This window comes from Eurosta solidaginis, chromosome 1 (assembly GCF_040869045.1).
Source record: "Eurosta solidaginis isolate ZX-2024a chromosome 1, ASM4086904v1, whole genome shotgun sequence".
In the NCBI taxonomy this organism is placed as follows: Eukaryota; Metazoa; Arthropoda; class Insecta; order Diptera; family Tephritidae; genus Eurosta; species Eurosta solidaginis.
Genome location: NC_090319.1, coordinates 237131139 through 237203227, shown reverse-complemented (window position 1 = coordinate 237203227; position 72089 = coordinate 237131139). Strand labels below are relative to the sequence as shown.

Here is a 72089-nt window from a genome sequence, read left to right as displayed (position 1 = left end):
GAATGGATACACATTATGGGTATCAAATTGAAGCTTTTGATGTATGCTTTAGTGTAGAGTAAGTTTACACCGCTGAGTGATTAGGGTCTCGAGATATAGGCCAAAACATGGACACGGATACCCCTAGAATGTGTGTGTATTATGTATATCAAATGCAAGCTGTTGCTGAGAGCTCTAAAGTTCATTGTGATATTCGATTTAGTCGCATCAAATTGTCAAAACTGATAAATATGCATTCACAGCCGAAATAAAGACAAGAATTAACAAGTAAGGAAGGCTAAGTTCGGGTGTAACCGAACATTACATACTCAGTTGAGAGCTATGGAGACAAAATAAGGAAAATCGCCATGTGGGAAAATGAACCTAGGGTAACCCTGGAATGTGGTTGTATGACATGTGTATCAAATGGAAGGTATTAAAGAGTATTTTAAGAGAGAGTAGGCCATAGTTCTATGGATGGACGCCATTTAGGGATATCGCCATAAAGGTGGACCAGGGCTGACTCTAGAATTTGTTTGTACGATATGGGTATCAAATGAAAGGTGTTACTGAGCATTTTAAGAGGGAGCGGGCCTTAGGTCCATCGGTGGACGCCTTTTCGAGATGTCGCCATTAGGGTGGGCCAGGGGTGACTCTAGAATATGTTTGTACTATATGGGTATCAAATGAAAGGTGTTAATGAGTAGTTTCAAAGGGAGTGATCCTTAGTTCCATAGGTGGACGCCGTTTCAAGATATCGCCATAAAGGTGGACCAGGGGTGACTCTAGAATGTGTTTGTACGATGTGGGTATAGAATGAGAAGTGTTAATGAATATTTTAAGAGGGAGTGGGCATTAGGTCTATAGGTGGACGCCTTTTCGAGATATCGCCATTAGGGTAGGCCACGGGTGACTCTATAATGTGTTTGTACGATATGGGTATCAAACGAAAGGTGTTACTGAGCATTTTAAGAGGGAGTGGGCATTAGGTCTACAGGTGGACGCCTTTTCGAGATATCGCCATTAGGGTGGGCCAGGGTGACTCTAGAATGTGTTTGTACGATATGGGTATCAAATGAAAGGTGGTAATGAGTATTTAAAAAGGGAGTAATCCTTAGTTCTATAGGTGGACGCCTTTTCGAGATATCGCAATAAAGGTGGACCAAGGGTGACTCTAGAATGTTTGTACGATATGGGTATCAAATGAAAGGTGTTACTGAGCATTTTAAGAAGGAGTGGGCATTAGGTCTATAGGTGGACACCTTTTCGAGATATCGCCATTAGGGTGGGCCAGGGGTGACTCTAGAATGTTTGTACGATATGGGTATCAAATGAAAGGTGTTACTGAGCATTTAAGGAGGGAGTGGGCATTAGGTCTATAGGTGGACGCCTTTTTGAGATATCGCCATTAGGGTGGGCCAGGGGTGACTCTAGAATGTTTGTACGATATGGGTATAAAACGAAAGTTGTTACTGAGCATTTTAAGAGGGAGTGGGCATTAGGTCTATAGGTGGACGCCTTTTTGAGATATCGCCATTAGGGCGGGCCAGGGGTGACTCTAGAATGTTTGTACGATATGGGTAAATAACGAAAGGTGTTACTGAGCATTTTAAGAGGGAGTGGGCATTAGGTCTATAAGTGGACGCCTTTTCGAGATACCGCCATTAGGGTGGGCCAGGGGTGACTCTAGAATGTGTTTGTACGATATGGATATCAAATTAAAGGTATTAATAAGGGTTTTAAAAGCGAGTGGCCCTTAGATATATATGTGAAGGCTTTTTCGCGATATCGACCAAAATGTGGACCAGGTGATCCATAAAATCATCTGTCGGGTACTGCTAATTTATTTATATATGCAGTACCACTAACAGTATTCCTGCCAAGATTCCAAACGCTGTTGATTTCGCCTTGCAGAACTTTTTCATTTTCTTCTACTTAATATGGTAGGTGTCACACCCATTTTACAAAGTTTTTTCCAAAGTTATATTTTGCGTCAATAAACCAATCCAATTACCATGTTTCATCCCTTTTTTCGTATTTGGTATAGAATTATGGCATTTTTTTCATTTCATAATTTTCGATATCGATAAAGTGGGCGTGGTTATGGTCGGATTTCGGCCATTTTTTATACCAAGATAAAGTGAGTTCTGATAAGTACGTGAACTAAGTTTAGTAAAGATATATCGATTTTTACTAAAGTTATTGTGTTAACGGCCGAGCGGAAGGCCAGACGGTGGACTGTGTATAAAAACTGGGCGTGGCTTCCACCGATTTCGCCCATTTTCACAGAAAACAGTTACCGTCATAGAATCTATGCCCCTACCAAATTTAAGAAGGATTGGTAAATTTTTGTTCAACTTATGGCATTAAAAGTATTCTAGACAACCTAAATGAAAATGGGCGGAGCCACGCCCATTTTGAAATTTTCTTTTATTTTTATATTTTTTTGCATCATATCATTACTGGAGTTGAATTTTGACTTAATTTACTTATATAAATTATAAGTTTAGTCAACACAATTATTACTTGAATTATAAACTTTATTAAATTAAAGCGTTTTTACAAAAAGCTCTTAAAATATTGTTTCCTTTTTACAACCGGAGTGATCTGCCCATTGGTCTATTTGCAACAACCAGCACTGCTGTTAATTCTAATTGGCAAGAGCTGAACCTCGCTCTCTGTCACATTTCGCTGCCGGCTGCTCTGTTTGCTCTCACAATTATTCAATCAAACTATTATTGGAGTCGTTTGCTGTTAAATGCACTGATCGCTCTCACATTAGTTCGCCCACGCTTGTTTTCGAACTATTGGTTATGTTAAGTCGTATGTAATCACTGTTCTCCAACAATTAGGTTTATGCGAATGATGTCTTTGCTGTTGTTATCCACTGATCGCTGTCACGGCAATTAGTTCGCACTTGCTTTACAACTACTGGGATGTAAAGTAGTATGAGATGATGTCGTTATCGCTGTTAACTACAGTGATCGCTCTCACAGCGTTCGGTGTTCACTTGCCTAACAGGTTTTGGTAATGCTGTATGGTTTTATGCTCGTCATATTCACTAGATGGAGGGCATCAGAGAGCAGAACCTTTTACGTGGATGACCAGCAGTTATTAGTGCTTAACTTCTCCCCTTCTAAATGAGGGACGTCCGCGATCCTCAACAATAATGCCAAAATTAATTTATTTTGTATTTGTGTTGCACATAGAATAGGTTGAGTTATAACTTTGTATGGTTATGGTTGAGTCATCTTTACTTTTGGCATTAGTTCCGCAGACCCATACATAGATTGTAACAGAAGTGAGTTACAAGTTAATGACTGAGATAGCGAGCACGACGATAATGAGTAGTCGAGCATTGAGAAATTTAATAGTAGTTTAGCAGCGGTATGATAAATCCATGAGAGCTCTAATATGCTGGTATTTGTGAGTAAGTTGCAATTACGTGGTTGCCAAGTCGGTTTTTCTTAAAACTACTAACTATCGTTATAACTTAACATAAATTTCCATTTCATTATAGTTAACAAAAATTTCAAAGTACAGAATTTTTACATAGTGCAAATGAATTTTCGTGAAATGCTCAGTTACCTAGTCACCATAAAATTCGATGTAGCAAAATTTTATTTTTTGTAATAAGCCTAGGTTTCTGTTATTGGAGTTTCAAAGAAGAAATGGGGCCAGACTAGTATTTATTTCAAATTGTCTTTATGGACCACCCTCCCTTTAATTAAAACTGTACTCCCTAGGTCTTTTTCAATTGTGTGTTCTCATAAAGTGGTGTTAACTTATTACCTAGTCTAGTATTTCTTTTTACCATAACTTTATCTCCTTCCTTGAAAACACGTTCTGTTCTGTTTTTGTTGTGACTTGTGAGCTCTTTTTGTTGCGAACATCTAATACGTTCAGATATTTCATTATTCGGTTCATAACTGGTGGATCTAAATATGTCTATTGGCCTCATTTTAGTAACAGAATGTATTGTTTTGTTATATTCAATGGTTGATAGCAAGATTAGATCCACCGTGTCATCAATACATCTTTCCAACTTCAGGCATCTAGCAATTTCAATTAAAGTGCTGTGAAACCTCTCTACCTGACCATTGGAGCAGCTATGCAAAGGTGGAGCATTGACGATATTAATACAAAAATTATTGGAAAGAAGTTGTCTGACAGTGTTTGAATTCAACGATTTTTCGTTGTCACAATAAATAGTTTTTGCTTTTGGAAAAATGTTCAAAATTTGTATTAATTGGGGCTTTATGTCCAAAATTGTTCTCGACGCTATGGTCTGAACGATTGCGAATTTTGAGAACTTGTCTACACAAGTTAAGAAATACTTTGAGTCGGTAGCAAAAATGTCAATATGCAGGATCTCTCCTGAGTATAGTGGAGTGGGTGTATCTGCTATTTTATGTTTCCGATGCTGCCTATTGTACTTCGATTTAGAGCAGATCCTACAGTTTACCACAACCTCTTTGGCTTTCTTTTCCATCTTTGGGAAAAAGTAGTCCCTCAATATTTGCTTAACATTTTCCTGTGCTGCACGGTGTGCACGATTATGCTCCGTAGCTACTATTTCCAGCTGATCATTCGGGTCAAAAATGTCCGTTACATATGTTTTAGTATATCTGAATTTTGTACTTGGAAACATTTGCACCAAGTCATGCTGAATGTAGGCTAGTATGGATAAATTACAATGAATTGCGTTAACTACATTGGTATTCACAATGTCCTGAATAGTTCCTAAGAGCGTGCTTCTGTCACAAAACTGTATGCAGTGTCTAGCTTTATTCCAAAAAATAATGAAAGTTCGTTTTGATGGAAACTCACTTTCTTCAATAATTATTTGGTTCCTAAAACAATTAACAGGTTTTTCAACTACCTCTATGGTGTACGTTAACGATCTTTCGCTGTGAATCGTGGCTGAATCTGAGTTCATATTTTCATCCATCATATTGACTTGCTGACGTGAAAGAGCATCGGCAACGTAGTTTTCCTTTCCAGGCTTATAATAAAGCTTCGCATTATGTTCGTCGATAAATGCTTTCCAACGTTTAATTTTTGCATTTGGATTACTGTCAGAAACCGCAAACGTTAGCGGTTGATGATCAGTAAAAATATTCAATTGGCGTACACCATAAAGATAGTTACGAAGGTTCTTTAGTGCCCAGACTATGGCCAAAAGCTCCCTTTCATTAGTAGCAAAGTGAAGTTCATTGTCTTTTAGGGTTCTGGAAACCATAGTTATTGGTCTGCCTTCCTGAGAAAGTACAGCACCCAGGCCATGGTTGAACGCATCTGTAGTTAAATCAAATGGTTTTTTTTAAAATCGGGGTAAGCGAGCATTACGTCTTCCGATACTAAAATGTGTTTAAGTGTCTCAAATGCTTGCAGTTCTTTTGAATTTAAAAATATTTTCACTCTTTTGGATCTGTAAGCGCTGACTCTTCCATTTCCCCCCTTCAAAATATCAGTCAATGGCTTGGCAATACTGGCAAAGTCTTTCACGAAGCATCTATAATAGCTTGCTAATCCTAGAAATGATCTGAGACCGTACAAGGTTTCGGGGGTTGGGAAGTTCAGCATTGTGCTAACTTTATCTGGGCACGTCTTAATGCCACCCCTTGATACAATAAATCCGAGATACTCTGTTTCAGTTTTAAAAAATTTGGATTTGTCGACTGACACCCTCATGTTAGCGTCACATAGACTCTTCAAGACCCAGTCTATGTCTTTAATGTGTTGTTCTTTAGATTCGGAATAAATAATAACGTCATCCACGTAAACAAAGCAGCTTTTTCCTATCTTTTCCCTTAAGATGTCGTCTATAGCTCTTTGAAAACTACTCGGAGCGTTTTTTAATCCGAAAGGTAGCCTACAAAATTCATACTTTCCGTTGCTAACGGAAAAGGCTGTTTTTTCACTGTCTCGCTCAGCGAGCTCGATCTGGTGGAATCCAGACTTCAAATCAAGCGTTGTGAAGTATTGTACAAGTCCCATATTTGATAAAATCGAAATGACATTTGGTATTGGGTATTTTTCGTCAATGGTATTTTCGTTCAGTTTGCGAAAATCTACCACCAAACGCTTTTTTTTATTGCCAAACTCGTCAACGCCCTTCTTGTCCACGACCCAAATGGGGTTATTGTAGGGAGACTTAGATCGTCTTATAATGCCATTTCGTAAAAGCTCTTTTATTTCATTGTTAACAAAGTCAACTACCCCCATTGGATAAGGATACATCTTAGAATAAATCGGTTCTTCATGTTTTGTGCGAATCCTAGCAACTACATTTGTGTTATAGGGCAGAGATTCATTGGGATCGGCGAAAGCCTGTGATCTTGTTTTAATCATATTTGAAAAATCCCCCCTTATTGCAAGAGGTACGCTTTCCTGTTCAACTTTCAAAGCATTCATGTTGTCAATTTTTATAAAAAATAATTTTTCGATTCCAAAATCATGAACTATTTCACCTTTTTGAAGGTCCACGACTGCGTTGACTTGCGTTAGCAGGTCAAGCCCAATTATCGCGTCAAAGTTTATTAAGTTTGATAATATTATAAAATCCGAAGTTATGCCAAACAAGTTAATTTTACATTTTAGCCATACTTTGCTCTCGCCGTGAACTGACTTAACTACGAACGGTCTCGTTAAAGGCACAATGCCTTTTAATTCAGTAAGTGGCTTTATATAGCTTTTTGAAGCTCCTGTGTCCACTAACATTTTTATCTCTTTGCCCTCAGCTCCTATTGTTCGTTTGACCCAAGGGAGCTGGGCACCCTCCCTAAAAAATTTATTTCGTCGATATCTTCGACTTCCCGTTCCACAATACTATCGTACGAAGTTTTTGTTTCTACATCTTCCGATGTATCTGATATGTGGTGGATTCTCTGGACTTTTTGGCCAGTACTTCTATCTGAAACAGGAGGTCGCTTAACTTGTTGACCTTGATTGCCTGTATTAAAAGGGATTTGCCGATTATTAGAGGTTTGTATATTTTGGGACTTATTTTGATTGTGGTGCTCGAACTTTGTTGAGCGGCGGAGACGAGATGTGGATGGATCTATGTCCATTGGTTCAGTGAACTGATCTCTATTATTACTCGAAAGATTTCGCTTTTCTTGTCTGTTTTGGAAGTAGGGGTTTTTATGACCGCTACGTGATTCTATTTGGTTGTTCTTGGTATCATCTATTCTCTTAACTGAAGGGTGACCCCGGTCCTTGTCCTCAAGATGTTTAGAGTAGTTTGATGCAAACATGTATCGTTCATGATTTGCTTCTACCTCCTGGGCAAGTGCCAAAGCAGAAGGCAAATCTGTTGGACGAGTGGAAAATAGTATATCGCAAAGGGGCTTCCTAAGGCCAGAGACAAAAACACGTAATGCATCTAACCTATATTTATCATTTATTGAGTTAGCTATATGACTTTCATATGTCATGATAGTTTTATTGGTAAGCAACGTAAGCTTTCTTTCGACTTCGTCGTAGAAATTCAACACTGTCAGATTTCCTTGCCTCAAGGTACTTAGCTCCTGTTCAATTAAATATATTGGCCGCTTATCAGCGTACGTGAAATCTAATCTTGCCACTATAGCCTTAAAGTTAAGAACAGTGTTGAAAGACGCTAAAACAGCATCTGCAGCGCCTCTAATTTTATTCCTTATAATGGCCACTGCCTGATAATGTTTAGCGCTTCCATCATAAGGTTCATATAATTTATAGGCCGTATGTGCGGCTTGCCTCCATGTGACGTAAGTATCTTGCCTACCATCGAATTCAGGCAAAGATTTAACTAGGTCAAGAGTTTCCTCGCAACGCACGGTACCTGAAATCCTAACCTCTTCGAAACTCTCTACGTTAGCTGTCGACGTACTTGTAAATCTTTTTGAGATTTCGTTCAACTTTTTGTCGAATTCCTCTTTTTGTGAGCTTAAGGCGGCTGATAGCGCAGCTGTTACTATAGCAGTTAACTCCTCAGTATTCATTTTTGGTAAATCTCTATCTTTCAGAACTAAACTATTTAAAAGGCTCGCTAAATCTTCGTCGCACATTAAAGTATTGACCGCGCAAAAACCCGGTATAATAATATACCTCAATTAAAAATCAAGTTAAATTTATAAAAAAGTTTCGAAAATACATTGAATTCCAATGATGATCATAGTATTTAAATATATTTATTAAAAAAAAAGGCACTGAGCAAGTCACTTACGTAATTTACTTTCTCTAAGCACGTGTTTTAGTTTGTTACATTCATAAAGATAATTTTCCAAAGGGCAGCCAAGCCCGTAAGATACCACACAGCAGGTGTTTCAAAAATTGGTAGAACTCAGTAATTTTTTCAGCAATGGTTAGATTTTCATGTTTTCGTCCCCAATCATCCAATTTAAAGCAAAATGAAAAACGTGGTTTAAGCTCTTCTGTGGACGGGTTCCTTTTTGGTCAGCAAACAGCAATATTCACGTGTTAGTTTCAGCTTTTCAGTATTTCGTGAAATCCGAAATTTTAATGCGTTGGGCGCCAATTATAAGTTTAGTCAACACAATTATTACTTGAATTATAAACTTTATTAAATTAAAGCGTTTTTAGAAAAAGCTCTTAAAATATTGTTTCCTTTTTACAACCGGAGTGATCTGCCATTGGTCTATTTGCAACAACCAGCACTGCTGTTAATTCTAATTGGCAAGAGCTGAACCTCGCTCTCTGTCACATTTCGCTACCGGCTGCTCTGTTTGCTCTCACAATTATTCAATCAAACTATTATTGGAGTCGTTTGCTGTTAAATGCACTGATCGCTCTCACAGCGTTCGGTGTTCACTTGCCTAACAGGTTTTGGTAATGCTGTATGGTTGTATGCTCGTCATATTCACTAGATGGAGGGCATCAGAGAGCAGAACTTTTTACGTGGGTGACCAGCAGTTATTAGTGCTTAACTTATACAGTAAAGATATTAAATTTTTTGTTAAATTTGAATTTTGAAAAAATTTTTTTTAAAAAGTGGGCGTGTTCTTCATCCAATTTTGCTAGTTTTTATTTAGCACATATATAGTGGTAGTGGTAACGTTCCTGCCAAATTTCATCATGATATCTTCAACGACTGCTACTACAGCTTGCAAAACTTTTAAATTACCTTCTTGTAAAAGTGGGCGGTGCCACGCCCATTGTCCAAAATCTTACTAATTTTCTATTCTGCGTCATAACGTCAACCCATCTACCAAGTTTCATCGCTTTATCCGCCTTTGGCAATGAATTATCGCATTTTTTCTGTTTTTCGAAATTTTCGATATCGAAAAAATGGGCGTGGTTATAGTCCGATATCGTTCATTTTAAATAGCGATCTGAGACGAGTGCCCGGGAATCTACATACCAAATTTCATCAAGATACCTCAAAATTTACTCAAGTTATCGTGTTAACGGACAGACGGACATGGCTCAATCAAATTTTTTTTCGATACTGATGATTTTGATATATGGAAGACTATATCTATCTCGATTCCTTTATACCTGTACAACCAACCGTTATCCAATCAAAATTAATATACTCTGTGAGCTCTGCTCAATTGAGTATAATAATACCCACAAACCTATTTACATACGTCCTATTCGATTTGCCTGAAATTTCGTATATAAATTTGCCTATATTAGTATTTACGACGATTTTTTCCGGGAAGTATACCAGAGACGGACTGGGACTGGGATTAGGAATAGGACTGGAATTAAAACTGAGACTCGGAGTGGGACTGGGACTGAGACTCGGAATGGGACTGGAATAAAATACATACCACCCTCTGGGACTGGCAATAAGAGATGAAGAAGAAGGAGAAAAACTTGAGAGAAGAGAAAAGAGAGAAGGAGACTGAGAAAGAGAGAGAATGAGATGAAGATGGAGATGAAGCGAAAAAGACGGAGGGAGGAGTTAATTAAAAGATTAGGAAAAAGTGTAGAGGGGGGGGGGGGCAGAGTTAGACAGAAAAAGCTTATTAATTTGTATGCAGATAGGCCAAATTTAGGGCAGAACAACGTCTGCCGGGTCTGCTACTATCTATATATGATTTTGATATATATCTATCTCGATTCCTTTATACCTGTACAACCAACCTTTATCCAATCAAAGTTAATATACTCTGTGTGCAAAGCACGCTGAGTTTAATTAATATATTTCATTCAAACCAAGTATATATGTTTGTATGCCTAACCCCCCTTCAGTGAGAATAGGCAAAGAGGGTGAGGGGTTCAGTAACTTTCTTCCCACCATCTCGCAGTCCAGAAGCATTTAAGCTCATGGTAAACAAGTTCAAAATTAAGAACATTCGTTGACAAAAGTCTGTTAAGTACGTTTTTTCTTAATAACAAAAAATATTATTAAATTACAAAAAGGTTTGAAAAATGCATAATACGCATTTTTTCATAGATTTCTCAATAAGAGAAATCTTTATTATTTGCTGATGCAATCTAAATATATATTTAAAACATTTCATAACAAGTTTGAGAATTAATTGAATGGAACTGAATGAAAAAAAAGAGTTAAAAAAATAGAATATAAAAAAAATGTTTTTGAAAACTTCAGAGTTTGACGGCGATCGAACTCGCGCCACACGAGCGCAATCGCATCAACATAGCCGGTGGGCCACTACAACTGCTTGGTAGTTTGTGCCAATGTTGTATTTAACATTGTAGTGTACACGAATTATATCGTTTCTTTTTTCTTGAACTTATTTTAATAACATTGTTCTTAATTTAAGAACATTCCTTCTCATTAATAGAACATTTGTTCATAATTTAAGACCAGCCGTTCTCTTTTAAAGAAAATGGTGTCAGTTCAATAACAAGGTTGTTGTTTTAAGAACAGTTCGTTCGTTTTTCAAGAACAACAAGTAAGGAAGGTTAAGTTCGGGTGTAACCGAACATTACATACTCAGTTGAGAGCTATGGTGACAACATAAGGGAAAATAACCATGTAGGAAAATGAACCGCGGGAAACCCTGGAATGTTTTTGTATGACATGTATATCAAACGAAAGGCATTAAAGAGTATTTTATGATGGAGTGGGCCATAGTTCTATAGGTGGACGCCAATTAGGAATATAGCCATAAAGGTGGATCAGGGTTGACTCTAGAATGCGTTTGTACGATATAGGTATCAAATTAAAGGTGTTAATGAGTATTTTAAAAGGGAGTAATCCTTAGTTCCATAGGTGGACGCCGTTTCGAGATATCGCCACAAAGGTGGAACAGGGGTGACCCTAGAATTTGTTTGTACAATATGGGCATAAAACGAATGGTGTTAATGAGTATTTTAAAAGGGAGTGGGCCTTAGTTCTATAGGTGGATGCCGTTTCGAAATATCGCCATAAAAGTGGACCAGGGTTGACTCTAGAATGTGTTTGTACGATAGAGGTATGAAATTAAAGGTATTAATGAGGGTTTTAAAAGGGAGTGGTGGTTGTTGTATAGGTGGTCGCCTTTTCGAGATATCGCCATAAAGGTGGACCAGGGGTGACTCTAGAATGCGTTTGTACAATATGGGTATCAAATGAAAGGTGTTAATGAGTATTTTAAAGGGAGTAATCCTTAGTTCCATAGGTGGACGCCGTTTCGAGATATCGCCATAAAAGTGGACCAGGGGTGACCCTAGAATTTGTTTGTTCAATTTGGGTATCAAAAGAAAGGTGTTAATAAGTATTTTAAAAGGGAGTAATCCTTAGTCCCATAGGTGGACGCCGTTTCGAGATATCGCCATAAAGGTGGACCAGGGGTGACCCTAGAATTTGTTTGTACAATATGGGCATCAAACGAAAGGTGGTAATGAGTATTTTAAAAGGGAGTTTGCCTTAGTTCTATAGGTGGACGCCTTTTCGAGGTATCGCATTAAAGGTGGACCAGGGGTGACTCTAGACTTTGTTAGTACGGAGTGGGTATCAAATGAAAGGTGTTAATGAGTATTTTTAAAAGGGAGTGGGCCTTCGTTCTATAGGTGTTCGCCCTTTCGAGATATCGCCATAAAGGTGGACCAGGGGTGAATTTAGAATATGTTTGTACGATATGGGTATCAAATGAAAGGTGTTAATGAGTATTTTAAAAGGGAGTGGGCCTTAGTTCTATAGGTGGACGCCGTTTCGAAATATCGCCATAAAGGTGGACCAGGGGTGACTCTAGAATGTGTTTGTACGATATGGGTATCAAATTAAAGGTATTAATGAGGGTTTTAAAAGGGAGTGGTGGTTGTTGTATAGGTGGTCGCATTTTCGAAATATCGCCATAAAGGTGGACCAGGGGTGACTCTAGAATTTGTTTGTATAATATGGGTATCAAAAGAAAGGTGTTATTGAGTATTTTAAAAGGGAGTAATCCTTAGTTCCATAGGTGGACGCCGTTTCGAGATATCGCCATAAAAGTAGGCCAGGGGTGACTCTAGAATTTCAATTATGCAATATGGGTATCAAACGAAAGGAGTTAATGAGTGTTTTAAAAGGGAGTGGGCCTTAGTTCTATAGGTGGACGTCTTTTCGAGATATTGCCATAAAGGTGGACCAGGGGTGACTCTAGAATGAGTTTGTACGATATGGGTATCAAATTAAAGGTATTTATGAGAGTTTTAAAAGGGAGTGGTGGTAGTTGTATATGTGAAGGCGTTTTCCAGATATCGACAAAATGTGGACCAGGGTGACCCAGAACATCATCTGTTGGATACCGCTAATTTATTTATATGTGTAATATCTGCCAAGATTTTAAGGGTTTTTTATTTCGCCTTGCAGAACTTTTTCATTTTCTTCTACTTAATATGGTAGGTGTCACAACCATTTTATAAAGTTTTTTCTAAAGTTATATTTCGCTTCAATAAAACAATCCAATTACCTTACCATGTTTCATCCCTTTTTTCGTATTTGGTATAGAATTATGGCATTTTTTTCATTTTTCGTAATTTTCGATATCGAAAAAGTGGGCCTCGATTTTTGCTCAAGTTATCGTGTTAACGGCCGAGCGGAAGGACAGACGGACGACTGTGTATAAAAACTGGGCGTGGCATCAACCGATTTCGCCCATTTTCACAGAAAAGAGTTAACGTCATAAAATCGACGCCCCTACCAAATTTCAAAAGGATTGGTTAATTTTTGTTCGACTTATGGCGTTAAAAGTATCCTAGACAAATTAAATGAAAAAGGGCGGAGCCACGCCCTTTTTGAAATTTTCTTTTATTTTTGTATTTTTTTGCACTATATCATTACTGGAGTTAAATGTTGACATAATTTACTTATATACTGTAAAGATATTAAATTTTTTGTTAAAATTTTACTTTAAAAAAAAATTTTTTTAAAAGTGGGCGTGGTCCTTCTCCGATTTTGCTAATTTTTATAAAGCGTACATAACGTAATACGGGTAACGTTCTTGCCCAATTTCATCATGATATCTTCAACGACTGCTAAATTACAGCTTGCAAAATTTTTAAATTACCTTCTTTTAAAAGTGGGCGGTGCCACGCCCATTGTCCAAAATTTTACTAGTTTTCTATTCTGCATCATAAGTTCAACTCATCTACCAAGTTTCGTCGCTTTATCTGTCTTTTGTAATAAATTATCGCAATTTTTCGGTTTTTCGAAATTTTCGATATCGAAAAAGTGGGCGTGGTTATAGTCCGATATCGTTCATTTTAAATAGTGATCTGAGATGAGTGCTGAGGAACCTACATACTAAATTTCATCAAGATAGCTCAAAATTTACTCAAGTTATCGTGTTAACGGGCGGACGGACGGACGGACATGGCTCAATCAAATTTTTTTTCGATCCTGATTATTTTGATATATGGAAGTCTATAACTATCTCGATTCCTTCATATATATGTACAACCAACCGTTATCCAATCAAAATTAATATACTCTGTGAGCTCTGCTCAACTGAGTATAAAAGGCAAGCTTTGCGTAAGTATAAGTACTTACCAAATGTGCTACCCTCTTTCGTTTCGCTGACTCCGAGAGATCATTAAAGCTTTTCCTCGGCCTACCTGGGTATTCTGGAACTGACTGCTCTGGAAGATCCATATCTTCTTCAAGCCATGAATCAAATTTTGCAAGGAAATTCTGTTTGGTGTAATTCACTTGAATCCATCTCATACGAAGCTTTGATAAAAAATTCTAACTTTACTGCCGCATTCATCACACAAACCCTAGTCTCTAGTTACTCCCTTTCTGAAACCTAAAACAGTACACATGTGGTCTAAAACGGCTTTTTTGTTTTGGGCCACGTTCTGCAACCCACACCTTATACAACTCCCTCTTTGTTATCGTCATTATATCAAAACGGGGACCTACGGGGTGGATAATCATTTGATTTATATGTAATAATATTGAACTATTGTAGAAATTCAAAAATTATTGTGGTTCATCGTGTGCAAAACATTTAGCAGGCGTTTCTTTTCGCGGTTTTATATATTTTCAGCACAAAAATAACACACATTAAAAAGCTCATAATTTAGTGTAAAATACTCAACCAAAAAACTTTTAAACTCTTCCAAATTAATATACTTACGTGTAGATTTTAAATATCTAAAAAATAGTTTAGCTTTTGTTTCACCACAAAGTTTTATTTAATTTAAAACCACGCCTTATCTCACTTCTGTAAATTGCATTACTTTACGCGTCGTCAACAACTCACAGTTTGACAGCTAATTATGCAATGAATAATGATAATTACCGTTATATACTGTGGACATTTTAAAAACAAACTGCATTCAAATTTACAAAAAACTGACTTGAAAATTTGAATTTTTTCGCGTCTAAACCAAGCAAAAATGCCACTTAGCGTCGTAAGCCAGGGAAGAGGAAATCGCTATCAGCGATGATTCTGACGCGGATAGCGATGATAGTGAGTAGTCAATGTGCGCGTTAACAAAAACGTACGTTAGAATGTGAACAACGATTTAGGGATCTTAAGAGAACCCTCTCATTAAAAATTATGCGACGCATGAGTCCAGTGGTTGACACAACGAGCGACGAGAACGATCGCTTGGCAAGGAGACAAGAGAAGTTGGAAGAATGTCGAAGACAGTTCACTGACAAAGACTTTGCTATTAGCACTCCTCAGATTTGTCACCGCATCGAAGAGAAAGAAGCCCCAAGAGGCAAGAGGCAGCGAAAGGCTTAACTTGACAAAACTTCTTTTAAGAGGCAGAAGGGAGATGGCAAACGCCCCAGGAACAAAACCAGGAGACGAACTAGTCGGAATGACAGGAACCAGACCTCAAAATCTTGCAAAGCGAAGAGAAGAGGAAAGTATAAGTACTGGAAAGCCATGAACCTCAAAAGCAGGGCCGTACCGAGACTGGTGCAAGCGGTTCGGTGCACCAGGGCCCCCGCACCGAGGGGCCCCTAAACCCCCAAGTCGCAAAAGTTTCACCGAAAAATGTATACACTAAATTATGGGAAATTTTTTATTTTTTATTTATTTTATTCAAATTCTAATCCAAAAGCAGATATCGGGATGGGCGTCTAGGATAGAAATTGAGTAAAATATCGTATTCTGCACATACTAAACGTCGATTTAGACCATCCGCTAAAAATTATGTGCTTCGCCTTGGAATTTGAACTGTGGATGAGCGAAAATCGACGTTTCGAAGTCCAAATGAGCTACTATTAGTGTCTGAAAATTATCTAATTATTGAAAGATTTTAAGCCCTTTAATATATAGTCGTGTAAATGGACACAATGAAATTCCATTTATATACGAACGACTCGAGACTCGAGAACCGTACGCGCAGATTTTATTAAAAGAGCTCGGAAAATCAATTTTTCAAAAACAATCGATGATTTTGCGAGTATGAGAAGTAGAAAAAACTTTTCTAGAATGAGAGACACAAGAAACTCACAATACGTGCAAGAAAATTTGAAGTTATAATGTTTCTGAGATTTTACATTGACAAATATAAAAATATCCTACAAGCAAGACATTTTGTTTCATATAACCCTTTTTTTAGAAAAAGAACCTCCTGTTAATTTTGCACAAGGGCCCCCACGACCTCCGGTACGGCCCAACTGAGAAGCTCTAATACAGAAAGAAGAAGGCAGTAGTGGCTTAAGAAATAAAGACGTAAATGTTTATAAGCTAAAGGGGGTAACGATCAGACACCAGCTAAGTCGGTGAAACTAAAGATAGCTAACGCTGAGACTCCAGTTTCTCCGAGAAAAAGATGAACGAAGTTGCGAAGCAGTCCCTGACTGTGGCACTACTACATTGCAGCAACCCCAATGGGCAGATGTCAAGCAAAAGTTTGAGATCCGTAGAAGGATGCTGATTAGAATCATGACCAAAATGATGCACGATGAACCAACTTCACCGCTACCAGCCTTCGAAACAGCCGGATGTCACAATGGATTTAAACTGATACCCTGCACAAATAACGCGACTTTAGAATGGTTGCAGAGAGTTGCTCCAGACATTCAAAAACAACAAGGCGCAATGTTCAAGGTTGTAGGTAGAGTACTGATCCTCACGATACCAAAGGCCAAGATTTTGATACCCCGAGTGGTGAAGGTGGAGGACATGCTTAACGTGCTACAGCGTCAAAACCCGAATATACCAACATGGGAGGAAAGGCAGAGGTGTTGGAAGTGGAAACACAGCTCAACGATGCTGCGAGTCTAACAAGGACGCTTCGAGCAGGGTTGGGAGAAACGTACCTCCAGACCCCGAAAACAGCGGAAAAAATCCATTGCCTGAGCGCTGTGGCGGAGGATTCCGAGAGGGACAAACAGCTCAATTGCGCGGCGAGTCTTACAAATAAATCTCCATCCCTTGTGCCTTGAGGAGGGTTTGTTTAATATGGCGCTGATAAAGGAGTCATTGCTCACATCTAGAGGAAAGGTTTCTGGACTCAGAGCTCGCGGATGCCGCATTTATTATGCAAAGACGGAAAGCAGGGTTAGGGCTGCAGTCATGGAAAGGAAACACATATACTCGTCTATGCTATCCAACTTATGTACTGTGAAGACCCCAAACTACAGGCTTTTGGGCCCTCCACAAATTTTGATTTTTCATTGTAGATAATACTATTTCATATTAAAATTATAAACTGAATTATAATAATTTATATATATATGGCATGAAATGAATTTACTTATACATATATGTACATACATTTTGAATTTAAATATCCTTTATACAATCATACATACATTTTAAAACATATATAATGATAATACATATTAAATTATATATAGGAGATGAAAACTTTTATCGCAGAGTGTTAGAACTCACATAATTACCCTGCAAAAATTGCTGGATCATGTGCTCCACTTGTGTCATACTGGAGTACATACCATTATACTCCACTGTAATGCAGCAACGGACCAGCTCATGTTTCTACACGAATATATTGTAAGCCGAGCATTGCTCGCTTTTAACGATTGTAATCACTACACATTTTTTTTTTTAAGCTATTGCATAGATTTTATCGCGGGCTTGGCGACTAAATCAAAAAAACCGTAACGGATATTTGTCAAAAAAGATCCGAAAAGGCTCGAAAAGGTTCGAAAAGGTTCGTAAAGGTTCGGTGTTAGCAACAGGCCAAATACATAAAATTGGATATCTATCATAAACAGCGGCGGGCACCACTACATTTACACGGTTGCCAAATTGAGAATGGGTTAGTAAACACGAACGCGTAGCGAGCACGAAAGCAAAATCAATTATTTATTTAGTTTGATTTCAATGCTTGAACGGTTAAGACGTGTCACACGCACCCTTTGGTACTCTGTTTAAAGCGCGCGTGCGACACTTCCTCACCGTACGACCATCGAAATCAAACTAAAAGAGCTGTTGTTGATTTTCACGAAGTAGCCATTGTGCTATCGCTTATCGTATACATATATGGTCGCTTACAAGCCAACCTAATAAAACTGAACTGCGTTTTTAAGCGCACGCAAACAACCGGCGTTTTTTGCCCTAACCCAAATAAGCATGCGTTGCGGCAATGTAAAGCATGTGTGCAAACTTCAAATCTAAATGTCACGCAGAACAAAAATTGGAAATCGAGTTAGGTTTTCACGCAGCAAATTCAATTTGAGTTGCCCTCATACAAGTTGTATGTGCATGAGACATTTTTGACAGAAAATAACTTGCATGCGTTTATATTAGGTTGGCTTGTTAGCAGGTGCTAAGCTCACGCCCACCCCGGATCATAAAGTTAAAGTTAAAGTTAAAGTAAACGTTAAAGTTAAAGTTAAAGTTAAATTTAAACTTAAAAATAAAGTTAAAGTTAAAGTTAAAGTTAAAGTTAAGGTTAAAGTTAAAGTTAATTTTTAAAGTTAAAGTTAAATTTAAGGTTAAAGTTAAAGTTGAAGTTAAAGTAAAAGTTAAAGTTAAAGTCAAAGTTAAAGTTAAAATTAAAGTTAAAGTTAAAGTCAAAGTTAAAGTTAAAGTTAAAGTTACAGTTACAGTTAAAGTTAAAGTTAAAGTTAAAATTAAAGTTAAAGTTAAAGTTAAAGTTAAGTTAAAGTTAAGTTAAAGTTAAAGTGAATGTTAAAGTTAAAGTTAAAAATAAAGTTAAAGTTAAAGTAAAAGTTAAAGTTAAAGTTAAAGTTAAAGTCAAAGTTAAAATTAAAGTTAAAGTTAAGGTTAAAGTTAAATTTAAAGTTAAAGTTACAGTTAAAGTTAAAGTTAAAGTTAAAATTAAAGTTAAAGTTAAAGTTAAAGCTAAAGTTAAAGTTAAAGTTAAAGTTAAAATTAAAGTTAAAGTTAAAGTTAAAAATAAAGTTAAAGTTAAAGTTGAAGTTGAAGTTAAAGTTAAAGTTAAAGTTAAGTTAAAGTTAAAGTGAATGTTAAAGTTAAAGTTAAAAATAAAGTTAAAATTAAAGTTAAAGTTAAAGTTAAAATTGAAGTTAAAGTTAAGGTTAAAGTTAAAGTTAAAGTTAAGTTAAAGTTAAAGTGAATGTTAAAGTTAAAGTTAAAAATAAAGTTAAAGTTAAAGTCAAAGTTAAAATTAAAGCTAAAGTTAAATTTAAAGTTAAAGTTAAAGTTAAAATTAAAGTTAAAGTTAAGTTAAAGTTAAAGTGAATGTTAAAGTTAAAGTTAAAAATAAAGTTAAAATTAAAGTTAAAGTTAAAGTTAAAACTGAAGTTAAAGTTAAGGTTAAAGTTAAAGTTAAAGTTAAGCTAAAGTTAAAGTGAATGTTAAAGTTAAACTTAAAAATAAAGTTAAAGTTAAAGTCAAAGTTAAAATTAAAGCTAAAGTTAAAATTGAAGTTAAAGTTAAAGTTAAAATTAAGTTAAAGTTAAAGTGAATGTTAAAGTTAAGTTAAAGTTAAAGTGAATGTTAAAGTTAAAGTTAAAAATAAAGTTAAAGTTAAAATTGAAGTTAAAGTTAAGGTTAAAGTTAAAGTTAAGTTAAAGCTAAAGTTAAAGTGAATGTTAAAGCTAAGTTAAAGTTAAAGTTAAAGTGAATTTTAAAGTTAAGTTAAAGTTAAAGTTAAAGTGAATGTTAAAGTTAAAGTTAAAATTAAAGTTAAAGTTAAAATTGAAGTTAAAGTTAAGGTTAAAGTTAAAGTTAAAGTTAAGTTAAAGTTAAAGTTAAAGTGAATGTTAAAGTTAAAGTTAAAAATAAAGTTAAAGTTAAAGTTAAAGTCAAAGTTAAAATTAAAGTTAAAGTTAAAGTTAAAGTTAAGGTTAAAGTTAAAGTTAAAGTTAAAGTTAAGTTAAAGTTAAAGTTAAAGTGAATGTTAAAGTTAAGTTAAAGTTAAAGTTAAGTTAAAGTTAAGGTTAAAGTTAAAGTTAAAGTTAAAGTTAAAGTTAAGTTAAAGTTAAAGTTAAAGTGAATGTTAAAGTTAAAGTTAAAAATAAAGTTAAAAATAAAGTCAAAGTTAAAATTAAAGTTAAAGTTAAAATTGAAATTAAAGTTAAAGTTAAAGTTAAAGTTAAGTTAAAGTTAAAGTTAAAGTTAAAATTAAAGTTAAAGTTAAAGTTAAGTTAAAGTTAAAGTGAATGTTAAAGTTAAAGTTAAAAATAAAGTTAAAATTAAAGTTCAAGTTAAAATTAAAGTTAAAGTTAAAATTGAAGTTAAAGTTAAGGTTAAAGTTAAAGTTAAAGTTAAGTTAAAGTTAAAGATAAAGTGAATGTTAAAGTTAAAGTTAAAAATAAAGTTAAAATTAAAGTTAAAGTTAAAGTTAAAATTAAAGTTAAAGTTAAAATTGAAGTTAAAGTTAAGGTTAAAGTTAAAGTTAAAGTTAAGTTAAAGTTAAAGTGAATGTTAAAGTTAAAGTTAAAAATAAAGTTAAAGTTAAAGTTAAAGTCAAAGTTAAAATTAAAGCTAAAGTTAAATTTAAAGTTAAAGTTAAATTTAAAGTTAAAGTTACAGTTAAGTTAAAGTTAAAGTGAATGTTAAAGTTAAAGTTAAAAATAAAGTTAAAATTAAAGTTAAAGTTAAAGTTAAAATTGAAGTTAAAGTTAAGGTTAAAGTTAAAGTTAAAGTTAAGTTAAAGTTAAAGTGAATGTTAAAGTTAAAGTTAAAAATAAAGTTAAAGTTAAAATTGAAGTTAAAGTTAAGGTTAAAGTTAAAGTTAAAGTTAAGTTAAAGTTAAAGTTAAAGTGAATGTTAAAGTTAAAGTTAAAAATAAAGTTAAAGTTAAAGTTAAAGTCAAAGTTAAAATTAAAGTTAAAGTTAAAGTTAAAGTTAAGGTTAAAGTTAAAGTTAAGTTAAAGTTAAAGTTAAAGTGAATGTTAAAGTTAAGTTAAAGTTAAAGTTAAGTTAAAGTTAAGGTTAAAGTTAAAGTTAAGTTAAAGTTAAAGTTAAAGTGAATGTTAAAGTTAAAAATAAAGTTAAAATTAAAGTCAGAGTTAAAATTAAAGTTAAAGTTAAAATTGAAATTAAAGTTAAAGTTAAAGTTAAAGTTAAAGTTAAAGTTAAGTTAAAGTTAAAGTTAAAATTAAAGTTAAAGTTAAGTTAAAGTTAAAGTGAATGTTAAAGTTAAAGTTAAAAATAAAGTTAAAATTAAAGTTAAAGTTAAAATTAAAGTTAAAGTTAAAATTGAAGTTAAAGTTAAGGTTAAAGTTAAAGTTAAAGTTAAGTTAAAGTTAAAGTTAAAGTGAATGTTAAAGTTAAAGTTAAAAATAAAGTTAAAATTAAAGTTAAAGTTAAAGTTAAAATTAAAGTTAAAGTTAAAATTGAAGTTAAAGTTAAGGTTAAAGTTAAAGTTAAAGTTAAGTTAAAGTTAAAGTGAATGTTAAAGTTAAAGTTAAAAATAAAGTTAAAGTTAAAGTTAAAGTCAAAGTTAAAATTGAAGTTAAAGTTAAGGTTAAAGTTAAAGTTAAATTTAAAGTTAAAGTTACAGTTAAAGTTAAAGTTAAAATTAAAGTTAAAGTTGAAGTTAAAATTAAAGTTAAAGTTAAAGTTAAAGTTAAGTTAAAGTTAAAGTTAAAGTGAATGTTAAAGTTAAAGTTAAAAATAAAGTTAAAATTAAAGTTAAAGTGAATGTTAAAGTTAAAGTGAAAGTTAAAGTTAAAAATAAAGTTAAAGTTAAAGTCAAAGTTAAAATTAAAGTTAAAGTTAAGGTTAAAGTTAAAGTTAAATTTAAAGTTAAAGTTACAGTTAAAGTTAAAGTTAAAGTTAAAATTAAAGTTAAAGTTAAAGTTACAGTTACAGTTAAAGTTAAAGTTAAGTTAAAGTTAAAGTTAAAGTTAAAGTGAATGTTAAAGTTAAGTTAAAGTTAAAGTTAAAGTTAAAGTGAATGTTAAAGTTAAGTTAAAGTTAAAGTTAAAGTTAAGTTAAAGTTAAGGTTAAAGTTAAAGTTAAAGTTAAAGTTAAGTTAAAGTTAAAGTTAAAGTGAATGTTAAAGTTAAAGTTAAAAATAAAGTTAAAATTAAAGTCAAAGTTAAAATTAAAGTTAAAGTTAAAGTTAAGGTTAAAGTTAAAGTTAAGTTAAAGTTAAAGTTAAAGTGAATGTTAAAGTTAAGTTAAAGTTAAAGTTAAGTTAAAGTTAAGGTTAAAGTTAAAGTTAAAGTTAAGTTAAAGTTAAAGTTAAAGTGAATGTTAAAGTTAAAGTTAAAAATAAAGTTAAAATTAAAGTCAAAGTTAAAATTAAAGTTAAAGTTAAAATTGAAATTAAAGTTAAAGTTAAAGTTAAAGTTAAAGTTAAGCTAAAGTTAAAGTTAAAATTAAAGTTAAAGTTAAAGTTAAGTTAAAGTTAAAGTGAATGTTAAAGTTAAAGTTAAAAATAAAGTTAAAATTAAAGTTAAAGTTAAAATTAAAGTTAAAGTTAAAATTGAAGTTAAAGTTAAGGTTAAAGTTAAAGTTAAGTTAAAGTTAAAGTTAAAGTGAATGTTAAAGTTAAAGTTAAAAATAAAGTTAAAATTAAAGTTAAAGTTAAAATTAAAGTTAAAGTTAAAATTGAAGTTAAAGTTAAGGTTAAAGTTAAAGTTAAAGTTAAGTTAAAGTTAAAGTGAATGTTAAAGTTAAAGTTAAAAATAAAGTTAAAGTTAAAGTCAAAGTTAAAATTGAAGTTAAAGTTAAGGTTAAAGTTAAAGTTAAATTTAAAGTTAAAGTTACAGTTAAAGTTAAAATTAAAGTTAAAGTTAAAGTTAAAATTAAAGTTAAAGTTAAAGTTAAGTTAAAGTTAAAGTTAAAAATAAAGTTAAAATTAAAGTTAAAGTTAAAGTTAAAATTAAAGTTAAAGTTAAGTTAAAGTTAAAGTTAAAGTGAATGTTAAAGTTAAAGTTAAAAATAAAGTTAAAATTAAAGTTAAAGTGAATTTTAAAGTTAAAGTGAAAGTAAAAGTTAAAAATAAAGTTAAAGTTAAAGTCAAAGTTAAAATTAAAGTTAAAGTTAAGGTTAAATTTAAAGTTAAATTTAAAGTTAAAGTTACAGTTAAAGTTAAAGTTAAAGTTAAATTAAAGTTAAAGTTAAAGTTACAGTTACAGTTAAAGTTAAAGTTAAATTTAAAGTTAAAGTTAAAATTAAAATTAAAGTTAAAGTTAAAATTAAAGTTAAAGTTAAAGTGAATGTTTAAGTTAAAGTTAAAGTTATAATTGAAGTTAAAGTTAAAGTTAAAATTAAAGTTAAAGTTAAAGTTAAAGTTAAAGTGAATGTTAAAGTTAAAGCCAAAGTTAAAGTTAAGGTTAAAAAAGTTAAAGTTAAAGCTAAAATGAAAGTTAAAGTAAAAGTCAAATTTAAAGTTAAAGTTACAGTTAAAGTTAAGGTTAAAGTTAAAGTTAAAGTTAAAGTTAAAGTTAAAGTTAAAGTTAAAGTTAAAGTTACAGTTAAAGTTAAAATTAAAGTCAAAGTTAAAATTAAAGTTAAAGTTAAAATTAATGTTAAAGTTAATGTTAAAGTTAAAGTTAAAGTTAAAGTTAAAGTGAAAGTTAAAGTTAAAAATAGAGTTAAAGTTAAAGTTAAAGTGAAAGTTAAATATTAACTTCTCATTTATTCAATAAAAGTAAAAAATTTGTTTTCTTATCGGTCACCACGCTTAAAAAGCTTAACTTGAATTAATATCAAAGACATAACTTGAATTAATATCAAAGAAAACAAAATGTTGCATAAATATTATAATTGCATAAGTTGATAATATGCAATAGCTTTACCGCGGCAGTCCCCGAGTGCCACACGTCCTTTTTTTATTTTTAATCACTACACGATGTTTATTGGACTGTGGGTACTCCATGGATTACTCTGATGTAATGCGTAGCTGAAGTATATGGTCCCGTCCTAGGACATCGCAATGTTAATTGGAACATATTTTTCGCATGAATTGTGGTTAATTTTGGAGCAGTCGGTTGGTCCATAGCGAGTACTCCATGCGCGCTTTTTGCAGGGTATGCACAAACATGCATACTTACGTATAAGCGAACAAGGAGAAATGGAATTGTAAACGATAGCGAACACTCATGCATATATTTAGCTTAGTTATAAGAACTCTTATTGTAAAGCAACGGAAGCCGACTCAAAAATCGTATAAAAGGAGCGGCAAACTCAAGAAAAAGAGACTTGGCTTAGAAGTCGTAGAGTAAGGTTTATGGTGGGCTGTGTTGAACATCCTCTATGGAGCAGCTGGTGGTGTCGAACTTCAGCTGTTTATGATAGGTATACCGCCGAGTCGTGTAAAACGTTCAACGACTACGTATTTTACTAGGTATCCGGTGAGTTGTGTAAAACGGTCACCGATTACGTATATTCACCAGGCATACCACCGAGGCGTATAAAACACTCGGTGATTAAACATATTATAATCACATACGTATATACATATCGTTAGCTTAATGTGAAAATGTGCTAAGTCACTTTCTTTGAAAAATTGTATTTTAATGCAGTTTTAAAACTGAATTCAAAATACATCGATCACAAGAAAAAAATATTTTAGTTTTTAATTTTTACGTGCTGTTTGCAATGATGTGTAAATGTGCTATGTCGTCAACTGTTCAAAAAAAATGTGCTAAGTTAACCAGTCAATAATATCAATCAGAATTACTAGTCAAAAGTACGTGCTTTGTCGTTGTTGTTGTATTAACGATAAAGACACTCCCCGAAGGCTTTGGGCCGATGTTGATCGTCCTTTGCCGCATATAGATCCGGTAGGTTCCGGTAACAAAGCACTATTAAGGTCCGACCATCTCGGGAACGATTTATATGACAATATTAAACCTTCTAGGCCATCCCGTCATCCCCACCCCCTAGTTCCATGAGGAACTTGGGGTCGCCAGAGCCTCAGCTGTCAATGAAACTGGATTCGCCACGAGTAGTTGAGGTTGGAAATTGGGTTAGAGAAGCTATATATTGCGCTGGGAACCCCTTGAGAGGGTTGCGTACACAACCCCTTGACATTGGATTCACCCTATTGAGACATACCTTTGGTGTTTTATAAATGCTTTGCGCTGACCATAATCTACTTCAATTCTTACATGTCGATAACTACATGCTTTGTTACAGACTAGTTAAAAATAGAAAACAATTCAAGCTTAAACTTATATAAGCTGTTAAGCAATTTGTACCTGCTGGTATATGATGGGAGGCTGTCTGGCCAGTGAAGCATACGCAAAGCTATTTTTGTAAAAAAATTTTGAACTCTCTCAATTTTATAATAGTTATATTCACAGAAAGGATTCCGTATTATTGAGCAATATTCAAGACGACTTCGGACCAAGGATATATAAAGTGCCTTCATCGTCATAGGGTCCTTAAAGTCACTGGTGTTACGTTTACTGAACCCAAACATTGCAACAAATTTTGCAACAATGAAGTCAATGTGACTAGAAAAAGAGAGTTTGGAGTTAAAAATTACACTCAAGTCTTTACTATCTTGACAAAGATTAGAGATTTAGTATTTAGTTTGTATATAAAGAATGTGGCACTTGTCTTTGAATTTAAATACAAATTATTGTCTGCGCACCATCCGACAAAAGAGTCCAGATCAGAACCGGTAGAAATAGTTTGACAAATAAATAGTATTTTTTGTGAAATAATAGTTTTAGAGTTTTATTTCAATCACTAAAGGTGAGGAGTGATGGGGAAACATATTGAGTAAAAAGTCACAAGATAACTTAAGTTAATATTGAGATATCTGCACCAAATTTGGTACACGAGCTTATCTGGACCCTGAATAGATTGGTATTGAAAATGAGCCCACTTTTAAGCTATTGCATAGATTTTATCGAGGGCTTGGCGACTAAATCAAAAAAAAACCGTAACGGATATTTGTCAAAAAAGATCCGAAAAGGCTCAAAAAGGTTCGTAAAGGTTCGGTGTTAGCAACAGGCCAAATACATAAAATTGGATCTCTATCATAAACAGCGGTGGGCACCACTACATTTACACGGTTATCAAATTGAGAATGTGTTAGTAAACACGAAAGCGTAGTGAGCACGAAAGCAAAATCAATTATTTATTTAGTGTGATTTCAATGCTTGAGCGGTGAAAACGTGTCACACGCACTATTTGGTACTCTGTTTTATTTATTTATTTATTTATTTATTTATTATTTAAAGTCGACGACAAACTATGGTCGACTGCATAATATAAAAGATATATAAATATACAACTCAAAAGATAAAATTTAAGATATATCGAGCTTTCAACAATGTTATATTACAAACAAAGAAATATTAATGAACATTACTATTTAATTTCAGAATATAATAATAATAAGAAATATGAGCAGAAATAAGATCTTATGCCGAAATCTTATACCGGCGGAATGCATCAGATTCCGCTCAGCATGATTTCGGAATGCAGTGGATTCCAATCTCCCTGTTGAAATGCAACAAGATTCCAATCAGCATGTCATGGGAATCCGTCAGTGCTAAGAGTAGTGTAATGAGGATACGCCATCACAAGGCATAAAAAAGTAACATGACCTGTGTTTTTGGAATGCACCGGATTCCAATCAGCTCGATGCCTGACCCATAAGATTATACTGCCGGAATGCATACGATTCCGGTCAGTGACTCATGAAAAAGCATGTTTTTTACGTTGTTGGAATGCACCAGATTCCAATCAACACAGTACTGCCTTGTTCCTTCTTAATGATACATGTTGATAAATGTTCCTCCATCCTTAAGCGAGATAGTTCCTGTTTTTTGTCGAAGAAATAAAATGCCGGCAAATTAAATTAGCTTGTATCTCTTGAATTAGATAGGCAAGTATTGCATTACGTATAGTGGCAAAAGTACATTCAAGACTGATGCAGCTATACAAGTCATTGTAGTGCGCGCACCAGATAAGAAGAGGATTATTTTTAGCAAAGTTTCGTCGACAAAGGGGTAAATAGAAAGGAACGTAGTGTCTGGATACTCTAGGGGGAACCGCAAAAAACAAGCGGCTGAGGAGGTCCGCGGAATCAATTTCTCCAATAATGAGCTTATGGATGAACAATACCCCCAGTAATATTCTCCGATTTTCCAGAGTGGGTAAGTTAATAAGAAGAAGTCTACTTCTGTATGGAGGAAGGTGGAGACTTGAGTCCCAATTAAGGCCGCGCAATGCAAATATCAAAAATTGCTTTTGAACTGACTCAAGACGCTTTATATGCTTTTGAGAAACAGGGGACCAAACGCATCAGCAATACTCGAGTATTGGACGAACCAGCGATGTGTAAAAAACCTTAGTGAGGTACGGATCATCGAACTCTTTAGCCCATCTTTTAACAAATCCAAGTAAACCCAACGCTTTGTTGGCTATAGATGAAATATGCATGTTAAAATTCAATTTCGGATCAAAAAGGACACCTAGATCATTTGCAATAGATATACGCTCCAAAGGCGTACCATCTATTACATAAGATTTCAATGCTGGCTTCACTCGGTGAAATGTCATATGCTTACATTTAGAGCAATTTAAAGCTAGTAAATTTGTTGTGCACCAACATTGGAACGAGTCCAAGTCGGCCTGAAGAAGATCCAAGGAACTCAAATCGGTAGGACAGTAAGTGTAGCAAAGTTTTACATCATCCGCATACATTATAGTATGGGAATATAATATTGTCTGTGGCAAGTCATTAATGAAAAGGGCAAAGAGCAAAGGGCCTAGATGACTTCCCTGGGGTACGCCGGAGGAAACTCCGAACGATTCCGACAGATTGCACTTGAACAGGACTTTTTGGGTCCGGTTAGAAAGATAGCTTTTCAGCCACATTAATAGGTGAAACGGAAAGCCCAGTAAATCAAGCTAAACATTTTGATAATTAATGAGAAGACGGGACAGATCAGCAATTACCTTTGTGTTGTTATTACTGTGTTCGTCATACCGTTTTTTGGCTGTAATAAAACAGGTTCGGCCCTCGCCTTTCTCGTGAACAAGTGAACCACAGTATGCTTGGGCCAAAAAGAGGAATCAAGTACCTTATCGAAATATTCATCTGAAAGGGATATTTTAAATGAGGAGATGTCTCTCTCATATTTAAAGTTAAATTTATACACATTGATGTTACTAGTGGGTGCAACACAGAGCAAACGTAATGAGCAATATCATTTTCGGTAAGCGAGGCGTGTAATCGGGACACAAATACAGCCCTACGAGGTGGCACGGCAGTCACCTGCAAAGGAGTAGCGGATAGCGCACCAGAGAGCTGGGAAGGTGCGGCCGTTATAGCGTTGGTTATCGAGCCCGTACTATTTTTTTCAGGTACACTTGTATCGCTAGCAACAACCCCAGTATCGGTAACTGTTATTGTTGGAGCTAATGATACCGGTGGAGGTGTAGGATGAATTGGGGAGTCCAGCGAAATCAACATTGGTGACGTAGAACAAACAGCCGCAAAAGTACCACTATTAGTTCGTGCATCGTTTAATTTGCCATAGATCGTCTCACTGGAAGTCTCGACACAACCTTGTGGAGATTCCTGAGCTGCATTGTTCATAACGTCTTTGGTTAGCCTGTTCGTATTAGTCAACGCGGTTGAAGGGACATTCGTAGGAGGACAGCTTTGCCCCTGACTCGAAGACAAGTTGGAGTCATTGTTGGGCATACATTTCTTACGTTTTGGGGATACAGATATCACTTTCAATTTTTTAAAGTGAGCCTCCATCGTTTTGAATCTTTCGTTAAGGTCACGAAACCCAATAAAAATGTTGTTGAACTCTTTCTGAGTTTGCCTCATAAAAGCTCGCATGTCATTTTCTACGGAACTACAATCATGACATGTCCAGTTCAGTCCAATTTTGCTGGATATTAGGTCAACCACCCGACCACCTATGTGAGAGAAACCGGCACAGATAACATGAGCCATATTATCACAGAGCCAACAACAAACATAAGTATCACCACGGGAAATTTTCTTTTGATTGGTGCACTTATTGACACAGCAATCCAACATAAATGCAAAGTTAAACAAACCCAAAAGAAAAATAGGCAAAAGAAACTATAAGTATAAGATAAATTGAACAGCTGTTCAAAAATTATGGGCAAGAGTTATTTTGGAGCACTGGATGCAAATCGCAAGACAGCGTATAGCTAGCAGCGAACACAACACAAAGCAAAAAGGGCACACAATGACCTGCTAATAGCAGCTACCAACAAAAAGGTATGCAGTTATCACAAATTTTCGTGAAAATCTATGATATATGAACACACAGACTGAATGTTTAAATTGCACAAAAAGCCACTATGTATATTGCACTGTGTAAAGATTTAATACGAAATTAAACTTATAAACTGTTTTCTATTATATGAATAAATATTTATAAAAGACAAAACTTGTTTACAAAGTAAAAAGAATAACAATCCGAAGAGCGATCAAAAACACGTTCGCGCACGGCGAGGTTACCAGATCATCATCGATTAAGCGCGCGTGCGACACTTCCTCACCGTACGACCATCGAAATCAAACTAAAAGAGCTGTCGTTGATTTTCACGAAGTAGCTATTGTGCTATCGCTTATCGTATACATATATGGTCGCTTACAAGCCAATCTAATAAAACCGCACTGGGGTTTTTTAGCGCACGCAAACAACCGGCGTTTTTTGCCCTAACCCAAATAAGCATGCGTTGCGACAATGTAAAGCATGTGTGCAAACGTCAAATCTAAAGGTCACGCAGAACAAAAATTGGAAATCGAGTTAGGTTTTCACGCAGCAAATTCAATTTGAGTTGCTCTCATACAAGTTGTATGTGCATGAGACATTTTTGACAGAAAATTACTTGCATGCGTTTATATTAGGTTGGCTTGTTAGCAGGTGCTAAGCTCACGCCCACCCCGGATCATAAAGTTAAAGTTAAAGTTAAAGTGAATGTTAAAGTTAAAGTTAAAGATAAAGTTAATGTTAAAGTTAAAGTTAAAATTAAAGTTAAAGTTAAAGTTAAAGTTAAAGTTAAGGTTAAAGTTAAAATGAAAGGTAAAGTTAAAGTTAAAGTTAACTAACCGACTAGTCCGTTTTGCAGACGAGAAAAAAGGTTTGGATGGGTGGGGTGGGATGGGGGAGCAGTCGCTCGAGTTCTTGCTGGGTTCACAAAGTTCTCACGCACACAAATACCCACATATGTACATACACTTGTGGTTTTGTGGTTTCATAAAATTCTCGCGCACACACACACACACACACACCACACATTTGCGGATTTGCGGTTTCATATATATATATATGTATGTCAGTATGTATGTATATACTTTTCTATTCACATTTTGGCAAAGGACCGGTATTTCTAACTATTCATGTGTCAGTCACAGAAATACCCGTGAATTTAGAGAGAACTTTACCGGCCCTGTGTGGATAAAGCTGCTCGTGTTTTTTGAAATGACGAATGCGGAACTGTGTCAATGTTGTTGTTATAGCAGTGCTTCAACCCATCCAATATGCGCGACCAATCACAAATTGTCATCAATTTCTTCTAACGGGAATCCAAGGAAACTTGCAGGGGTGGACCATAGTTATAGGGATGTGAGAGGCGTTGGTCTCACATTACAATTGAAGAGATGGTTTGTGTCCTGTACGTTCACATTGCAAACAGGACATACATTTTGTATGTCGTTATTGATTCTTGATAGGTAAGAGTTTAACCTGTTACAGTACCAAAATCGAAGTTGAGCTAAAGTGACGCGCGTTTCCCTAGGGAGAGTGCGTTCCTCTTCTGCATGTTCTGGGTATTTTTCTTTAAGAACTGTATTCGCCGAGCAATTCCCGACATAGAGGTCCGACGCCTGATAGTGGATATCACTGAGGACCTGCCTGTGCTTTCTTGTTTCATACGGCTGTGTTCTCAGGCGCCGCATTTCCTCATAATGCTTACGGAGATGACCTTGCAAGCCCCTGAGAGATGTGGCCTCATCAATCAAATGTCTGTTCGGATGCCCAGGTTTCTGGATATTCAACAGAAACTGTTTGTTCGGCAATTAATTTCTCTCCCTAATGGGGAGTACTCTCGCCTCATTGTATAGGTGGTGTTCTGGGTGTAGGGTTCTAATTATTTTTATTTAGCTTTGTATTTTAGTTACTTTGAACTATGTAATTTTAAAATGTTTAACCAATATTTTAATTTTCAATATTGAATTTTCAATTTTCAAAAATTTGCATGATGGTGAAAAATTTAAAAAGATATTGACGCATACATTTAGGCGTATTCTTTATTGAGTAAAAGTTTCTTTATATATAAAATTAAAAGTGGCTTCAATCGCCACACTGGCGATCTGCCTAATTATATATATGACGGTTTATGTCGCTCAAATAAAATGCAATTATATTCAACAGCAAATATTTAATCAACAAAAAATATGAGCATTTTGGTGAAGCACTCGGACACGTACATCTGAACAATTACGCCATTATCTGCCATTGCATCACAGTTTTGCCCGCCGCAGCTGTCCAAACTATTGAAAATATATTTACAAAATTCAAACTATTAAAACTGTAATTAAAAAACAAAAACTTCAAAAAGCAAATTCCTAACAAAATGTGCGACGATGTTGAGGAAATCGACGAGTTTATTTGCGAAATCAGTGTTATAAAGCAAAAAAAAATATTTATAATTTAGTACTATCCCAACCAACTGAAGACTTGTCAGTGTAAGCAATAAATTATATATAATTTATAAAAATGAAAATACAAGATACATACAAACAAGTACGCGATATAGCCACAGCATCCAAGAAAATATTACAATCAATATTAAACGAATTTCGTATATCGTTACCCGAACGTTTACCTCATATGGAACCAATATCTAATGCAGAAAGTCAGATTCGTCAAGAAGTTTCATTAATTTCAACTCAGTACAAAGATTTGGTACATCGTACGAACTCCTTTCAAGACCGTATATCCGGATTGAACGTGTGTCAAAAAGAATTTGTAGAATAATGTGCAGTTTTTTAAGCTGATCCGAATCACTACTTCTGTTGCTCTTAGATGTCTATAATTGTACCATTTATCATTAAATGCGATATTAAGTAACAACAACAACAGAAATTAACAACGTAACTCATCAATATTGTATCAATCAATTATATTGAGGACACGCAATCTCAACAAAGCAATTGCATAAACACGGCTGTTATTTTTGAGTTCCCTTATTGAGCAGCTAAAACATCAAAAGCCATTGCATTAACAGCAACAAACTGAATATTGGCAGCAAGTATTTTGGTGAACAGTTATATTCATATTATATGTGTTTATGTATGTATACTAATATATAGATATATTATTATTATTATTGTAAACTCTCTCTTTATAGAATTACTAGTTTATTTTACTGTTTTGTTAGTGAACTCTCTTCAATATGATTCGTTCACCACAACATAATACACAAAAATCTACATTTACTAACAATTTAAACACTTTGATAGATTTACCCCAGCGGGTTAGGGGATCAGAATATACCCGTGGTAGGTATGCCTGTCATAAGAGGCGACTAAAATACCAGATTCAAGGGGCTGTGTAGCGCAACCCTTCAAGTTGCCAGCGCAATATATAGCTTCTCCAAACCCAATTTCAACCTCACCTATCCGCGGCGAATCCTGTTTCACTAACAGACGAGGTTCCATGAGGAACTTGGGGGTGGGGAGGGGGGAATGGCCTGAAGGTTTAATGTGGCCACATTAATCGTTCCGATGGTCGGGCGAGCACCTTAATGGTGCTGTGGTACCGGAGCGTACCGGATCTGTATCCGGCAAAGGACCATCACATCGATAACACTCCCCAAAGCCTTCGGGGAGTAACCTTTCGCTACAACAACAACAACAACAACATAGATTTACCAAATGACACTTCTCAACAACAAATTACAAATCCATATGCAAATGTTACTCAAAATGAAATTACAAATCCATATGCAAATGTTACTCAAAATGAAATTTTGACAGTTTCAGTAAAACTTCCACAATTTTGGACTAATTGTCCGGAATCATGGTTTTTTTCATGACGAAACACAATTTAGTACTAAAACCATTACCCAAAAAACAATAAGTACGAACACATCATTACAGCACCGCAAGAAGTGATAATAACTATTTTAGATTTTATCCAAAATCCCCCTATTAATAACAAATTTACTGAACTTAAAAAAGTGTTGATAGAAAGACACCCACTTAGCGAAAATTCGAAACTTGATAAAATTTTAAACGATTCTGGGATGGGTGATCGTAAGCCCTCAGAATTGTATCGTTCACTAATTATATTAGCCGGGTCAAATTTTACCGAAAATATTTTAAGAAAATTTGGATGCGTAAACTTCCTAAAAATTTGAGTATGATTTTGGCTAGTTCGAGTTCTAATAATATTAACGAATTAACAAAATTACCAGATAATATTTGGGAAATCATAAACAAAAATGAAGTATTTTCGGTTAACACAATTTCAGATACAAAAGTTCAAAATTCAGTTGTTGAAAAACTAGTTAAAACCACCTCTTTGATGTGTGAGAATTTTCAGTCGGTAAAACATATTCAATTGTTTCCTGAAGATGATCTCAGAATGAGATCGAAATATCGACCAAATAAAATTAGAAATACAAACATTTAAACTGTGTTTCAATTTTTTAAACTGCCTCGAGCTCATCAAAATATAATAAATTAATTTTCAGAAACTTTCTTTGGACTTAGCTGAAATTAAAACAGAAATGTATCGGACTCAATCTAGGTCGCGTAATTTATTTATTTATTTATTTATTCATATTATAGTCTAGGACAATTAGAACCTCATTACAGACTGTTTACAAATGTATCTTAAATAATATATATTAAGCATTCAAGTTATTTCATTCAATAGCAGTTTAAACCTAAATTTATTTTAAAATTTATTCTAGGAACAATTTTAGAAATTCTTTTAGGCGTCGTTCTAACTCGCATAATAATCCAAATTGGTTGTGTAGATTTCACTACAAATATGGAAATAATGCTAGAAGTTGTGAACAACCTTGTTCTTGTAACAAAAACAAAGATTCAACAAACTAAACTCTTCCGTTGTTGCAGCGACGAACAACGGATTTCGAATTTTCGACGCGTCGCTTATTTAGTTTTGATAGAGAAAACAAACAAAATTTTTTAATTGATAGTGGAGCAGAAATTTCGGTATTACCCGCATCCAAATTTCATCATACAAAATGTTCAAACATAATTCTCACTGCAGCTAATGGCTAAACAATTGCCACTTACGGGAAAAGGCTTTTAAATGTAAATTTAGGTTTAAGACGTGAATTTCCCTTTACATTTTTGATTGCGGATATAGCCAAGCCAATAATTGGCGCTGATTTTCTTTGTAAATATGGTCTTCTTACTGACGTTAAACATAAACGTTTAGTAGATCCATTAACTAATCTCTCAGTTAATACAGTACTCCTATATCCTACTTTTGTGATATTCCATTACCTAAATTATTTGTGGTGTACAATAAATTTACAAAATTATTAAAAGAGTTTCCATCACTTATTTCAGAGCCAGATTATACTAACCTGTTAAACATACAACAATAAGAGGCATTTGTCGGCCTTCAAATTCTTCAGTAGCATCACCACTTCATCTTGTACCTAAAAAAGAGTTGAATGATTGGCGTCCATGTGGTAATTTTAGAAGATTGAATATTGTAACTGTTCCCGACCGTTATCCCTTACCTCACATTCCGGATTTTAATATGAACCTTCATAATAAAAATATATTTTCAAAATTAGATTTAGTTAGGGCATATCACCAAATTCCTGTGGCTGAAGAAGATATTTATAAAACTGCTATTGCAACTCCTTTCGATATGTTTGAATTCATGAGAATGCCTTTCGGACTAAGGAATTCTGCACAAACCTTTCAAAGATTCATAAATGAGGTAGTAGGTGACTTAGATTTTGTATATGCTTACATCGACGACTTACTTATTGCAAATAAAGATGAAGAACAAAATTTGAAAGATTTACGTATCATTTTTCAACGCCTTACAGAGTACGGTTTAAACATTAAACCAAGTAAATGTACTTTTGGTGTAACAAATATAGATTTTTTAGGACATAACATTTCTGGAACAGGTATTCGAACTTCCGATGAAGAGGTATCAGCTATTCGCAATTTCGAACGTCCAAAATCAGTTAAGCAGACACAGAAATTTATTGGTATGGTACATTATTATCATAGATACATTCCAAAACTAGCAGAATTTACAAACAAAATTTATGATTTAATTAACAAAGTAAGTAAAAAACGTGACAAAAGTTTGGTATGGGTCGAGAATACGAATGAAGCTTTTGAATGCATTAAAGATAAATTTGCATCTACGGTATTGTTAAATCATTTTATCAAAGATGCTAAATTATCTTTAACAGTAGATGCATCTAACACAGCGATTGGGGGCGTTATACAACAAAATTACAATAATAAAATTGAGCCTATTGCATTCTATTCTAAAAAACTTTCTCCAACTGAAATTAAATATAGTGCTTTTGATAGGGAGTTATTGGCGATTTACTCAAATATAAAACATTTTAGATATCTTTTGGAAGGACGATAATTTACACTTTATACGGTCCATAAACCTTTGACTACTGCTTTAAACTTGAAATTCATAGCACAATTTACTGTACAATTTACAGTACATTAAAGGAGAATCCAATGTGGTAGCAGATACGCTATCTAGAGCTTTTGAGGTTAGTGCAATATATAATACAGAACTGAATTTTAAAATTTTACAAACTGAACAACCAAAAGAAGGTGATGACTTAAATCAACTTGTATCTGATTCTCAATATCTAAATTTAAAACTAATTAATATTCCCATTTTAAATATTAATATTTGTTGTGAAATTTCAGGAGAAACTCCTAGGTTATTTGTACCGAGTAATCTGCGAAAAACAGTATTTGATCTTTTACATAGAATAGAATATCCGGGTACAAGAGCTACACGACGGATCATAGTTAAAAAATATTATTGGCCTAATATGAATAAAGATATTAATATTTGGTAAAAAGAGTGTCTTAATTGTCAAAACTCTAAAGTTTTCGCCATACAAAATCCCCTGTTGTCAAAATTCAAATTCCCAAGAATATATTTGAACACATCCATTTAGATATAGTTGGACCATTACATATTTCAAAAGGACATCGCTATATTTTAACGATTATTGAAATATTTAACCGTTGGCCTGAGGCATATTCATTAAAAGATATTTCAGCAACTACAATTGCAAGTAAGTTTTTTAGATAATATTTTTCTCGGTTTGCAGTTCCGTTAAAGATAACAACTGATCAAGCTAGCCAATTTAAATCGAAATTGTTTTCAGAGTTAACTAAATTATGTGGTAGTCACCAAATTACAACATCCGCATATCACCCCGAAGGAAATGGTATGGTTGAGAGGTTTCATAGACAATTAAAAACTACTATAATAGCTAGAGAGGACACAAATATTTGGTATGATGAGTTACCTTGGTTTGCGATCTGTTCATAATAAAATAAATAAATGTAAGGTGCGATAACCTCCGAAGAGATCTAAGGATGGGCTTCTCTTCCAATTTGCGTCGTGCTCCTCTTGATTTTCCCTACAAATTGGCTGGACGGGACCTACATGATTTTATGCCGACTCCGAACGTCATCTGCAAGGAAGATGAGTTTTCACTGAGAGCTTTCCATGGCAGAAATACACCCGGAGCGCTTGCCAAACACTGCCGAGGGGCGACCCCGCTCAGTAAAATTTTCTTCTAATTGAAAAACCTTATTTCTAAAATTTTTGATGTTGCTTTGCCCGGGGTTTGAACCCAGGGCATCCGGTGTGGTAGCGGAGCACGCTACCATCACACCAAAGTGGCCGCGACGTACACAATTAAAGACTACTATAATAGCTTAAAGACTACTATAATAGCTAGAGAGGACACAAATAATTGGTATGACGAGTTACCTGTCATATTACTTGGTTTGCGATCTATTCACAAAGAAGATATTTCGGCTACACCAGCGGAAATGGTTTTCGGTCAGAATTTACGTTTGCCAGGCGAACTTGTTGTGCCATCAGCTAAAAAGTGCTCACCAACTGAAATTTTAAGTAATTTACGTGGACATTTTCGAAATGTTAGATCAAATTTAAGTCATCATACAGATTCTGACACTGGAATTTACGTTCCAAAAGTTCTTCAAACTTGTAAGTTTGCATTTGTTCGAGATATTAATGAACATTCATTACAACAACCATTTGAAGGACATTACAAAATTGTGGAAAAAGATCAAAAATGTTTAAACTTGAAATAGATAATAATATTAAAACTATTCCTATTGACAGATTAAAACCTGCAATAATTGAAACAACAGCCACAAACAACACCAAGAATTTACATAAAAAGAGAGTTACGTTCAATATGTATAATGTTAAATTTTCTTGAAGGGGGAGTAATGTAGGGTTCTTATTATTTGTATTTAACTTTGTATTTTAGTTACTTTGAACTTTGCAATTTTAAAATGTTATATCAATATTTTAATTTTCAATATTGATTTTTCAATTTTCAAAAATTTTCATGATGGTGAAAAATTTAAAAAGATATTGACGCATACATTTAGGCGTATTCTTTATTGAATAAAAGTTTCTTTATATATCCATAAAATTAAAAGTGGTTTCAATCAACGCACTGGGGCATAAGAAAACAGCCCGTATCGCTTCTGAGGGCAGTGTTTTGGCAGACCTGTATCTTCTTCCAGTGAGTAATCTTTAGGCTTGGCGCCCATATCGGGGACGTGTAGCATGCAAACGGCCGGACAATTGCTTTGTAAGTGGTAATAAGCGTTTCTTTGTCTTTATCCCAAGTTCTGCCGGCAAGAGATTTGAGGATTTTAATACGGCTCTGTATTTTAGGTACAATTGCTCTTGCATGCTCTCCAAAATGTAGATCCTGATCAAAAGTTACACCCAAGATTTTGGGGTGTAAAACAGTGGGTAGCGTAATGCCATCGACGTGGATGGGCAATATGGTTGACATTTGCCGTGTCCATGTTGTAAATAAGGTCGGCGATGATTTGGTCGGTGACAATGTCAGGTTTCGCTAGGCGAAAAACTGGAGAGATCAGGGATTTTATTACAAAGCTCATCGATGTGTGGACCTGGGCCTGTGGCCATTATTGTACAGTCATCTGCGTAGGATACAATAGTGACTCCATCTTCGCATCGATATGCAGAAGTTAAACAAAAGCGGGGAGAGGGGGGGGGGAGTTACTAAACAGATAATTTGCGGTCCACCTTTTGAGATTTGGAGTAATGTAGGACCCTTCCAAGTCTTGCAGTAACGTGCCGTGATTGACCGTATCAAAAGCTTTTGTTAGATCCAGCGCAACGAGGTGGGGATTTTAATTTATCCGCAAATTTATCTGCGTGTTAATGGCATTTAACACGGTGGTAGTGTTATGTAGTTTTCGAAAGCCATGCTGATGATTGGCAAGACGCAAATTTGCAGTGAAATAGAACGCTTCAAGTGTCTTACTGGCGATAGGAGAGATATCGGACAATAAGGTTCTCCTCTGTTAGCTGGTTTCCCAGGCTTTAATAGCGGAACCACCCTGGTCAATTTCCATTTTTCGGGGATGACGAAGGTGTACAGGGACAGGTTGAAGACATGCGCTAGATAACTAATCCCTCTTTGCCAAATTTTTTAAGCATCGGCATAGATATGCCTTCTGGGCCTACTACTTTAGATGGTTTAGCTTGAACGATGGCATCTTCAACCTCTTTACGTCTGTGCGTTATCTGCTGTTATTGTTGTTGTGTTGTAACGATAAGGACACTCCCCGAAGGTCTTGGGTAGTGCTAACGATGTTGATGGTTCTTCGCAGGATGCAGATCCGGTACGTTCTCGTACCAAGCCCGACCATCTCGGGAACGATTTGTTATGACCACATGCGACCTTCTAGGCCATATCGCTCTCCCACCCCCCAGATCCATAAAGAGTTCGGAGTCGCGAGAGCCTCGGTTGTTAATCCAACAGGATTCGCCACGGATATGTGAGGTTGAAAATTGGGTTTGGAGAAGCTATATATTGCGCTGGCAACCTGAAAGGGTTGCGCTACATAATCCCTTGAATCTGTTTGGTATTTTAGTCGCCTCTTGCGACAGGCTTACCTACCGCGGGTATATTCTAACCCCTAACCCGCGGGGGTGTATTGGTTTTTTGGAAATTCCGAAAGGCAGGCCTGTTCAGGAATGCAATACGCTCTTCAACGTGCGGAACTATACCGCAAGAAATCTAAGTCCAGATGAATACAATACATGTTTGTACATAGTTTCAGTTATTCTATAGCCAAACTTGCGAACTTCATATGTTCTTTCTTTCAGGTGGCTCCTTCTAAATAAGGATTTGTGCCAAACCTCTTTATCTATCAATCAAGATCCTCTAAGCCTCAATATCTGATTCAATGGCACTCTAATCGCACATTAAGTAAATGTTCGTAAGTATGTAATAGATATCGCACACCTATATCAAAAAGAAGGTAACTTAAAAATCGGAAGTTTTTTATTGGTTACATTTTGTAAGCAACTTTTTAAACAATGTGGGCGTGAACATTAATGAATTTTCGAAGATCTGAACTTAATACCAAGAACCATAATTCTGGGAAATTCCAAAGTGGTACTAATAATTTCTGATGTCTGAGTTTCAAAACTTTTTAATTTTCTTCTTATAAATTTGCCAAGCCGAGTTTTCAAAATTTCTACAAATTTATATTTTTGTTCATAGAGCCAATCCACATATCAAGTTTAATAACTTTATATGTATATCTTTGGTAATGCATTATCACATTTTTTTCCTCTTTTCAAAATTTCGGTATCGGCTATGGAATGATGAATTATGAGGAAGATTTTGATAAAACTATATCGTCGATGAAAGTGCAAAACACGCATAGCACTTCTGCGAAACCATGTTAGCGTTGGTACATAAATTTTACAGGAGAGACTGAAAACTGATTTACTTCAAAAGTTAAGGGATTCGTTTCAACAAAGGTAGAAGTTCTGAATTTCTTTCTAACAAAGCTTTTCATTTTTATGAGAAAAATGTAATAAAGGAGATATTCCCATTCAATGCATCATATGCGGTTTTGCAAAGAAGAATTTCCTTAATATAAGTCAAAGATGCAAATTTTTAGCAAACTTCATTTACTTCTACTCGAGGCTCGCAGAGTATAAAAATTTTGAACGCATGGCGGTAGATTATAACGACTTACACTAATCATCCGTTCGTCTGTGAACACGACAACTTGACTTAATATCTAGATATTTTATTGAAATAACATTTCCCATCAATACTTAAAATGTGCGAAATTTTTCTTTTTACAGAAAATTTTGCAGCTATAACCAAAATGTCCTGTGTAGGTTCAGATAGCAACACGTAATTTAATTTTTGGAAATTTTTAAAAAGGGGAGTGGTACCGCACAATTATGGCAAAATCAATTTTTAAAATATTGGTGGTCATAAGATGAAACAGAATACGATAATAAGACACTGCTCACTTCTGACATAATTAATTTTTCAAATATTATTGGTCATTAATCAAAACCGTTCAAGCTGCTAGTACAAACTCGATAAACTGATAACCCTTTTCATAAAAAATGAACATAATCTGTAAAGGAACATGCACACTTTTATAAAAAAGAATGTTTAAGAGTGTGTGGGCGAGTATAATAGGCGATATGTTTGCGAAAAAAACCTAGTATCAATGCTATTTTACACAAAATCAATAACTAAACAAGTTTTAAAAATGTGCGTGGCACACCTTTTTTATAAAGCATCTCCCGCCGTAATTGCGATATACGTTAAAACCCACACCGATATTAACGACTTCTAAAATACCATTCTAACAGAAAATCAGAAGAATTAAAACACTTTACAATTGAAAATATTTTAATATTCTAAAATGTTTTTTCAGCAATTATTGTTCGTTTCGGGAACCAGAATTGAGAGAAAAAACAACCCATCATAAAAAACTACGCCGAACACGCTCGTTCGTTTTATTATTATTTTTTTTAATAAAAATATTATCAAACAAAAATATGCACGATTTGAAATTACTTATAGCAACACAATTAAGTTAAATTTTTTAAAGTGGGCTGTACTTACGCATGAGAGCAAGTTCACCATATCTAACCGCGGTTTTGCAGTCATAATTTGTGCTACCGCTGTCCGCAGTTTGCAATGACGCCGGAAGATAATATATTTCTTACTAACGAATACCAGAAGTCTTTAGTGGGCGTATCTCAGATATGACATCGACGGTATGGTTGAAAATTTGAACCTTAACCTGAAACTTGTTTGTACTATATTAATATATGGCCAAACTAAATTTGGTTTAAAGTTTATATTATACCGGTTTGTCAAAAGCATTGCGGCAACTTAATTTCAGTTTTAAACAAGAGAATTTTAAATCTGTATTTAAAACAAAGAAAAACTTTGCTGGCCGTCGGCGGGCTGCTAATAAAAATGTCCTGCATCAGAGTCGTGCGGATTATCCACTGAGCTATTTAAGATATTTAAACTTTTTGATATTTTGGACTTATTGTTCTTATTAGAATTTAAATCTAATAAAATTACAAAATGTCCCACAAGGTTTGAAAAATTTCTTTCACAATGAATGGTTTAAAATATATGTTCAAATTTTTAAACCATAGAGGTTTACACCAATCACCTTATCGGCGGCTACGGCGTAGTATCCATAATAAACCGGGGGCGTATCTAATATAAATAACTCGATTTTCTTTTTTAAAAGAGTAATTTTCGGAAATGTTTTGTTCATATGTATTTAGGGATATCGAATTTTTGACCACTTCGGACTTCTCACGGCAACTGGTTCTACATATTGGAGTGATCCGGGGTTTTTGCCAGGACCAATGTCTGATATTTTAATGTAACGCGGCTCAATTTTTTCGCGGATCGTTGAAAAAATTTCATCATAGGAGTAGCTCCTTGCGGAGAGACTGTCCTTCATTCAAATACTCCAGGGAGGCTTCGAACCTGATCCCGGTCGTAGGTACTGGTACTGCTGCGTCTGCCGAAAAAAAACAAATACTTAAATTGGACACAATTTTGTCTATATGTCTCTTGCAAAGCGTACTTTCACCGAGGGCCTAACTCCTAATACGCGTGGCGGCACACGGGCGTACTTACTATAAATAACTTGATTTTCTTATTAAAAAAATAATGGTTTTGTCTATATGTATTTAGGGATATTGAAGTTCTATATACTGGAGTAATGCGGGGTTTTTACCAGGACCAGTGGCTGGTATTTAGATGAAAGGCTGCTCACTTTCTCGCAGACCGTTCAAAAAATTGCACCCCAGGCGTAACTCCATGCGAAGGGACCGTCCTTTATTAACATACTTTAGGTAGGCTTCAAGCCTAACTTCAGCCCTAGGGACTGGTACTGCTGCCGAGAAATAAAACAAATACTTAATATGGTCCCACTTTTGTCTGTATGTCTCTTGAAAAGCATAACCCCTAATACTCGTCATCGACGCGATTTCTTTAAATCAGTTGCGCCCGCTATCAATATCTTTTAATAGTCATGATCCTCGTACCAAAGTTTTTACTATCAGGATTAATTTTTGTCCATTGTTTACCGCGCCAAATGGCGCCTCCAGTTTTTACGGCTGTTTTTAAGAGCTGCAATTTCCGAAGTTCGATCAGTAGCAATTTCGAGCCTCCTGGCCCTCACGCCGTATGCTAGCACAGAACCTAGAAGCTCGAGGTGAAGCTACGAATACTTTTAGGCATATGTATATGTTGCTCAATACTTCCGAGCTACGTAGCCAACAAGGGACTATTCCAATCACCAGAGAAACACCCTGAATCGTTAAGAAGTAACTATAAGCTGTCTGGGTGGATATCATTGTGTAACTCATGTGTGAAAACCCTCCGTGGCTCTACATAGTTTAGACGTGCGCACTTCTCTTATTAATGTATAGGGCCTGGATGCAATGTTTGAAAATTTGCAGACGTTTGTTTTCGAAACATTGATTTCAATAGTCTTCGTTAAACCAAAACGATCATATATATTATATCTAATTGCTGTTTTTATGTAAGGACCCCTTTTGCGCACTTATTTGGAATCCAAATCTATAAATAAAGTTTTGGTTGTAAAAATGGAGATTCGGGCTATTAGCGAGCTTTGGCCAATTTTGGTCGTAGTGCTTTTGTTTAGCTATATTTTATTAAAATAATTTATTAAAAATAAACGATTGTGAGCACACAAAAAATATATTTTACTATGGCACTATTGTGAATATTTGACTGCATTACCGGCAGTTGCTGTTGTACGCTAGATGGCAGCGCAAACTGTAAGTTAATAGAACAGCTGATTTCGGTTTATATTTGATAAGAGACTTTTATATTGGTTGCGCAAGATGCGCAAGGGTCAGGCTCGTATTTTAAATTAAGATAGTAGCACACCCGGTCATTTGTTCGACTTTCTTGGTAAAATTTTAGCTTTACCACTTTGAGGCATCTGGGGAAGATCAGAGCCTCACCTGGTAAATATATATGTGCCTACATATTCACATTTGTAACAGGAGCCGTAACGTGTAGGTGGTATTTAAATTTGGGCTGGATAGGCGACCGCCGTGGTGTGTTGGTAGCGTGCTCCGTCTACCGCACCGAAAATCCTAGTTTAATTTACCGTACAAAGCAGCATTAAAAATTTAAAAACAAGTTTTTTTCAATTAGAAAAAGGTTTTTCTTAGTGGTGTCGCCCCTCGGCAGTGATTTAGCAAACATTCCGAGTGCATTTCTGCAATACAAAGCTTCTCCCTCAGTGAAAGCTTTTCCGCCTTGCAGATGCCGTTCGGAGTCGGCGTAAAATACGTGCTAGTGCATGTATTTGTAGAAAAAATTAAGAGAAATACGACGCAACTAAAAGCGAAGCTTGGCGTAAAATCTCCTCGGAGGCTATTGCGTTTTGTATTTTTTTTATTTGGATAGGCTATAATCATTATGATTCACTACAAGGGCTAAGTGTGAACATCGAATTTAACGTTTTAGATGCTATATTATAGTTTGGTAACAAAAAACAACAGAGGTTAGAATATAAGTCCAAGTGATTTTTCATACCCTCCTCATACCTATGTCTTCAAGTTAAGTATGAGTTGAGATAATTTCGAAAGGGTATTTAAACCCCATTAAGCCTTGTTGCGAACACCAGAGGGTTGGCAGCCCTAGTTTGAAGAAAATATATAAACATTTTATCCGAAAAGAGATTAATTGCGGTAACCCTTTTTAAGAAAAGTTTACTAAATTTTTTGCATACAAAGGCAAAATGATCACAAATGCGTATTTCGTATTTTATATATGAATCTTTCCATTTCATTTGAACCTACTAAAGGATTTTGCATCACAGAATTCGCTTATTATTTAAGCCAATCGGGATATAGAATTTTTGAAAAAATTAGCACTTTTTTTGGAAAATTTGCTTTTTCAATGGGGAAAATTGAAAACATGTTCGGCTTTAGTCAGTTTATTCGAATTCATAGTTTGTTATTAATTTTTTGAAAAATCAAAGTGAATTTTGAAATTTATTATATACTTTTCCCTTTTATATTTCGTTTTATTTACTTGGGGAAACCGGTAATGCAAAATCCGATGGTACGTTGAGCTGGCAATGAAAGCTAAAAAAGTTTAATTTCGCAATTGGATTTTATAACTGGCAGTGATACTCCGGTGATACTGATTTCGACCATATCGGATATGAACAATAAACGGCCTAGACAGTCTTAAATAAGTAGAAAATATAGTAACGCGCCGAATGTCGCTGCCATGCAGCGACGGCGTGCGAAAAACGTCAAAATCGGCGGTGTACACCTCTAGTAACAATATATACTCCGCTGTGATTGTGAAGATGACAGCAGAGTCAACAACTTCAAAAGCAGCGTATCAATTGTCGTCAATTCTTTAGCTAAATTAATGCCCGTATTTTTATACTCAGTTGAGCAGAGCTCACAGAGTATATTAAGTTTGATTGGATAACGGTTGGTTGTACATATATAAAGGAATCGAGATAGATATAGACTTCCATATATCAAAATAATCAGGATCCAAAAAAAATTTGATTGAGCCATGTCCGTCCGTCCGTCCGTCCGTTAACACGATAACTTGAGTAAATTTTGAGGTATCTTGATGAAATTTGGTACGTAGGTTCCTGAGCACTCATCTCAGATCGCTATTTAAAATGAACGATATCGGACTATAACCACGCCCACTTTTTCGATATCGTAAATTTCGAAAAACCGAAAAAATGCGATAATTCATTGCCAAAGGCGGTTAAAGCGATGAAACTTGGTAGATGGGTTGACGTTATGACGCATAATAGAAAATTAGTAAGATTTTGGACAATGGGCGTGGCACCGCCCACTTTTACAAGAAGGTAATTTAAAAGTTTTGCAAGCTGTAATTTGGCAGTCGTTGAAGATATCATGATGAAATTTGGCAGGAACGTTACTACTATTACTGTATAAGTGCTAAATAAAAATTAGCAAAATTAGATGAAGAACACGCCCACTTTTTAAAAAAAAATTTTTTTTAATTCAAATTTTAACAAAAAATTTAATATCTTTACTGTATATAAGTAAATTAAGTCAAAATTCAACTCCAGTAATGATATGATGCAGCAAAATACAAAAATAAAAGAAAATTTCAAAATGGGCGTGGCTCCGCCCATTTTCATTTAGTTTGTCTAGAATACTTTTAATGCCATAAGTTGAACAAAAATTTACCAATCCTTTCGAAATTTGGTAGGAGCATAGATTCTATGACGGTAACTGTTCTCTGTGAAAATGGGCGAAATCGGTGGAAGCCACGCCCAGTTTTGATACACAGTCCACCGTCTGTCCTTCCGCTCGGCCGTTAACACAATAACTTGAGCAAAAACCGATATATCTTTACTAAACTTAGCCCACGTACTTATCTGAACTCACTTTATCTTGGTATAAAAAATGGCCGAAATCCGACCATAACCACGCCCACTTTATCGATATCGAAAATTACGAAAAATGAAAAAATGCCATAATTCTATACCAAATACGAAAAAAGGGATGAAACATGGTAACTGGATTGATTTATTGACGCAAAATATAACTTTGGAAAAAAATTTGTAAAATGGGTGTGACAACTACCATATTAAGTAGAAGAAAATGAAAAAGTTCTACAAGGCGAAATCAACAGCCCTTGGAATCTTGGCAGGAATACTGTTAGTGGTATTGAATATATAAATAAATTAGCAGTACCCGACAGATGATTTTCTGGATCACCTCGTCCACATTTGGTCGATATTGCGAGAACGCCTTCACATATACATCTAAGGGCCACTCGCTTTTAAAACCCTCATTAATACCTTTAATTTGATATCCATATCGTACAAACACATTCTAGAGTCACCCCTGGCCCACCCTAATGGCGACATCTCGAAAAGGCGTGCACCTATAGACCTAATGCCCACTCCCTCTTAAAATGCTCAGTAACACCTTTCGTTTGATACCCATATCGTAAAAACATTCTAGAGTCACCCGTGGCTCACCCTAATGGCGATATCTCGAAAAGGCGTCCACCTATAGACCTAATGTCCACTCCCTCTTAAAGTGCTCAGTAACACCTTTCGTTTGATACCCATATCGTACAAACATTCTAGAGACACCCCTGGCCCACCCTAATGGCAATATCTCGAAAAGGCGTCCACCTATAGACCTAATGCCCACTCCCTCTTAAAATGCTCAGTAACACCTTTCGTTTGATACCCATATCGTACAAACATTCTAGAGTCACCCCTGGCCCACCCTAATGGCGATATCTCGAAAAAGCGTCCACCTATAGACCTAATGCCCACTCCCTCTTAAAACGCTCAGTAACACCTTTCGTTTGATACCCATTGCGTACAAACATTCTAGAGTCACCCTTGGTCCACCTTTATGGCGATATCTCGAAAAGGCGTCCACCTATAGAACTGAGGATTACTCCCTTTTAAAATAATCATTACTACCTTTCATTTGATACCCATATCGTACAAACACATTCTAGAGTCACCCCGGCCCACCCTAATGGCGATATCTCGAAAAGGCGTCCACCTATAGACCTAATGCCCACTCCCTCTTAAAATGCTCAGTAACACCTTTCGTTTGATACCCATATCGTACAAACATTCTAGAGTCACCCCTGGCCCACCCTAATGGCGATATCTCGAAAAGGCGTCCACCTATAGACCTAATGCCCCCTCCCTCTTAAAATGCTCAGTAACACCTTTGGTTTGATACCCATATCGTACAAACATTCTAGAGTCACCCTTGGTTCACCTTTATGGCGATATCTCGAAAAGGCGTCCACCTATAGAACTAAGGATTACTCCCTTTTAAAATACTCATTACCACCTTTCATTTGATACCCATATCGTACAAACACATTATTGAGTCACCCCTGGCCCACCCTAATGGCGATATCTCGAAAAGGCGTCCACCTATGGACCTAAAGCCCACTCCCTCTTAAAATGCTCAGTAACACTTTTCGTTTGATACCCATATCGTACAAACATTCTAAAGTCACCCCTGGCCCACCCTAATGGCGATATCTCGAAAAGGCGTCCACCTATAGACCTAATGCCCACTCCCTCTTAAAATGCTCAGTAACAACTTTCGTTTGATACCCATATCGTACAAACACATTCTAGAGTCACCCCTGGCCCACCCTAATGGCGACATTTCGAAAAGGCGTCCACCTATGGACCTAATGCCCACTCCCTCTTAAAATGCTCAGTAACACTTTTCGTTTGATACCGATATCGTACAAACATTCTAGAGTCACCCCTGGCCCACCCTAATGACGATATCTCGAAAAGGCGTCCACCTATAGACCTAATCCCACTCCCTCTTAAAATGCTCAGTAACACCTTTCGTTTGATACCCATATCGTACAACCATTCTAGAGTCACCCTTGGTCCACCTTTATGTCGATATCTCGAAAAGGCGTCCACCTATAGAGCTAAGGATTACTCCCTTTTAAAATACTCATTACCATCTTTCATTTGATACCCATATCATACAAACACATTCTAGAGTCACCCCTGGCCCACCCTAATGGCGACATTTCGAAAAGGCGTCCACCTATAGACCTAATGCCCACTCCCTCTTAAAATGCTCAGTAACACCTTTCATTTGATTCCCATATCGTACAACTAGAGACACCCCTGGTCCACCTTTATGGCGATATCTCGAAACGGCGTCCACCTAGGGAACTAAGGATCACTCCTTTCCAAAATACTCATTAACAGCTTTTATTTGATACCCATATCGTACAAATATATTCTAGAGTCACCCCTGGTCCACCTTTATGGGGATTTCTCGAAAAGGCGTTCACCTATAGAACTAAAGCCCATTCCATTTTAAAATACTTATTATAACCTTTCATTTGATACCCATATCGTACAAACACATTCTAGAGTCAGCCCTGGTCCCCCTTTATGGCGATATCCCTAAATGGCGTCCATCCATAGAACTATGGCCTACTGTCTCTTAAAATACTCTTTAATACCTTCCATTTGATACACATGTCATACAACCACATTCCAGGATTACCCTAGGTTCATTTTCCTACATGGTGATTTTCCTTATTTTGTCTCCATAGCTCTCAACTGAGTATGTAATGTTCGGTTACACCCGAACTTAGCCTTCCTTACTTGTTGAATATGGAGGTGAGTGAATGATTAACTGGCAAACAAAATATCCCAACAATCTTTCCGAGTTTTCCATTCACTTATTTTTGTCAAGGCGTCCACTATACCCGCCATTTTTGCAGCAGACTTAATAGAGTATTTAACCCACTCAAATGAATTATGAAATGTAATACCTCGCTTAGGATACGACTTTTTATAGAACTTGTATACTTTATTTCTTTTCTTTTCTAAACAATTTATCTCCCGTTATAAGTTGTCTAACATTAAATTGTAATTTTACAAACCTTTGTGATAAATTTATATTTTTCATCTGTAGTTAAATATTGTTGTAATAAAATTTTATTATACATATGTATTCAGTGGATGTTAAAATATTTTCGACTCAAAATATTTCACTCACAATTTTATTGAACTCAACTGCGTGGCTATTTGGAAAATCTGCGGGATCTTTGAGGATGTTTTGTTACTAAGCAATAATAATAACTTAACATTCTATTAACAACAATTTCGCACTCCCGATACTGCCTATCAGCAATGTAACTAACGCAGTGTCCAGAAATCTGATGCCAAGTACAGACGAAATCGACCATTAAATGCAATATGTATGTATGTACTTGGGTTCTTTACGCTATAGCTAATGTATCAACAGCGGTTAATGTTCCAACGGCATTCAGTAGATCCATGCTCTAACCAACTATATCGCATTCGACCCGCCATTGAAACGGGGCGTAACAAATAGTACCTTTATATTAATGAGATACGAAATCGCTTTAACAGCAGTGCACATGTGGAGAGCAAGTGCATTAAATCGATAGTGTCACTGGAAGCTATGATCGAAGCTTTATTCCATTTATGTAACATTGGGGTTATCACAGAAAATCAATTTTAGATTTTATACTACGACATTGTCCTAAAATATGTCAATGGATTGGAAAACAAATTGTACAAAGTTCAAGCCAATCCGATAATTTTAACACATTCTTGAGGTCAAAATAAGCAAACGCAATGCTAGTTTTGCGTACTTAAAATTGTAACCATGTGTTTTATAAACCTGATTCGAGTATAGTGCATTGGTGTACAACGCCAGCGATGGGGGATAGAAGAAGTACGGTGAAAGAAAGTTGATATGAAACATTGATTCTCTCTCTATTCGTTTACAAGAAACGGCTCTAAACATCAGTTCTCTTTTCATTCGTTCCCAAGAACTACCCTTAAAACATAGCCGATAACTAGCCGAACGACTGGCGAGAATTGATATTTGGGTTGAACTTATGACTCAAAATATAAACTCTATAAAATTTTGGAAAATAGATATGGCACTGCCTATATTTGGAAGAGGAAAGATTGAAAGTGTTCTATTCTAGCCTTGAATCCTAATCCTTTTAAGAAATATTGTTGAAATTTGGCACGGAGGCTGTCCTTACTAATATGCATACACTTTATGAAAATTAATAAAATCGTTTTGGCGACCACTCCCACTTTTTAATAAAATGGGAAAAATGAGGTTATTTTCATTACCAAATATATAGAACTTGAGATGCCCACATTTAGAAGAAGAAAATTTAAAAATGTGTAAATCGTAAATCAAAATCTGTTAAATATACTTTGTTGAAACTTGTTTTGGAGGTTGGCCTTTCTATTATATATATACATTGTTAAAAGAAACGGAATCGCTTGGCAACCACGCTCACCTTAAAATCGATAACGAAATTTCGAAAAATTTGGAAAAATGCAATAGTTAATTTCCGAATAGTTAATCGACGAAACTTGACATCAGGGCCGCATTAACCCTCTATGGGGCCCTAGGCAACCATCAATTTGGGGGCCCTTTATTTCACGTCCGTTCCCTCCTTTTTCGATTAACAAATATAAACGTATATCTTTCATAAACATTTTATTGTCAGAATGTAACAGATCTGTAAAGTACTGAGTACAAACTTGTACTAGTACCAAATAAGAACAAGTACTCAAGTACTTCAAATCTAAGTTCAAGTATAAGTACTATAGTACTTATACTTCGAATCCGAAAGTACAAGTAGATATACTTACAAAATACTTGCAAGTACACGAAAGTACTTTTTCAAATAAAATATGTCAGTTTGATTCAAAAGTGGAAAATCAAAATATGAGTAAAATTCATATTCGAAAGCAACAAGGAGTAAAACAACATATTAAATACGTATAAATTGTACAACAGCTAACAATATTAAAGTAGTTTTGTGTTTGCGTTCATTAGTACTAGCTTTTCAAACGAAAATTCCGTCATTGATTGCCTTCTAGGACTGCAAAGAATGCCTGCTAAAGAAAATAAATGCTGTAATGTGTCGGAGAAAGCGAAGGGCGTATTCATTTTGAGTGATAGGTCCTTCATAAGAGGATAACTCTGAAGCATATTGAAATGTGTTAATGTATCATTAAAATACCTGTAAAACTCTTCTTCAACCATTTTGCCAAAGTTAGGTGATCGTAAGGGTGCTGGTTGATCCGCTTCAAAACCACTCAATTCTTATCAAAGTACTTCGAAAATACTTACAAATACTTTACTTGTACTGACGTACTGATACATGTACTTGTACTGGTACTTTTTCTTTGGAGGTCTGCAATGTAATAATATCTATAAAATTACTATCTACATTTTAAACATGTCGTTTTCTACATTTGTTTTCGGCAAATTCATCAATTATGTATATCTTCAATATCGATTTTGTTCAATAAATCTGACTCAAAGCAAAGTATACCTAACATCTCGAGTCGCTCTTGTCGCATTGTAGTTCTTTCAGAAGCTTTGATTCTTTTTAAATGCGAGAAGGATTGCTCGACAGAACAATTTGTGATCGTTAATGTTAAAAAAATCCGAAGAGCTATTTGTGTGTTAGGAAATACATCGGCTAATTGATCTTCCATTAGAATCTTATACAAATGACTATGAGTTTTTTGTGCGTCAGTGTATCTGGAGTTCACGTAACTTTGGAAATGTTTAATTTCAATGAAAAATTCTTCCAAGTCTCTAGAATAAAAAATAACTAAGTTATTTATAGCTTCGTTGATGAGAAATGCAAATCTCTCTAAAACTTCCGTATGCTTTCACTGTGAAGATTATCGATGATTTCGAGGACACCTTTTGTCCTAAAATCATCGCGAGGCGAAAATTCTACTTCTGGAGCATTTCCGTCATTATGTTGTTTTTTGCTACGACGAGTACGTTTTACGATTTCTGTATAACACACACCAGGTAATAATTGTTTTGCTTTTTCCTCGAAATCATTGAACTTTTCACGGAATGAAACTAAACTCTCTTCTAACGATCCGTACAAAAAAGCACACGTTTTCAAATCTGCTTTTTCATTTTGCAATGACTTACTCACTGAACGCGTAGCAGTCAAAATAAAGTTGATGGCTTCTGAACCCTCTGTTCCAAAAATAGCAGAAATTTTCCAAAATAAAAACAACCAGTGTACATTTTGAGATAATTCTTTTTTAATTATTCAACATACTCTCCTTTCACTTCGATACACTTTTTTGCACGCTGATACAATTTGTGAAATGAGTCGGATATGTCATTTTTAGGAAAGTTCGTCGGTCTCTTTACAATTTTATGTTTGTAAGAAAATTTTAGAAGTATTTTTCATTTTTCGGGGCCCTAGGCAACTGCCTATTCTGCCTACTTGTTAATCCGACGCTGCTTGACATGTTGGTAGACTAAAAAAAGAAATTTAGTAAAATCTTTGAAAGGGTGTGGTACCGTCTACATTTATAAAAAAAAAGTTGTAAGTTTTGCTAGCCGTATTTTAAAAGCCATGGAAGATATAATGCTGAAATTGGGCATGCTTTTTGGAAAAAACCCTAACGGAATCTGTTGGCTATCACGCCCACTTTAAAAAAATATCTATCGAAAATTTTAAATATTAAAAAACATGCCATAAATTCATTACCGGAGACCAATAAATTGACGAAACTTGATATTTGGGTTGACTTTATGACAAAAAGTAGAAAATTGGTAAAATTTTGGAAAATGGGTTTGGCGCCACCCACAGAAAAGAGGAAGAAAATTTTCGAGACCGTAAATCAAAAGCCATTGCGATTAACAAAATCGGTTGGCGAATACGCCTCCTAAAAAATGTTTTCAGATTTCAAAAGAGTCAACAACAACAAATGTTACTACATTGTACTGAAATTTTACTTAAGAAGTGATATGATGTAGTATATAAAAATAAACAAAGTTTTTATAAGATTTAAAATAATGGGCGTGGCACCGCTCACAGAAGAAAATTTAAAAGTTTGCAAGCCTTCAGTCAGAAGCCGTTAGCAGTATTTAGCAAATTTGCAGAATTATTATTCTTGGTATAACTAATATTTAGTTAAGAGGAAATTCGCTTAGAAAAACTTTTTTGTAATGGAACAATTTTTCTATGAATTTTAATGTTGCTTTGTCGGGAACTTCAATCCAGGACCCATCACATTGGGCATGATTAAAGACCTAGCAGAAACGTGTTGAATATCATTAAAACCTTATACTAACAGTAGCACTATGCACACATAGACTGGTGTGAGATCCTCACGGGCCAGCTATTTCAACCTTGTCTAACTTTCGGTCCAAAACCACCCGTAGGTTGAACTGGCCGGTCCATGAGGACCTCAAATAGACTGAATGAGTCCGTAGTGTTAAAAATAATCTTAATCTTTTTATTTCAAATATTGAAGATATACATACATACGTAACCTTGAAGCAATATGATGATGTACATGAGGTTTTCATTCTTTTTGAAAATGTGATTTAGAATTCCACTCAGCCAACTTGGAAAATTTTTGACATAGGCTCAAATTTCTAACCGTGTATGAATACAACATCTAGCTATTTATTCAGATTATCAAAACACTTATTTAAAAGGGTTACTTCCTCTACAGTTTAGATATTTTTGTTAAAGTTAATCAGTATTTTAAAAAAAAATATATAGCTTAACGAATGAAAACACAGCGGCTAAGTTAGGAATAAAATATGAAAGTTTTCATATCGGAACTCTTCTATGGAAGCAGAGGTAGAGATGGTCCCCACTCCGCTGTAAATGCAGGTGGAAAACGATTTAAACTCCCTTGGTCTTAACAATTGGTGGCCGATATCCCAGCGAAAAATGACTGGCCCGACTTGTTGGACGGCCAAAACCGTTTCAAAGATTAACCGCGAACTAAGCAAGAAAGTCATTTATACCAAAGCTGTTCTTTAAAAATTTCGTAAACATGTATTTTTGTTGCAAGTGAAGAAGCAACTACCTACTTATGGACTTCGTATTCCCTTCATAATATGTACTTAAACCTTGGATACACTCATACTACGTAACTAGTTTCTAGCTTAAAATTGAAATCCAGTTTTGCGTATTTAGTTTCTCGAAGACAAGGACGAAGAAGGTATGATATAAATTTATAGCCAAATTTAGGTTGGTCATACATATATGTAGCAGAAAAAATTATCATATTTAGGCTGAAACTTTTAGCCGTGTATGTCAAAAAAAAAAGTTCTATACACACTTCGAAAGCAACACCAATACCGTTAGCTTATGCTGTGGAGCATCTTTAGTTTTGTATGGAAGGCCAGTGTAGTAACCGATTTTAATAAAAAATTCTGTGTATGATCAATTGATCGATTTATAATTCTCCCAATGACTCTACTCTTCCTATCCAACGGTAAGAAAATCTTTATAATCGGCTAATTGGATTTTGAAAAATTTTTGTTTTAAAAATAGTTAATATGAACATTGATCATAACTTTTGTTGTTGTTGAAAATAAGTTCACCGTATGTTAGTGTGGCAACTTATATAGATTACCATTTTTTGTTTTTTTTTTTTGGTTAGCTGTACCAGCACGCTAATTTTACTCCACAGCTGCCGGTTCAAAACTTCAGTTTTTTATTAAGTTAACAAATTGGCTGAATAAATATCATTTTTTAAAGCAGTGCTGGCCTTCCACACAAAACTGAAATGATTCAGTGAAAAGCTACATGTTTAAGTATTCAATCAAGTAGAAAACTAATCGAGCTTTCATTTGATGTATATAAGTTATAGTGTCAAAAGTCGAAACATCACAAACGGTTAAGAATGTGACTTTACCCCATGCGACGCCGAAATATTTAGTTTGTATTTTCACAAAGAATTTTCTGCTGCATAAGCGGCCTTCGACTACGCTGTCAGTAATATTTCTGTGTAAAGCACTTTTCTACGTAAGCGGCTTTGGGTGCGCTACAATAAAATAACCCTTGCTGGTCCAACACCGATACACGCGATCCACAGTATTATTTTATATTAATGTTGGGCGTTTATACAGTTTATATATCGAGCCATAACCGCAGAAAGGGCTTAACCGGCATAAACAAAATTGTTCAGTAGACGCTTTTTAATTATTTATATTGCGATTACTTTAGAAAGTAACGTGAAAATTGGCGTGTATATAAGACTATATAATTGACGTATACTAATGTGGGACTTTTTTGCATTTCTTTAATAATAATGGCGCATTTGTCGCTTAAGCCCTTTTTGCTTTCCAAAAAGAAAGACTTCATTACTTGAAAGTGTCGGTTAAGCCAAAACTAAACTAATAAAAAATATACATTTGAAAAAAAATAAAAACAGTGGTTGGTGATGCAGATCAATGTTCTTATTAAGATTTCAAGACGGAATTCATATTTAAAGATGCAGACTGATTAACAAATATTTCAAATTTACAACCAAACTTAGTTTTTCTAAATAAAAACTATATAAAAAAGGTACAATCTATTCATTTCACATTGCCGTCTTCTACATCAGTAACTGGTAATGTATCTGTGATAAAAGAGTTGTGTTTTAAGTTGAGGTACCTACTCTCTGTGGAAAATTTCGGGAATTATATTTTTATCACAAAGTGATTTCAAATCTTAATAATTTGACGATGAAATTCTCTGTAAGCTCCTGTATAAACTGAAGTAGAAGGTCCCTACTTTCGTAGAAGTCTTTTGGGTAGTGGCTTCGGGATCTTCCTACCTCGTTTCCCAACACAAGTATCTTCTTCAACTATTTCCTCTGAAGAATCGGTGTCGCTGTATGGAACTAGTGCAACTTTATTTGAAATCTGCAACAATCATCTGGCTATATTCTTTATAATCCTTATTAAGGAAAATCTTAATCTAAAAAATAATCATTTGTGTTTGCAAGAAGTCGATATTTAAATTAAAAACACGAAATTATGAAACAAGCATACCAAAATGTAAAAGCTTTGCATTAAAATGACAAAATTGTCTCGGAAAAAAGTCTCAACCTATAAATTGCGTGCACAAAAAAATATAAACAAAGGGTTTTGTGCACTTGAGCCAAAATTGGCTTATCTATAACTTCGTATCGGTATTTCGTAGGACTTTACTTTTTTTGGAGCTGGTGCATATGGTAATGGCCTTTCGGTTTCCATCAAAAACAAAAAATCAAAAATAATGTCGGTTAAGCCCTTTGTGCGGTTATGGCTCGATATGGATTTAACCTCAATTGCAACCACTTGGAAGTGAACTGATAAATGTTAAATACTGATAAAAATAACAAATTTAACGAAAATATTAATCTTAGTGAATTTTTCTGCAGTATTTAATATTTATCTGTTCACGTCCGAGCGGTTGTATTTGAAGTTATGTATAAATTGAACTTAAATAAAAAATGTACAACAAATTGCTACGAGTAGAATCTCCTCTCGAATTAAACAATGATAAAGTTCCTTGTGTTATCGTTTACAGGGAGAACACCTAGAACCTCTTGTGACAGCTCACTATTTTTCCAAACGTAGAATGATGCACGTGTCAACATAATTGGATTGACCTGGACCTTTGTAAATCCCTTTTTTTAGGCAAATGTTAAAAGAGTTCCCCAAAGGAAAGTACCACAAAAATTTTACCTTGTACTTTTTAATCACCCTAATATAGTATGTGCATATTTAAAAACAGTGTTTACGGTCGAATGATTTGTTATCATTGCTGTGACTGTAATGTGACTTGACGACATCATTTACCGCATATAATTTATTTACAAATTTATCGCTTAAAAAAGCCATGACGGTTCGCATATCAAATGCTGGTAGACTGGTTAATAACTATCGATATCTTTTTAGCATTTTCATTTAAAAAAATTGTTTTACTAGACTTTATGCCAACGGTCTTATGGAGGTTTGACAGCAATGCTTTACAATGCAGTTTTGAAACTCGGATTCCGTTTATTTGTCTGAACGTAACATTTTTATCAATGAAGAAATTTATGTTCCATTTCATTTGCTTCAAAATGTATTTATGTACCTACACATGTATGAATAAATATTTATATGAAATATGTGTATTATCATTTTATAGCAGTGGCAGCGTAGGTTCAAACACAGCAATAGGGCGCGGGCATATTTGCCTACACTTTTGACTTTTCGAATTTAAAAAACTGATATTTGGCATGAAGTTTTCGTAGATGTGTACCGAATTTTTGACCATTTTGGATCTCTATAAATCATCAGCATTTCATGGATAAAAATTATGATTAGTACACTGAAAACAAAAAATAACAGTTTCCTACACAACAGTTTATATGGGATTTCAATAATTTTTTCCACATGGAAAATAAAAGAAAATGTTTAAACTTTCATATTTTCCGCAGACAAATACATATAGTAAAGGATCTACTTGCTGGGCTGTTAATACGATTTTTTTTTTTGTCACAAAAAGGTGTTTAGACCACTAACATGATTTTTTTTAAGTTGGGCGTTGTACTAGAATTCCATGGTCTTCGAAACAATATAATCGAAATTTTTTCTTAGACTTCGATAAAATGTAAAAAACGTAGGTACAATTTTTTAAAAGTAAGACATTAATAGTTATAGCTTATAAGTCGACGTCATATGGATTATTATATCTACATAGAAGACTACTAGTTCCGATACTGCCTTATATTCAATACTTATACTCATTTAAAAATTCAAGAAAGCAATCGATACCAAAAAAATGCAGAGGAAACATATTCTACACCTACTAGTATCGTACTCATTAAAAAAAAAATACATCGGACTATAATGAAATCTTACAACTTTAACCGAGCAATTCTTGTATATTCGTATATTTGTATGTTTGTATAGCCGAACGATCTCGGGAACGGGTTAACCGATTTAAATGAAATTTGGCACAGAGATAACGTATCACCTTCTAAGACTTTCTACCTAGGTTTTGCCACTCAGAATATTTCACAAGGTTGCCACCCATTCGAATTAAAAAAAATTACATGAGATATGCCGATATGGGTATCAAACGGAAGGTATTTCACTCCGCATTACAATAGGGATATTTTTGAATAGGGTTGCCACTTAGGGTTGGGGTAGTGAGACGAAATAGTATTCGCATATTTGTATGTTTGTATAGCCGAACGATCTCGGGAACGGCTCAGCCGATTTAAATGAAATTTGGCACAGATATAATGTATCACCTTCTCAGAATTTCTACCTATGCGTTGCCACTCAGAATGTTTGACTAGGTTGCCACCTATTCGAAATTAATAAAAAAAATTGCATGAGATATGCCGATATGGGTATCGAACGAAAGGTATTTCACTCCGCATTACAATAGGCACATTTTTGAATAGGGATGCTATTTAGGGTTGGGGTAGTTTGACGAAATATTAATCTACTTACTCATATTCTATTAAAGCTTTAAAGGAGAACATTAAATTTAAAAATCTTATACATAATTCGTCTTAATTTCACACACGCTAATAAAATTTAAATGCAATATCAAGGCACCGTGGCAAATTCTAGCAAAATATATTTAAATGCATATTTTTGGCAAATTCATTTCATACAATTGCAATTTCTCACAGATTACTATTAGATAGATTTCTCACCATAGCAAAAAGATATCTCACCATGGTAATTTGCTACCGTTGAACACTAGAGGCATATGTTCAATTTGAAAACGACATATAAAACAAGCAAGGAAGGTTAAGTTCGGGTGTAACCGAACATTACATACTCAGTTGAGAACTATGGTGACAACATAAGGGAAAATAACCATGTAGGAAAATGAACCGATGGAAACCCTGGAATGTGTTTGTATGACATGTGTATCAAATGAAAGGCATTAAAGAGTATTTTATGAGGGAGTGGGCCATAGTTCTATAGGTGGAGGCCATTTTTAGATATCGCCATAAAGGTGGATCAGGGTTGACTTTAGAATTTGTTTGTACGATATGGGTATCAAATGAAAGGTGTTAATGAGTATTTTAAAAGGGAGTGATCCTTAGTTCCATAGGTGGACGCCGTTTCGAGATATCACCATAAAGTTGGACCAGGGGTGACCATAAAATTTGTTTGTACAATATGGGTATCAAAAGAAAGGTGTTAATGAGTATTTTAAAAGGGAGTGATCCTTAGTTCCATACACTCAGAGAAAAACGCCGTTCTAAAATCCAGCACCACCGGACTCAACTCAAGCTTTTCATGTTCTTAGTTTTTTGTTCTTGAAAAACGAACGACCTGTTCTTAAAACAACAACCTTGTTCTTGAACTGACACCATTCTCTTGAAAAAAGAACGGCCGGTCTTAAAATATGAACAAATGTTCTATTAATGAGAACGATGTTCTTAAATCAAGCCCAAGAAAAAAAAAACGGTACAATTCGTGTGCACTACAATGTTAAATACACCATTTGGCACCAGCTATCAAGCAGTTGTAGTGGCCCAGCGGCTATGATGTTGCGCTTGCGATCGTGTTGTGCGAGTTCAATCACCGCCAAACTGAATTTTTTAAAACAATTTTTTTTTTGTTCTATTTTTTTAACTCTTATTTTTCGTTCAGTTACATTCACATATCCACAGGTAATTCTCAAACTTGTTATGAAATGTTTTAAGTATATATGCAGATTACATCTTTAAATAAGAATAATTTCTCAATAAGAGAAATGTATGAGAAAATGCTTATTATGCATTTTTTCTTAAACTTTTGAATTTTAATAACAATTTTTTTGTTGTAAACATTCTTTATTTATGACAAAAATATTATTATTAATAAAAATTAAATATATATATTTAAAAAAATACTTTCCCTCCCACCAAAGATCAAGCACGAACCGTTCTTAAATTGAGACCGAAAAATGTTAAATCGGCCCCAAATCGTTCTCGAAGCGTGAGAACGAAAAATCCTAAATCAAGCCCAAGTATTGCTTGAAATGAGCACAGAAGGTTCACACATCAATACCAAAGTGGTCATAAAATACGAACGGTGTGCTTGGAAAAACTGTTTTTAAAACAAGCCCATCGGTCACAAGTTAAGAAAAAACGTACTTAACAGACTTTTGTCAACGAATGTTCTTAATTTTGAACTTGTTTCTTTCGTTTTAGAACGAGTTTTTCTCTGAGTGTAGGTGGACGCCGTTTCGAGATATCGCCATAAATTTGGACCAGGGGTGACCATAAAATTTGTTTGTACAATATGGGTATCAAAAGAAAGGTGTTAATGAGTATTTTAAAAGGGAGTGATCCTTAGTTCCATAGCTGGGCGCCGTTTCGAGATATCGCCATAAAGGTGGACCAGGGGTGACCCTAGAATTTGTTTGTACGATATGGGTATCAAATTAAAGGTATTAATGAGGGTTTTAAAAGGGAGTGGTGGTAGTTGTATGTGTGGTCGCCTTTTCGAGATATCGCCATAAAGGTGGACTATGGGTGACTCTAGAATGCGTTTGTACAATATGGGTATCAAACGAAAGGTGTTAATGAGTATTTTAAAAGGGAGTGGGCCTTAGTTCTATAGGTAGACGCCGTTTCGAAATATCGCCATAAAGGTGGACCAGGGGTGACTCTAGAATGTGTTTGTACAATACGGGTATCAAACGAAAGGTGTTAATGGTATTTTAAAAGGGAGTGGGCCTTAGTTCTATAGGTGGACGCCTTTTCGAGGTATCGCAAAAAAGGTGGACCAGGGGTGACTCTAGACTTCGTTTGTACGATATGGGTTTCAAATTAAAGGTATTAATGAGGGTTTTAAAAGGGAGTGGTGGTAGTTGTTTAGGTGGTCGCTTTTCGAGATATCGCCATAAAGGTGGACCAGGGGTGACTCTAGAATGCGTTTGTACAATATGGGTATCAAACGAAAGGTGTTAATGAGTATTTTTAAAGCGAGTGGGCCTTAGTTCTATAGGTGGACGCCGTTTCGAAATATCGCCATAAAAGTGGACCAGGGGTGACTCTAGAATGTGTTTGTACGATATGGGTATCAAACGAAAGGTGTTAATGAGTATTTTAAAAGGGAGTGGACCTTAGTTCTATAGGTGGACGCCGTTTCGAAATATCGCCATAAAGGTGGACCAGGGGTGACCCTAGAATTTGTTTGTACGATATGGGTATCAAATTAAAGGTATTAATGAGGGTTTTAAAAGGGAGTGGTGGTAGTTGTATGTGTGGTCGCCTTTTCGAGATATCGCCATAAAGGTGGACTATGGGTGACTCTAGAATGCGTTTGTACAATATGGGTATCAAACGAAAGGTGTTAATGAGTATTTTAAAAGGGAGTGGGTCTTAGTTCTATAGGTGGACGCCGTTTCGAAATATCGCCATAAAGGTGGACCAGGGGTGACTCTAGAATGTGTTTGTACAATATGGGTATCAAACGAAAGGTGTTAATGGTATTTTAAAAGGGAGTGGGCCTTAGTTCTATAGGTGGACGCCTTTTCGAGGTATCGCAATAAAGGTGGACCAGGGGTGACTCTAGACATCGTTTGTACGATATGGGTTTCAAATTAAAGGTATTAATGAGTGTCTTAAAAGGGAGTGGTGGTAGTTGTATAGGTGGTCGCCTTTTCGAGATATCGCCATAAACGTGGACCAGGCGTGACTCTAGAATACGGTTGCACAATATGGGTATCAAACGAAAGGTGTTAATGAGTATTTTAAAAGGGAGTGAGCCTTAGTTCTATAGGTGGACGCCTTTTCGAGGTATCGCAATAAAAGTGGAGCAGGGGTGACTCTAGACTTTGTTTGTACGATATGGGTATCAAATGAAAGGTGTTAATGAGTATTTTTAAAAGGGAGTGGGCCTTCGTTCTATAGGTGGTCGCCTTTTCGAGATATCGCCATAAAGGTGGACCAGGGGTGACTCTAGAATATGTTTGTACGATATGGGTATCAAATGAAAGGTTTTAATGAGTATTTTAAAAGAGCGTGGGGCTTAGTTTTATAGGTGGACGCCTTTTCGATATATCGACATAAAGGTGGACCAGGGGTGACTCTAGAACCTTTTGTAAGAAATTAGTATCAAATTAAAGGTATTAATGAGAGTTTTAAAAGGGAGTGGTGGTAGTTGTATATGTGAAGGCGTTTTCCAGATATCGACCAAAACGTGGACTAGGGTGACCCAGGACATCATCTGATGGATACCGCTAATTTATTTATGTATCTAATACCTGCCAAGATTTCAAGGGTTTTTTATTTCGCCCTGCAGAACATTTTCATTTTCGTCTATTTAATATGATAGGTGTCACAACCATTTTACAGAGTTTTTTCTAAAGTTATATTTCGCGTCAATAAACCAATCCAATTACCATGTGTCATCCCTCTTTTCGTATTTGGTATAGAATTATGGCATTTTTTTCATTTTTCGTAATTTTCGATATCGAAAAAGTGGGCGTGGTCATAGACGGATTTCGTTCATTTTTTTTACCAAGATAAAGTGAGTTCAGATAAGTACGTGAACTAAGTTCAGTAAATATATGTCGATTTTTGCTCAAGTTATCGTGTTAACCGCCATGCGGAAGGACAGACGGACGACTGTGTATAAAAACTGGGCGTGGCTTCAACCGATTTTTCACAGAAAACAGTTAGCGTAATAAAATCTATACCCCTACCAAATTTCAAAAGGATTGGTAAATTTTTGTTCGACTTATGGCATTATAAGTATCCTAGACAAATTAAACGAAAAAGGGCGGAGCCACGCTCATTTTGAAATTTTCTTTTATTTTTGTATTTTGTTGCACCTTATCATTACTGGAGTTGAATTTTGACATAATTTACTTATATACTGTAAAGATATTAAATTTTTTGTTAAAATTTTACTTTAAAAAATTTGTTTTTTAAGTGGGCGTGGTCCTTCTCCGATTTTGCTAATTTTTATTAATCGTACATACAGTAATAGGAGTAACGTTCCTGCCAAATTTCATCATAATATCTTCAACGACTGCCAAATTATAGCTTGGAAAAATTTTAAATTACCTTCTTTTAAAAGTGGGCGGTGCCACGCCGATTGTCCAGAATTTTACTAATTTTCTATTCTGCATTATAAGTTCAACGCACCTACCAAGTTTCATCCCGTTATCTGTCTTTGGTAATGAATTATTGCACTTTTTCGGTTTTTCGAAATTTTCGATATCGAAAAAGTCCGATATCGTTCGTTTTAAATAGCGATCTGAGATGAGTGCTCGGGAACCTGCGTACCAAATGTCATCAAGATACCTCAAAATTTACTCAAGTTATCGTGTTAACGGACGGACGGACGGATATGGCTCAATCAAATTTTTTTTCGATCCTGATGATTTTGATATATGGAAGTCTATATCTATCTCGATTCGTTTATACCTGTACAACCAACCGTTATCCAATCAAACTTAATATACTCTGTGAGCTCTGCTCAACTGAGTATAAAAAGTAGAGTTTGACATGTAGAACAAAGTTTGTTATGCGGCATACACGAAGATTTCCGAGCAAAGCTCGGTCGCCCAGGTACTGTTTATTTATTTAAAGAAATAAGTTATTTACACAGACTTCAATGGAATTAGACAAAGTAAATCACAAAAGTTTGATATCGAAACTTGATACACGCAGTTTCTTCAAATTCGCAAATTTTCTTTTGTATCTGATGATCTAAAGATTTTTTCTACAATCACAAGTAATGATGATTACATCAAATCCTCAATTTGATTGGTGTAAATGAAATGAATTAGTTTTATATGTAAACACGAAAGAACGGGCACATCCGATGACTTTATACCTTTCATGAATGGAGAAAAATAATGTGTTGAAATTTCAAAAATTCTCTAAATATGAAAAATCCGTTGTATGGGATATATATTATATACATATATTATCCGACTGAACTTGACGATTTTTCAGAGAATAACGTATGACATATATATATATATATATATAAGCACCTTGTGAAATTTCAAGCTACGAGCCATTCTAATGTGGAAGAAATTGAGAAACATCTCTATCTGAACAACAGATTGCATCGGATATGTAATCTACATATATATGACCGAAAAAATTTAAGCCTCTGGCGGTTAAAATGAGGAAGAAATTAGTTTAAACCAGTTATCTGAACAATCGGTTGTATGGGATATTTATATATATATGACTGATCTTTAAAATTTTTTAGACATCAACGCATACGCCTTGTGTCTAAACATCCTGTGAGAATTCAATCTTCTAGCTCTTAAAATGACGAATAAATGACAAAAAAATCTCTTTTTCGAAAATGGCCCGATCCGGTCGGTTTCAACAAACGATTATTCGGAAACCCAAATATAGCCGCTCACCAAATTTCATGAAGATATCTCAAAAATTTAGGGAATATTTTGCGTTGAAACAGACAGACAGACAGACTGACATGACTCAATCAACTTAGCTCGTCATCCTGATAAATTGGGTATACCCCGCCGGATTAGGGGGCTTAGGATATAACCACGGCAGGTTTGCCTGTCGAAATAGGCGACTAAAATACCAAATTGATTCAAGGGGATGTGTAGCGTAACCTTTTCAAGGAGTTGTCAGTGCAATATATAGCTTCCACAACCCAATTGTCAACCTCATCTACACGTGGCGAATCCTGTTTCTTTAACAGCCGAGGCTCTGACAAGCCCAAATACCTCATGGATTTATGGGGTGGGAGGGCGGGATGGCCTAGAAGGATTCATGTGGTCATACCAAATCGCTCCTGAGATGGTCGGGATAGTAACTTAATGGTGCTTGTTACCGGAACGTACCGGATCTGCATCCGGCAAACGGCCATCAACATCGATAACACTCCCCAAAACCTTCGTGGTGTCCTTATTGCTACAAGAACAACATAAATTGGATATATTTATTGGTGGGTCTATCTCTTCTATTCAAGGACTTAAATTTTGAGATTCGTGACAAACTTGATATACCACTTCATTTTCATGAAAGGTATAAATAAAATAATTTAAAAAAAAATTAGGTTAAACGGTTTTTTCGAAAACAATACTTACATGAAGTAATAATAATACCAGCTAGAAAATAATTTGGTAGGTCCTAGGTACTAGTCATCACACTCGTCGTCAATCTAAGGCGTTAATCGGACAATTAAATAAAAGCGATAGGCGCGTGAAATTTCTAAAAATGTGAGGCGTACGGTTCAGTTGGTCTAATATATTTTTGTAACTCTTTAGTTTCTAAGTTCAAATAAGAATGCATTTTTATACTCAGAGTGCTTTGCACACAGAGTATATTAACTTTGATTGGATAACGGTTGGTTGTACAGGTATAAAGGAATCGAGATAGATATAGACTCCCATATATCAAAATCATCAATATCGAAAAAAAATTTGATTGAGCCATGTCCGTCCGTCCGTCCGTCTGTCCGTTAACGCGATAACTTCGGTTAATATTAAGATATCTGCACCAAATTTGGTACACGGGCTTATCTGGACCCAGAATAGATTGGTATTGAAAATGAGCGAAATCGGACGGTAACCACGCCCACTTTTAATATATATAACATTTTAGAAAACACAAAAAAAGGAATGCTTTGAAGAAAAATTAACGAAATCGGTTAAGGAGCACGCCAAGTTTTATCTAAAACATTTTTAAAAGGGTCGTGGACGAATAAATAAGCTACATCTTTGCAAAAAAGAGCTTTATATCAACGGTATTTCATTTCCCTAGTTGATTTATAACAATAAATAGAAAAAGTTTCAAATTTTAAAAAATGGGGGTGGCACCGCCCTTTTATGGCTAAGTAATTTTCTATGTTTCGGGAGCCATAACTCGAAGAAAAATTAACGGATCGTAATAAAATTTGGCACACAAATTTTTCCTATAGCAGGAAATATTTCTAGAAAAAATGGACGAGATCGGTTAAAGACCACGGCAAATTAGATAGAAAACAAATTTAAAAGGTTCGTATACTAGAATAATAAGCTATAACTTAGCAAAAAATAGTTTTGAATCAATGATATTTCACTAACCAAGTTTTATTGTAAGAGGAAATGGGGGAGACATTTTTCTTTTAAACGGGCGGTGCCACGTGTTATGTAGAAAAGTTATTTAACTGAAATGAAATGTACAATTGAAGCTCACGCTAAGTATATAATGTTCGGTTACACCCGAACTTAGACACCTTTACTTGTTTTGCTTTCTTTTAATGTGTGTGAAATTTTAAAATTTTTTAGACTAATATGAAACAATCCCGCCCCAGCGGGTTAGGGGATCAGAATATACCCGCGGTTGATATGCCTGTCATAAGAGGCGACTAAAATACCAGATTCAAGGGGTTGTGTAACGCAACCCTTTAGGTTGCCAGCGCAATATATAGCTTCTCCGAACCCAATTGTCAACTTCACCTATCCGCGGCGAATCCTGTTTCACTAACAGACGAGGCTCTGGCGACCACAAGCTCCTCATGGAACTTGGGGGTGGAGAGGGGGGAATGGCGTGAAGGTTCAATGTGGCCACATAAATCGTTCCCGAGATGGTCGGGCTAGCACCTTAATGGTGCTGTGGTACCGGAGCGTACCGGATCTTTATCCGGCAAAGGACCATCACATCGATAACACTCCCCAAAGCCTTCGGGGAGCAACCTTATCGCTACAACAACAACAACAACAACATTCTTTCAAACAAACTCATCTAGTCACTCATAACATTTTCCATATTATTTTCAATGGTATTAACTCGCAGAAGCTATGAGCTTGTTTGTGGGTATACTAGTTATTCAAGTTTCGTTAAAAATAAATATTTGATAAAACAATGAGTCTCAAACCCAATATTATTAGCTGCCCGACCCGGCTTCACAAGATTGGCGTACCCATTAAAAACAAGTAAGGAAGTTTAAGTTCGGCTGAAACCGAACATTACATACCCAGCTGTACACTTGAAATGCTGTTGTTGTTTGTTTTGTGCGCTTAACAATGTTACAAGGCTACGCAATAATACACAAGGGCGCATCCAGCCTTTCACAAAGGGGGCCATTTTTTTTTTTTAATTTCAGGTTCATATATAGCGTATAAATAGTAATGACGTCTAGGTAAAAGCGAAGCCTGCTTTGTAGACCCAGCTCTGGGGTCTAACAGTCCGTTAAAATTTTTATTTATTTACCAAGATCTCCCTAAAATATCTACCATGTCTAGGATTTGGCATATCAAAATTTTATTGATTAGATAGATTAATTTAATAGTCAGTACAAGATGTAATTACTTTAGAAATGTGATCCCCCAAGTGAATTTCAGATTCAACAAAATTGTATTTTTCCACATACTTTATTTAATTACAGAGATGTATTTTAAATTGCATTACTCATTATCTGAGTACTAGAAACCTGCTAAGTAAGTATAATTCTTAATGGATTTATTGTAAGTTCATCTAAAATTAGATCTTTTAACTCCGTATCATTTCCCGATGATGATTGATGCGGCGTGGCTCTTACTATACTCGTGTATATTCTTATACTTCAGGAACGGTCGAATCACAAAAGAACTTAAAATCCCACGTATTTTTTGAGGTTTGAAAGAACACAATACAAGCAGGAAATGTCTTTAGTTAAGCTTGCTTGAATAAACCATCCATGGCTTATATATTTCTAGCCAATTGTGATTAAATTTTTTTTTGAAAAATCATAGTGTGACGGTGGTACCCAACTATTTAATAGCAGTTCTTTTTTTGTGCGAAAGTCATAGTGCTTCGGATATTAACCTATTCCTCAATGTCATTATGATGATAATAACATCCTCCTCGTTCCACGGCACTCTCATCAGAGCTAGTTGGGCTATGTCTTCTTTTCGAAGCTATATTAAAATATGTACATGAGTTGTCGGCTAATAGTGATATTCTATAATATAAAATTAAGTAGGGTTTTCCTTCCTGACGCTATTACTCCAGAACGAACGAACCGATTTCCAGGGTTTTGCATTCGTTGGAAAGGCCTCGGACTCCGCGAGGTTTATAGCAAAGAAAATCGAGATATAGGCCAAAATGTGGACCTGGGTACCCCTATAACGTGTTTATTCTTGTTTATTCTTACTTATAATTTTCATACCCCTGGGTGACTAGGGTCTCGAGATATAGGCCAAAACGTGGGCCCGTCAACGCCTAGATAGGGGCTTTACATTATGGGTATCAAATTGAAGCTGTTGATGAGTGCTTTAGTACAGAGGAGTTTTCATACCTATTGGTGTAGATATGTGCTTTAGTACAGAGTAAATTTTATACCGCTGGGTGATTAGGGTCTCGAGATAGAGGCCAAAACATGGACCCGGATACAGCTAGAATGTGTTTTTATATTATGGGTTTAAATTGAAGCTGTTGATGTGTGCTTTAGTACAGAGTAAGTTTTATGCCAATGGGTGACTAGGGTTTCGAGATATAGGCGAAAACATGGACCCCGATACCCCTATAATGTGTGTGTATTATGGATATCAAATGAAGCTGTTGCTGAGAGCTTTAAAGTAATTTTCATTGTGATATTCGATTTAGTCGCATCAGCCTGGCAAAACTGATAAATATGCATGCGAAGCCGAAATAAAGCCATGAATTAATAATACCCACATACCTATTTACATACGTCGTATTCGATTTGCCTGAAATTTGGTATATAAATTTGCCTATATTAGAATTCACCATGCTTTTTCCGGGAAGTAGATCAGAGACGGACTGGGACTGGGATTAGGACTAGGACTGGGATTGAGTTGTGACTGAGACTCGGAGTGGGACTGGGACTGAGACTCGGAATGGGACTGGAAGAAAATACATACCACCCTCTGGGACTGGCAATAATATATGAAGAAGGATGAGAAACTTGAGTGAAGAGAAAAGAGAGAAGGAGAAGGAGACTGAGAAAGAGATAGAATGAGACGAAGATGGAGATAGATGAAGCGAAAAATACGGAGGGAGGAGTGAATACAAAGATTAGGAAAAAGTGTAGTGGGGCGAGGGTATGCAGATATACCATATTTAGGGCAGAACAACGTCTGCCGGGTCTGCTAGTAATTAATAAAATCAGACTTACACACAGAAGTAGAAAAAAATTTCATTTGCTAATTAAATTCATACAGTGAACACAATTTTCAGCTGTTTTAATTATTCACGTGTAATCGATGTTTATCAATATTTTCAGAGAAGCACAGTATCTGGTGCGTTTATGCACCTTATCAGTCCTATTGTTATTCAAAGTTATTTATCATTTTAGTTACTTTATTAGTAAGAATAGGCAAGTATTATGTATGTGTATGTAGTTATTAATAAATTTATGTAAATAATTATTATTGAGCTATTTATTTGAAGAAAGGTGTGGAACTAAAATCCTTCTATGTTGTTGATGTTTATACCCAGTTGAGCAGAGCTCACAGGGTATATTAACTTTGATTGGATAACGGTTGGTTGTACAGGTATAAAGGAATCGAGATAGATATAGACTTCCATATATCAAAATCATCAGTATCGAAAAAAAATTTTATTGAGCCATGTCCGTCCGTCCGTCCGTCCGTCTGCCCGTTAACACGATAACTTGAGTAAATTTTGAGGTATCTTGATGAAATTTGGTACGTAGATTCCTGGGCACTCATCTCAGATCGCTATTTAAAATGAACGATATCGGACTATAACCACGCCCACTTTTTCGATATCGAAAATTTCGAAAAACCGAAAAAATGCGATAATTCATTGCCAAAGGCGGCTAAAGCGATGAAACTTGGCAGATGGGTTGACGTTATGACGCAGAATAGAAAATTAGTAAGATTTTGGACAATGGGCGTGGCGCCGCTCACTTTTACAAGAAGGTAATTTAAAAGTTTTGCAAGCTGTAATTTAGCAGTCGTTGAAGATATCATGATGAAATTTGGCAGGAACGTTACTACTATTACTATATATGCGCTAAATAAAAATTAGCAAAATTCGATGAAGAACACGCCCACTTTTTAAAAAAAAAATTTTTTAAACTCAAATTTTAACAAAAAATTTAATATCTTTACTGTATATAAGTAAATTAATTCAAAATTCAACTCCAGTAATGATATGATGCAATAAAATACAAAAATAAAAGAAAATTTCAAAATGGGAGTGGCTCCGCCCATTTTAATTTAGTTTGTCGAGAATACTTTTAATGCCATAAGTCGAACAAAAATTTACCAATCCTTCTCAAATTTGGTAGGGGCATAGACTCTATGACGGTAACTGTTCTCTGTGAAAACGGGCGAAATCGGTGGAAGCCACGCCCAGTTTTTATACACAGTCCACCGTCTGTCCTTCCGCTCGGCCGTTAACAAAATAACTTGAGCAAAAACCGATATATCTTTAGTAAACTTAGCCCACGTACTTATCTGAACTCACTATATCTTGGTATACAAAATGGCCGAAATTTGACCATAACCACGCCCACTTTATCGATATCGAAAATTACGAAAAATGAAAAAAATGCAATAATTCTATACCAAATACGAAAAAAGGGATGAAACATGGTAACTGGATTGGTTTATTGACGCAAAATATAACTTTGGAAAAAACTTTGTAAAATGGATGTGACACCTACCATATTAAGTAGAAGAAAATGAAAAAGTTCTACAAGGCGAAATCAACAGCCCTTGGAATCTTGGCAGGAATACTGTTAGTGGTATTACATATATAAATAAATTAGCAGTACCCGGCAGATGATTTTCTGGATCACCTGGTCCACATTTTGGTCGATATCGCGAGAACGCCTTCACATATACATCTAAGGGCCACTCGCTTTTAAAACCCTCATTAATACCTTTAATTTGATATCCATATCGTACAAGCACATTCTAGAGTCACCCCTGGCCCACCCTGATGGTGATATCTCGAAAAGGTGTCCACCTATAGACCTAATGCCCACTCCCTCTTAAAATGCTCAGTAACACCTTTCGTTTGATACCCATATCGTACAAACATTCTAGAGTCACCCCTGGCCCACCCTAATGGCGATATCTCGAAAAGGCGTCCACCTATGGACCTAATGTCCACTCCCTCTTAAAATGCTCAGTAACACCTTTCGTTTGATACCCATATCGTACAAACATTCTAGAGTCACCCCTGGCCCACCCTAATGGCGATATCTCGAAAAGGCGTCGACCTATAGACCTAATGCCCACTCCCTCTTAAAATGCTCAGTAACACCTTTCGTTTGATACCCATATCGTACAAACATTCTAGAGTCACCCCTGGCCCACCCTAATGGCGATATCTCGAAAAGATGTCCACCTATAGACCTAATGCCTACTCCCTCTTAAAATGCTCAGTAACACCTTTCGTTTGATACCCATATCGTACAAACATTCTAGAGTCACCCCTGGCCCACCCTAATGGCGATATCTCGAAAAGGCGTCCACCTATAGACCTAATGCCTACTCCATCTTAAAATGCTCAGTAACACCTTTCGTTTGATACCCATATCGTACAAACATTCTAGAGTCACCCCTAGCCCACCCTAATGGCGATATCTCGAAAAGGCGTCCACCTATAGACCTAATGCCCACTCCCTCTTAAAATGCTCAGTAACACCTTTCGTTTGATACCCATATCGTACAAACACATTCTAGAGTCACCCCTGGCCCACCTTAATGGCGATATCTCGAAAAGGCGTCCATCCATAGACCTAATGCCCACTCCCTCTTAAAATGCTCAATAACACCTTTCGTTTGATACCCATATCGTACAAACATTCTAGAGTCACCCCTGGTCCACCTTTATGGCGATATCTCGAAAAGGCTTCCACCTATAGAACTAAGGATTACTCCCTTTTAAAATACTCAGTACCACCTTTCATTTGATACCCATATCGTAAAAACACATTCTAGAGTCACCCCTGGCCCACCCTAATGGCGATATTTCGAAAAGGCGTCCACCTATAGACCTAATGCCCACTCCCTTTTAAAATGCTCAGTAACACCTTTCGTTTGATACCCATATCGTACAAACATTCTAGAGTCATCCCTGGCCCACCCTAAAGGCGACATCTCGAAAAGGCGTCCACCTATAGACCTAATGCCTACTCCCTCTTAAAATGCTCAGTAACACCTTTAATTTGATTTCCATATCGTACAAACACATTCTGGAGTCACCCTTGGTCGACCTTTATGGCGATATCTCGAAACGGCATCCACCTATAGAACTAAGGATCACTCCCTTTGAAAATACTCATTAACACCTTTCATTTGATACCGATATCGTACAAACACATTCTAGAGTCACCCCTGGCCCACCTTAATGGCGATATCTCGAAAAGGCGTCCACCGATAGACCTAAGGCCCGCTCCCTCTTAAAATGCTCAGTACCACCTTTCATTTGATACCCATATTGTACAA

At 35.4% G+C, this 72089-nt stretch overlaps 1 long non-coding RNA gene across 1 annotated transcript; it reads right to left on the bottom strand.

Annotated features, from left to right (window-relative positions):
• Nucleotides 1–33705: 33705 nt before the first annotated feature.
• On the bottom strand, nt 33706–49048 carry LOC137241751 (uncharacterized). Its single transcript, XR_010950022.1, has 3 exons — nt 48917–49048; nt 34320–34394; nt 33706–34236 (listed from the first exon to the last, which is right to left on the bottom strand). It is a non-coding gene; the product is annotated as an uncharacterized lncRNA (long non-coding RNA).
• Nucleotides 49049–72089: the final 23041 nt, after the last annotated feature.